This window comes from Chionomys nivalis, chromosome 5 (assembly GCF_950005125.1).
Source record: "Chionomys nivalis chromosome 5, mChiNiv1.1, whole genome shotgun sequence".
Lineage (NCBI taxonomy): Eukaryota > Metazoa > Chordata > Mammalia > Rodentia > Cricetidae > Chionomys > Chionomys nivalis.
Window position 1 is genome coordinate 106,273,561 of NC_080090.1, and position 72,089 is coordinate 106,345,649.

The 72,089-nt window shown below is 39.6% G+C and overlaps 1 pseudogene; it reads left to right on the forward strand.

The window, feature by feature from the left end:
* Positions 1–38,356: 38,356 nt before the first annotated feature.
* LOC130874191 (cytochrome c-like) lies at positions 38,357–38,667 on the forward strand (annotated as a pseudogene).
* Positions 38,668–72,089: the final 33,422 nt, after the last annotated feature.

Below are 72,089 nucleotides of genomic sequence, written 5' to 3' on the forward strand. Positions count from 1 at the left end.
ATATTAAGAAATGCAAGGCCTGCAGAGACTCTACTCCCTGCAGACTGCCTCTCTGTTCCTATCCCACCCAGCTTGCATCCAGAACCCTTCTTCCTTCTGCCCCCATCCTTCTTTGGGCACATAACACCACCTAGCTCAGCCTGTCTGGGCATTGGGGGCGAATCCTCAGGGCAAACAGGCGGGCATGAGTTCCTTTGTTTCACTGGCCTGACTGCACCAAGCAAGGTAGGCGCTTTGTTTAGAACTACCCAACAAGCACGGAGATCTGAGCTCGGTACCAGGAGAGCCATCATTGGGGTGAGTTTGTGACGCGCTGCAGCAGCCCTGGACAGGGAACTCAGAAGTTCCTCACATACCCCCTATCCCTCCTGGGCTCCCTGCAGAGACTCTACTCCCTGCAGACTGCCTCTCTGTTCCTATCCCACCCAGCTTGCATCAGAACCATTCTTCCTACTGCCCCCTTCTTTCTTTGGGCACATAACACCACCTAGCTCAGCCTGTCTGGGCACTGGGGGCGAATCCTCAGGGCAAACAGGCGGGCGGGAGTTCCTTTGTTTCACTGGCCTGTCTGGGCGCTGGTGGCCAATCCTCAGGGCAAACAGGCAGGCGGGAGTTCCTTTGTTTCACTGGCCTGCCTGCACCAAGCAAGGTAGGCGCTTTGTTTACGAACTACCCAACCAGCACGGAGAGCTGATCTCTGCACCAGGAGAGCCATCATTGGGCACGGAGAACTGATATTGGCACCAGGAAAGACATCACTGGAGCACCAGGAGAACCATCACTGGGGAGTGCCATCACTGGGAAGGTACAACAGTAGGCAAGGAGACCTGACCCTGTAAAAGAAGATCCATAGGAGTGCATTCAAAGGAAGAGATGGGCAGGCGCCAATGCAAGAATTCACCCAACAATCTGAAAAATAATATGAAACCACCAGAACCCAGCGACCTCACAACAGGAGGACATGAACACCTTAATCATGAAGAAGTAGAAAAAATTGACTTTATGAAAGTGATTGACGCCCTTAAACAGCATGTAAAAAATGCCCTTATAGAAATGGATGAGAAGTATAACAGAAAGTTTGAAGAATTGATTAAATCAGTGAATGATACCCTAGGAAACCAAGGAAAAACAATCAAACAGATAATGGAAACAATTCAAGTCTTGAAAACTGAAATGGAGGCAAAGAAGAAAACACAAACAGAAGGCTGCCTGGACATGGAAAATGTAGGTAAACGAATAGAGTCTACAGAAACAAGCATAACCAACAGAATACAAGAGATAGAAGAAAGAATCTCAGATTCTGAAGATACCATAGAGAAAATAAACACGCTGATCAAAGAAAACAGCAAGGCCAACAAACTCTCATCACAAAACATTCAGGAAATATGGGACACAATAAAAAGACCAAACCTAAGAATAATAGGAGTAGAAGAAGGGGAAGAAGCGCAGCTCAACAGTCTAGAAAATATATTTAATAAAATTATAGAAGAAAACTTTCCCAACCTAAAGAAAGATATACCTACGAAGGTTCAAGAAGCATACAGAACACCGAATAGGCTGGATCAAAAAAAAACATCATCTCGCCATATAATAATCAAAACACAAAGCATACAGAACAAAGAAAGAATATTAAGAGCTGCAAAGGAAAAAGGTCAAGTTATTTATAAAGGTGAACCTATCAGACTTACACCTGACTTCTCTATGGAAACCATGAAAGCCAGAAGGTCCTGGATAGATGTACTTGAAACTAAGAGACTGTGGATGCAATCCCAGACTACTATACCCAGCCAAACTTTCGTTCACTATAAATGGAGAAAACAAAATTTTCCAGGATAAAAACAAATTTAAACAATACGTAGCCACAAATCCAGCCTTACAGAAAGTAATAGAAGGAAAATCACTAACCAAGGAGTCCAACAATGACCACAATATCTCAGACAACTAGAGACCTTTCACCAGCACAACTCAAAGAAGGGGAACACACAAAATTTACAACTTAAAAAATGACCGGAGTTAACAACCACTGGTCATTAATATCACTTAATGTCAATGGACTCAACTCTCCTATAAAAAGGCACAGACTAAGAGATTGGATACGAAAACAGGATCCAACATTCTGCTGTTTACAAGAAACACACCTCAACCACAAAGATAGACACCTACTCAGAGTAAAGGGTTGGGATAAGGCTTATCAAGTAAATGGACCTAAGAAACAAGCAGGTGTGGCCATACTAATTTCTAACAAAGTTGACTTCAAACTTAAATCAATCAGAAGAGATGGAGAGGGACATTTTCTACTCATAACAGGAACAATTCATCAGGATGAAGTCTCAATCCTGAATATCTATGCCCCTAATATAAAAGCACCCACTTACGTAAAAGAAACATTGATAAAACTCAAGGCAGCAATCAAACCGCACACATTAATAGTAGGAGACTTTAATACTCCTCTCTCACCAATGGACAGGTCAATTAGACAGAAACCTAACAGAGAAATAAGAGAATTAATGGAAGTAATGAATCAAATGGACTTAACAGACATCTATAGAATATTCCACCCAAATAGGAAAGAATATACCTTCTTCTCTGCAGCTCATGGAACCTTCTCGAAAATTGACCACCTACTCGGTAACAAAGTAAACATCCACAGTTACAAAAAAATATTGTAACCACCTGTATCTTATCAGATCACCATGGATTAAAGCTAGAATTCAACAACAATGCTACTCCCAGAAAGCCTACAAACTCATGGAAACAGAACAGTCAACTACTGAATCATACCTGGATTAGGGAAGAAATAAAGAAAGAAATTAAAGTCTTCCTTGAATTCAATGAAAATAAAGAAACAGCATACTCAAACCTATGGGACACTATGAAAGCAGTCTTGAGAGGAAAGTTCATAGCACTAAGTGCCCACTTAAAGAAAACAGAGAAAGCACACATTGGAGACTTAGCAGCCCACCTGAAAGCTCTAGAAAAAAAAGAAGCAGACTCACCTAGAAGGAGTAGAAGACTGGAAATAATCAAACTAAGGGCTGAAATTAACAAAATAGAAACACAGAAAACAATTGAAAAAATCAATGAAAGACAAAGCTGGTTCCTGGAGAAAATCAACAAGATTGATAGATCCCTATCCAAACTAATAAGACAGCAGAGAGAGAATTTGCAAATTAATAAAATCAGAAATGAAAAGGGGGACATAACCACAGACACAGAGGAAATTCAGAGAATATTAGATCTTACTACAAAAGCATATATGCCACAAAACTGGAAAATATTAAAGAAATGGACACTTTTTTAGATAAATACCATATACCAAAGTTAAACCAGGACCAGGTAAACAACCTAAATAGACCTGTGAGTCGTGAAGAATTAGAAGCTGTTATCAAAAACCTCACTTCCAAAAAAAGTCCTGGACCAGATGGTTTCAATGCGGAATTCTACCAGAACTTCCAAGAAGACCTAATACCTATACTCCTAAATGTATTTCACAATATAGAAACAGAAGAGTCATTGCCAAATTCCTTTTATGAAGCTACAGTAACTCTGATACCAAAACCACACAAAGACTAAACCAAGAAAGAGAATTACAGGCCAATCTCACTCATGAACATCGACGCAAAAATCCTCAACAAAATTCTGGCAAATCGATTCCAAGAACATATTAGAAAAATTATCCATTATGATCAAGTAGGCTTCATCCCAGAGATGCAGGGCTGGTTTAACATACGCAAATCTATCAATGTAATCAATCATATAAATAAACTGAAAGAAAAAAAACATATGATTGTTTCATTAGATGCGGAAAAAGCATTTGACAAAATTCAACATCCCTTTATGATAAAAGTCTTGGAGAGATTAGGGATACAAGGGTCATACCTAAATGTAATTAAAGCTATTTACAGCAAGCTGACAGCTAACATCAAATTAAATGGAGAGAAACTTAAAGCCATCCCACTAAAATCAGGAACACGCCAAGGCTATCCACTCTCCCCATACCTCTTCAATATAGTTCTTGAAATCTTAGCAATAGCAATAAGAAAACATAAGGGGATCAAAGGGATTCGAATTGGAAAGGAAGAAGTTAAACTTGCGTTCTTTGCAGATGATATGATAGTGTACTTAAGCTACCACAAAAACTCCACCAAAGAACTTCTACAGCTGATGAATACCTTTAGTAATGTGGCAGGATACAAGATCAACTCCAAAAAATCAATCGCCACTTATACACAAAGTATATGGAAGCAGAGAGGGAAATAAGAGAATCATCACCTTTCACGATAGCCACAAACAGCATAAAATATCTTGGGGTAACTCTAACCAAGGAAGTGAAAGATCTATTTGACAAGAACTTTAAGTCTTTGAAGAAAGAAATTGAAGAGGATACCAGAAAATGGAAGGATCTCCCTTGCTCTTGGATTGGGAGGATCAACATAGTAAAAATGGCAATTCTACCAAAGGCAATCTATAGATCAATGCAATCCCCATCAAGGTCCCATCAAAATTCTTCAAAGACCTTGAGAGGACATTAATCAACTTTATATGGAAAAACAAAAAACCCAGGATAGCCAAAACAATCTTATACAATAAAGGAACTTCTGGAGGCATTACCATCCCTGACTTCAAACTCTATTACAGAGCTACAGTAATGAAAACAGCGTGGTACTGGCATTAAAACAGAGAAGTCAACCAATGGAATCATATAGAAGACCCGGATTTTAACCCACAAACCTATGAACACCTCGTTTTCGATAAAGGAGCTAAAAGTGTACAATGGAAGAAAGAAAGCATCTTCAACAAATGGTGCTGGCACAACTGGATGTCAATCTGTAGAAGAATGAAAATAGACCCATATCTATCACCATGCACAAAACTCAAGTCCAAATGGATCAAAGACCTCAATATCAATCTGAACACACTCAACCTGATAGAAGAGAAAATGGGAAGTACCCTACAACATATGGGCACAGGAGATCGCTTCCTATGTATAACCCCAGCAGCACAGACATTAAGGGCAACATTGAATAAATGGGACCTCCTGAAACTGAGAAGCTTCTGTAAAGCAAAGGACACTGTCACTAAGACAAAAATGCACCCTACTGACTGGGAAAAGATCTTCACCAACCCCATAACAGACAAAGGTCTGATCTCCAAAATATATAAAGAACTCAAGAAACTAGACGTTAAAATGATAATTAACCCAATTAAAAAATGGGGCACTGAACTGAACAGAGAATTCTCAACAGAAGAAGTTCAAATGGCCAAAAGATACTTAAGGTCATGCTCAACCTCCTTAGCGATCAGAGAAATGCAAATCAAAACAACTTTGAGATATCATCTTACATCTGTCAGAATGGCTAAAATCAAAAACACCAAGGATAGCCTTTGCTGGAGAGGTTGTGAAGAACGGGGTACCCTCATCCATTGCTGGTGGGACTGCAAACTTGTGCAACCACTTTGGGAATCAGTGTGGCGGTTTCTCAGAAAAATTGGGATCAACCTACCCCTGGACCCAGCAATACCACTCTTGGGAATATACCCAAGAGATTCTTTATCATATGACAAAAGCATTTGTTCAACTATGTTCATAGCAGCATTATTTGTAATAGCCAGAACCTGGAAGCATCGTAGGTGTCCTTCATTGGAAGAATGGATGTAGAAAGTGTGGAATATATTCACATTAGAGTACTACTCTGCAGTAAAAAACAATGACTTCTCGAATTTTGCATGCAAATGGATGGAAATAGAAAATACTATCCTGAGTGAGGTAACCCAGACCCAAAAAGAAGATCATGGGATGTACTCACTCATAATTGGTTTCTAGCCATGGATAGGGGGCCACTGAGTCTGTAATTTGTGGTCCTAAAGAAGCTAAACAAGAGGGCAAACCCAAGGAAAAACATATAGTTATCCTCATGTCTATGGGAAATAGACAAGATTGCAGGGCAAAAAAATGGAATCTTGGGGGTAGGATGGGATGGGGGTAAGGGGATATGGAGAGAGAAAAGTGTGAAGGAGAGGATGAGGGGAACTTGGGGAAACGGGATGATTGGGGATATAGGAAGGTTGGATAGGGGAGCAGGGAAACTCATATCTTAGTTAAGGGAACCACCTAAGGGTTGGCAAGATTCTTGAACTTGGGGTGGCTACCAGATGCCCAGGGCAATGTCCCCAGTTAGTTCCTTGGGCACCTAAGGATAGGGAACCTGAAATGAACCTATCCTATAGCCATCCTGATGAATATCTTGCATATCACCATAGAACCTTCATCTAGCGATGGATGGAGATAGAGACAGAGACCCACACTGGAGCACCGGACTGAGCTCCCAAGGTCCTAATGAGGAGCAGAAGGAGGGAGAACATGTACAACGAAGTCAGGACCACGAGGGGTGCACCCACCCACTGAGACAGTGGGGCCGATCTATTGAGAGTTCACCAAGGCTAGCTGGACTGTGACTGAAAAAGCATGGGATAAAACCGGAGTCTTTGAACATGGCGGACAATGAGAGCTGATGAGAGGCCAAGGACAATGGCACAGGGTTTTGATCCTACTTCATGTTCTGGCTTTTTGGAGCCTAGACAGTTTGGATGTTCACCTTCCGAGACCTGGATAGAGAGGGGAGGACCTTGGACTTTTCACAGGGCAGGGAACCCTGACTGCTCCTGTGACTGGAGAGGGAGGAGAAGAGGAGTGGGGGGAGGGGGATAGGGGCAGGAGGAGGGGGAGGGAAATGGGAGGTGAGGAGGAGGTGGAAAAATTTTTTTTTCAATAAAAATAAATAAATAAATAAATAAATAAATAATAAAGTTCAAAAAAAAAGAAATGTAAGTTACTAGATAGGCATCTATAATAGTCAAGCTTGTAGTTATGTTAGTTAGGTTTTCTAGATGTAAAGAGATATTTTTCAGATGGATAGGCATTCTTCAAACCTTCAAAGTCTAACAGAATATACCATTTAGAATGTTTAAAAACTTAGGACTTTTCATAACAATAATACATTTGCTCTTGCCTGAACTGCTTGACATGCAAGACCCACAGAAAAATGACTGCTGAACTTGCCTAAAGTTGAGAATATCCTTTGGGGTTCCTGATTCATGAATGAGTTTGCCAGACATTCTACAAAACACAGAAGGAAGCAGCTGATGAACTTTGCCAATACAAGGCATAAGAGGTCTTCAAACTTCCTGCTTCAAGGAAATGTCTGCTGGATACTATGGACCTATAGGGTGAATATGGGTGCCCCAATACTACAAAAGAAGTTTGCATGACTGTGCAGGCAGTGAGATGTCTCTGTCATTTCTAGAGTTTGGGAAGTTGTTAATAATGCACTTCATGTTAACTTAGGTAATATTATATCTTTCTGGGAGTTCTTTGATAGAATTGAAGAATAGATAGTCATAATTATAGTTTTTTAGTTATGATAAAAGACAAAATAGATATAAATATTGCAACTGGAATTACTGTTTGATACCTGCTTTGTTATATGTAATTTTACTATGCTAAAGTTAAAACTTTTTTTTATTTGAACAAAAAAGGGGAAATAGTGTGGGAGATCATTCTGTATAAGTGTTGCTTTTATTGGTTAATGAATACAGAAGCTGTGTTGACCTGTAATAGGACAGAATAGAGGTAAGCAGAAAATTTGAACTGAATGCTGGGAGAAAGTAGGCAAGTCAGTGAAATGCTATGTAGCTGCCAGAAGAGAATGATGTGAGCTAGAAACTTGCCAGTAGGTCACAACCCTCGTGGTAAAATATAAAATAATAGAAATGTGTTAATTTAAGATATAAGAGCTAGCTAGCAATACACTTAAGTGATCATCTAAGCAGTATTTTAATTAATACAGTTTTGTGTAATTATTTCAGGTTGGAGCAGCCAGGAATAAATGAGCAGCCTCCATCTACATGTCCTATTATGAATGATGACAGTAATCTTAATTCTAGGTTCTTATTGTTGGAAATATTAGCAACATATGATTATATATGATATTATAACCTTATACATATTTTCAGTTCCCTGTTCTCAAGGTATCTGTGCTTTCTGAATATATGCTTTGAACTTATTATTCCTTCATGTTCAATAAGAACCAATAAATCTGACATGGATTCAGCTCTTCATTGTTTTGTATTATTTTCTTATCAATAACACTTTGAAATCCATATGTATTGATTTAGCTTGCAAATTCTTATACTTAAACTCTCATTGAAATTAAATTTTACATGAAATTGTGTCTAAAGTAGATGAATATTGTGCTTTGCCTCATGCAATGTTTGATAGCCGGTAATATTTGAGACATCTGATCCTCTGTCTTTGGGGCCTCCAGCAAAGGAAAATGTATTTTCTACTTGTGGTCTTTAGCATAATATTCTCCAGAAGGAAGATTTGTTTTGGTTGTCTCTGATATCAAGTAAGTCAAGGCACTGTCACATCATGCAGGGTAGTAAGAGAAACAAAAATAACCTTCCTCAAAGACTTAATTAATGCTTTATTACCAACATGTCAGGCAAAAGGGGCCCCTGATGCACTAGTACCATGACCGTTTTAGGGGTAAACAACCATTTTGCTAATTGTCTTGGAGGTTGCCTGCTTCACAGAAAAGAATTCACATCTGATAAGTAAGCCTGGTCAAAGGACTATGTGTACAATGGGGAAGGATAGTTAATCACTACAAAACAGAAAATGATATTGTGAATTAGACTTCTCCACAGAAAGCCAGAAGAAATCACATATCTGCCTGAATTCCCAGGGTAATCTTTAATGGTATTACAAATTTACCTTCCATGATATCTAAACACAGTCAGTTAACAATCTTTTCCTGGTACCATTAACACTGTAGCGATTTCTTGTTAGGAAGTTGAAGAGGGCAGAATATATAGCACATTCTCCACCTACACTGTTAGCAAATAGGTGGTCAAATGTCAGGCACAAACTGGACAGTTAATGATTTTCTTTGTGCTGAAACAGAATCGGATCCTTGGAAAATAGAAACAATGTTCTTTTTTCTATTCCCTGTCTGAGAAAGAGTACAGGGTTGACTGAGGACACTGTTTAAAATTCATCAACACAATTATCACAAATGCTGGGCAAAGCAAATCTTCAAAACCAGAAAATGAGAAATCCAGAGAGTAATGGCTAAATCAATAGTACCTATAACCTGGGATGGGGAAATGCCTTACCCATAGTGTTGATAGCTCATTGTGACACACAGAGTCTTACTCAATGCTTAGGCACAGACACACACACACACACACACACACACACACACACACACATGTTACCCAGCTAAATTGGTTTATAAATACAAAGTAATAGAAGAGAAAGCATGCTTAATACAGTACTTGGGTGAAGACAGCTAATAAGCGCTTTGGTTGTAGGCATTTTTTATTTGACTAGCCTGTACAGACAAGAGTAGTATAGTCATAGCTGACTTTCATTGAGAACACTGGACTGATGCTGGCAAGAACACATTCCTCTTCATTACTTGTTAGCGCAGGGGCCAGGTAGGCAGAGTGATGCTGCAGATGGAATTTTGCATGGCTGTAAGTGTGACGGGAAGATTAGAACTGAATGGTAGCTGAAAAATACACTTTAGGTAGTAGTTCAATCAGTAATTAAAGTATTTGATGCAAGTATGAGGACCTGAGTTTGATTCTGACAGCCAATGTGAAGTTTCAGAGTGACTAGTGCTAAATAATCCCAGTGCTGGAGAGTTCTAGGCCGGTGAGATAGAGTATTCACAAACAAAGTAAACAACACCCTGAGAGAAGAAACATCAAATTATCATCTGGCCTCTACACATATGCACGTGCCATGTGACCTGCATACATAGGAAGATACACACACAATAGTGTGTGCTGAATACAGGTATGGCAACTTAAAAGCTCCCTACATTGTAACAAGGCCAAAAAATGGGACCCTTTGCCAAACTGCTGAAACATAATTTTGTTTGATTAACATGGATTAAATTGTGGTATGATGTCTTATTACAAAGAATTTTTAAGACTTGCTTTTATTAATTTGTGGGTGGAGGAGAGGGTTATGAAAGTGTGCATGTGGGGATGTATATAGAGACCAGAAACGGTCCAGGTTCTTATGTAGGAGTTCTACATAGTATGGACTGAACTTCTATCTTATGCAATAGCAGCGAATGATTTTAACTGCTGAGACATCTCTCCAGTCATCTTCCTAATATTTTGTAAAAAAAAAAAAAAAAAAAGAAGAAGAAGAAGAAGAAGAAGAAGAAGAAGAAGAAGAAGAAGAAGAAGAAAAACAATCACATTGTATAAATAAATAACAAACTATGTTTTATTACTAAAATGTGAAAGTCATCTGTGTCAAACTTGATGAACATAGACAGGTATAGAGTTTTTGATCCTGCCCACTTGGCCTGGCATTTTAGCTTACTGAGGCAGAGGGCTACCAACATAGCACCTGGGTGAAGGAAACAGGAAGGGATAAAATGTTTCTTTGTTAGCACATCCACTGTCTCAGCTCCAGGCTCTACTGCAAGGTGTTCTGACATGTTCTCAGAACTATGTGACATCTTTCTAGGAAACATGTTGTCCCTCTGGTTGGCTCCAAGCTATCAGCTTTTTCAGTGTTTCTGCACAAGACTCCTAGGACAATTTCATTTCTTGAGCTCCAGTCTGCAACAGATTTTGTAAATCTACTTACTTCTCTGAATCATTGAGAAGATTTTGATTCCCCTTTTCTTCTACCCTTCCTAAACATGCTTTCTTTAAAATTGTATTGTCCTGACATTTCAAACTTCCTTACCTTACTCTTTCTCTAAGGCCTCCCTTTCCAGCATATGGCTACTTGTCCAACACATGTCTGACCTACATGGCAGCTTAAATGACATGTATATTTTCCCTTCTCTTCCCTACTCCGTTCCATCTTTTCAACAGTTCATGAAATTTATGGCTTTTCTTTACCTGGATTGTTTTCTTCTCTAAACTCTAATAGAATCATCCTTGAAATTTGGCTTATATTCATTCTTAATTTATTACAGTGACTAAGAAACCCAAGAGGGGACCCTAGTTAATCCTGTATCATGATTACCAAAAGGCGAACACAAATAGCTTTTTAAAATATCCCTATTTCTTTCAAGATTGTCATAAAATTGATTGCAGAGGATTACAGTGAACTGGGGGTGAGTAGCTCATCTATGGGTTATGTTCATGGCTCAAATAAATGTCTTTTATTCCATCATGTATCTGTTTTGCAATAGTAGGCTCTGTCTAGGACACTTGTGTGCCTGGATAGGCAGGTATATTTTCTTAAACAAAACTCTTAGTACCAAAAGGAGCTGTTTCTCGGGTTTAGAGAGAGGGTATGCCTGGTAACAAATCCATCTGCAAAGCTGTAGGTTCTGCCTGCAAAGCATGCTAGGAGTTGACACACCCCTCAATTTTATCTCTTATCACAAAAAAGGGATGGTTTAGCTGTGTCTGAAACATTAACAGGCATATCTGCATCTTCCACAATGTCAAGATTTATTGAATATCAATACATTCATAAGCTAAGTTAATATTTTTACTTCAATGCACCAATACCTCCTGATTACAGATTCTTAGTCAATGGAAGGCACATGTTATTCTATTTCAATCTTAATCACTAATATGGATTCTCAGAAGTCTCCGATACAGGGTGGAAACAGGACACTGAAATGAACTGTTGGGGATAAGAAGCTAATTTAGAAGAGTGGTTAACGTGGTGTGCATGCAGATAGACAGCATGGTAAGCACTTGGAGAAGAATCACCCCGGGAGGCTCTGAAAAGGAACACAGCAGAGTCAGGATCCCTCCTTATAGTTTTCTAAAGAAGGGGTAACATTTCAACAGAAGCCTGAAGCCACGCTGTCAGATTCCTGAACAGTCAGCAGGAATGCGAATTGATGGCCACCAGTAGTCAAGGGTGACCCTATGATCCATCTGGGTTGCTAACTCACTTCCCCAAGTGAGAAATTGAGGTACCTGAAAGTTTGTTAGCTAGATATTCTCTGACAGCGCTCTTCATAGGTTACTAATCAGATTATTGCATGGCGTATAACTGCTGTCAGCTCAGTTATTGAGCTTTATGCACTGGGGTAGGTAAGCTATAAATAGTTAGCAAAGTGTTCAAGGTGCCAAAACGAGGGCCAGAGCAGAGAGATAATAGAGCTGCAAGAGAGTCACTGCAGATGGCTAGGTAATGTGTTTGCATGAGGAACCATTCATAGCACTGACAGGAAATTTGAAAATATCATTTATTTCATGGTTGCTAAATAATAGAGGTTAAACTGGTTCCCCTTTTGGCATTCTTAGACTCATGATAAAAGAGTTTCAGAATGGATTCAAACAGCAGTTCAAGGACATTATTACTAGTTTAAAAGAAATTCCCCAGGCAGGCAAACTGTAAATTTTAGCAACTTCATGAAGGATATTGGAGTAGTGAAGGGGGAAAAAAGTCATATCATTTAATGTAAGAAGGCATGGGGTTCAGCAACTTGTTGCTACATTGCCACATGGTGGGTTGGAGACCTTTAACACAGGATAAGGTATTAGGAAAGGGAAAGAAGAAAAGGAAAAGATATGCTTAATAATTCACATGAAGAAGATGTACAGAGCTGCATTATTATATCCCTGTAACCCATTCTAGGTAGCAGGAACTATGGGAAGGAAATTACATTATTTTTCTTTAAAGGGATAATTAGTCTATTCACCTGTTTAGCATATCTTAAGATGAGCCCACCATTGTAAGAGTGGCCCTTGTCTAAATGATTAATTAGACAGCTAGCATGTTAAGTTTCTAACTAGTCCAGAGAAAACATCCCATTGACTAGAAGAGAATCAGGGAATCATTTACACTAATAGTCTTTAACGTTGCTGATGATCAGAGCTCTCTAGGTTCATGGATGCCAATACAGTGGGCTACGGAAGATGCAGAGTTGGTTTAGGCTAACTGTGCCAACTCAAACAAGAATGGTATTTAGATAAATCCTGGGGATACAGGAATGTGTCGTTTTTCTCCTGTTTGACTTGCTAGAATTTTTTGTTAACTTGGCAGAACGAGTCATTTGGGAAGAGGAAACCTTAATTGAGAAGATTCTTCTTCCATCAAAGTGACCTGTAGTCAATTCCATAGGGCATTTTCTTGATTAATGATTGGCTTGGATGAGTCCAACTCTCTATTGGCACCACTAGAAAAGAGGTCCTGAGTTTTATAAAAAGTAAGTACAGTGGGCATTATTCCTCTCAGGTCTCTGTTTCAGTTCCTGCCTCCAGGTTTTTATTCTGACATACCTCAGTGATAGACTGTGATTAGGATGTATATGCCAAATAAACTTTTTCATACATTTCTTCCAGGTGTTTATCACAGCAACGGAAATAAAACTAGGACACTTATTAATGCCATGACACATGAATAAGGTAATGATTGTCTTGGCATCACAAGGACCTGGGTCTCCAGAACTCATATGAAAACAAGCAGGTCTTGTAGTATGTACTGGCAAGCTTAGGACTGAGTGGGTAGAGGTAGGTGCAGCACTTATGTCCCTTCCCAGCCAGTCTGACATACATGGTGAGTTCCAGGTCTATAGGCCCTTGCAAATAGCACCTGAGTAAGGGCAATGGATACTTCTAGGCTTGACCTGAACATGCATACAAATGTAAGAACATGTACACACAAATATGTATGCACAAGTATACATGTACATTAATTTATAGATGTGCTACTCAAACCTTCACATGAGTGAAGTGCAGTATCAGTAACTTCATGACCATAGTCATAAATGGAGCCATCACTGGAAATCAGGAAAGATGGACACCTTGCTAAAGAAGACCTCATCACTATCTTGATTGAGTCACCTGCATTAACATCTCAATATGGTGCAGGAGAATTGTCTGTATTCTGTCAATCATGTTTTAAATAAACGCTGATTGGCCAGGCAGGAAGTATAGGTAAGAAAACCAGACAGGAAGTAGAGGTGGCACAATAAGAACAGGAGAATTTTGGGAAGAAGGAAGCCCATTCCTTGAGTCCTGTTCAGATCACCAAAGAAGCAGAATGTGACCTGCCCCTCTGAAAAAAGTACTGAGCCATGTGGCTAACATAGATAAGGATAATGGGTTAATATAAGCTATAAGAGTTAACAAGAAGCCTGAGATAATAAGCCAATCAGTTTTATAACTTATGGAGTCCTCTGTGTGATTTTCTTTAGGACCTAATGACTGTGGAACAGGGCAGGACATAAACCCCAAACAAGCTGGCCATCATACTACATCAATGCAATTCAGATCCTTCAAGTCTCTGCAAATCCTCTTCCTACTGTTCACTTAAAGCCCTACACAAACTGCCATCTGCCTTCAGGGCCCATTCCAGCCCACTCTGCACAGATGACAAGACAATATTCACATTCATGTTTGAGCATGACAAATATCCTCTAAGAAGCCTTATCTGGACCTGGCTCAGTTGTCAAAAAAGTTTACTCACATGAAATGACTCAGTTGGTAAAGTATTGTCATGCAAGCAGGTCGGCACCCACAGATGTGGATTCATTCCATGTTGACCAAAGGGCAGAGAGTTTAGGGCTATTCTTGCTCCTTCAAAGTTATTGACAGGATGCTTGACTGAAGGTGTGGCTACTAACAGCATGTTTTGGCCTACGGTATTTGAGAAGATGAGCACTTAGTATCTTCCTTGCATTTTGGTAAAAGGGTCTTTTGTCTTTCCTCTCTCTTTGGATTGGGTATATGAATCCTATGAAAATAGGCATGAGTAGATTCAGTATACACTGGGTTGCCCTCCTGATTCTATCCCATGTCTCTGTCTATTTCTTTTGTACCTCTGTCTTTTTCTGTCTAGCATTTCTAATCCATATACCCTTACCCTGGAACATTTGAACCAATTGAGGCTGGACCCTGACACAAGCATGAATACCTGGGTTTAATCCCCTAGGGCCTACATTCAAAACAAAACCAAGGTTCAGTGACATATATTTAAAATATCAACCCTGGAGACACAGGAAGGCAGATTTCTGGGACTCATTAGGCAGCAAGTTCAGCCTACAGAGTGAGTTACAAGCTGATGAAAGAACTTGTCCCATAAAGCAAGATAGACAGCACCCAAAGGACAGCTAAAGTTGTCTTCTGACTTTCTTATGAATCTGCACAGATGTGCATGTGCATACACATACATTCACATACTTACATACACATGAACATGCAAATCTTGCTCTTATGTAACATCATGTTACTCTAGTACCAAGTCAACCTGTATTCCTAACTATTCCTTCCATTGTTGCCTCTTCTCTTGTCTACAAAATAAACCCTAAGGAGCTTTCTTTTATCCTCAGAACTTGTGTTAATACTGGCATAGACATTGTGTTTTACCCAAGATTGAAAAAAGAATAATTTAAACCATGAGCAATGACACAATTTGTATAATGAACAATTATAAAAAAAAGTTCTAACCCTCCTACAGAAACAATTTCTCTCTATTCATGTAGATTGATGGATGGATAGATGGATGGATGGATGGATGAATGGATGTGAATGGCTGGATAGGTAGATGTAGAGAAATTAATAGATGATAGAAAGATAGACAGAAAGATAGATGATAGATATATTGGAGAGAGATAAAATCTTTTAAAAGGAGACCTACATTTAATATCAGCATGTTACTCTTTAATAGTGATTATCCAATTAACAAAGCATAGAAGTAAAGAAATTGAATCTTCTGAGTTCATTAGAAAATTAGAAAGTGGCTGGGGAGACAGTTTAGATAGCAAAGTACTAGTTTCACCACCATGAGGACCTGAGATCAATCGTTCAGAATCCACATAAACATCTGGTTACTGTTGCACATTCTTATAATTTCTGCCTGTTGCAGCCAAAGACAGTGGGATCCCTGAGGCATGCTGGCCAGCCTAGTCTAATCAGTGAGCTCCAGGACAGTGAGAAGCTTGTGTCAATAAAGCAGATGGCATCTCAATAATAATCGCTGAGATTGGCCTATGACCTCTGTTTGTACTTGTACATTTTTGCATGTACACCAATATGTGCACACCATATATGTACACTACCACTAGAACACACAGACATGCATGCAAAACAATAGGCACACTAGCACACACACATGAAACACCCACAAGAAGACTCAGGCATGGATATACATCTATATTCACAGCAACATACACACACACACGCCCACAAGAAAAGACACAAAAGCTAGAAAGTAACAGTACTGTTTATAAAATCAGTCACCTGATCTCTGGAACGACAGCCTGTGGGTCCTCTAAAATGAGTGACAAGATACATAGAACTATATACTTCATGACACTACACCTAGAGTCAGCCTCGTTTTCTTTCCAAAACTCATAGGCTGCATAGCCCAAAGACATTGAGTAAGGCTGAGTGGGAAAAGCAGAAGTGAATTACACAAGTTTGACATTGCAGTTCTGCGGTGACCACCAGACCAAAATATAGTCTTCAGGCCTCTTTTTCATTAGAGTTGAACTGCCTGGTTTTAAAATAGTTTATCCATTGAATTAATCTCCTGCCTGTCTCTCACACAGGGCAGACACGGCTCTCTGCATCCAGCTTCTCATTCTGAAACACTCTGATTTTTATTTGTATGCATTCTGGGTAATGAATAATGATCTTCTTTGCTTCCAGCATGCCATTCTCCCAAGCAGCTCCTAGCATTTTGTAAATGTTAACTCATTAGACCGTATAGCATCCAGGGTCATCTATCACCCTGAGTTAGGTCAAAAGCATCATATTTCACATTTCACACATGGAGAAATTTTAGGGACTTCAACCCAAGGTCACTCACAGTCAGCAGCCAAACAAGAGAAGACAAGGAGTAGAAATATTAGCCCAGAGGCAGGCAACCCTGACTCTGCCCTCTGGTTGCACTCGCTGGGCCTGGGGAAAAGCAAAGACAGTGATGCCTGAGAAAGGCTCTCCATTAAGATCCAACTGGAGCTGGAGGATTCGAGGGTAGTCAATTGTTTTCTCCCAGAAAATGTGATTAAAATGAATAAAGCAGAACTTAGTTCAATGCATTTATCAAAAGCAGCTCAATTCGGCTCCATTTAACCTGAAGCTCCAGGGGCATTGTGAGGCTCCTGCTGGCCAGGACATCCAATTTTCTCATGTTTTCCACACCTGGGCATGCCTCAGATGCAGGTGACCTGATCTATCCACCCAGAAGAGTGGACTGCTCAGTGTGAACCCTAATCCCTTTTTGACTTTCTAATGACATCAGGGGAGCATGATGCATTTGTTATCTCTCCAGTTTTCCTGTCCCCATAACCATTCTTAATATACTGTTCAGGTTGGAATATTAAATTTCCCCATAGGCTCATGTGCCTGAACATGTGGTCCCTAGGTGATGGTAATCTAAAAAAAGGTATGGAACTTTTAGGAGGAAGTATCTTAGTGGAGGAGTTACTTCACTGGGGACTGGTTTCTGTTTTTATGACCTGTTCCATTCACTCTCAGCCTCCAAACTGCAGATGCAATGGAATAAGCTGCATCATGATTCTGCTGCCCTGCCCTTCCCACCATAATAGAGAGTATCCCTCTTGAGCCATGAACCAAACATATTCCTTGCCCCTTAAGTTCCTTTGCTAAAGATGTCATTTCCCAGCAAAAGTTCCACAATCCCAGTAGTGTACCTTGCAAAGTCCAGACATTAACCTCTCCTTTCAGAGGACCCAAATTAACTGATGGAAATGTCTAAGATCTAGGAAAGGTGTCTTGTGTGTCCAGCTGTATGCTACAGGACTTAGAATTCAAATATAATGATGTGCATGTTCCATAATGTCATAGTATTTGCATATAACCAGGAACTTCCCCCTGTATACTTTAAGTCATTAAACTGATTAAAATACTAATTTTAATGTGGGATTCCCCTCTGTATGCTGTGAATATCATTGGTTAATAAAGGAACTGCTTTGGGCCTATAGCAAAGCTATAGAAGAACAGAGTTAGTTGGGGAAAACTAAATGGAATGCTGAAAGAAATGAGACAGAATCAGAGAGAAGCCATGTAGCCCCGCCATATGGAACTTTAGCCGGTAAGCCACAGCCATGTGGCAATACACAGATTAATAGAAATGGGTTAAATTAAGATGTAAGAGTTAGCCAATAAGAAACTAGAGCTAATGGGGCAAGCAGTGATTTAAATAATACAGTTTCTGTGTGATTATTTCTGGTGTCTGGGCAGCCGGGAAACAAGCAAGTGGCCTCTTCTCCAACAACTAATACATGTAAATACTAAGCAAACAGCTGCTATATTCTAGTGTGTAGGGTATGATGGCAAGAAAATGTGTGTATCTGTTCAGCATAGACTTTTTGAAATATTTTCCTTTAATGGTTGAATACATAGATAAGGATTCTGTGAATACGGGGAGCTGAGTGTTTTCTGCATTTGGAGTCTCAGTGTTCTTTCAGTATCTTAGCTTTTATGCCAAGAAGATGCAGATTTGCTTATATTTCCCAACGAATTGAGACAAGGAGGCAAAGGATGTGCCAAGGATAGTATACATCTCCCGGTGTCTAGGAATATGTATCAACATCAAATGAAACATGACAGAAGTCACATTAGTCATGCCACATGTGAAATACTTCCCAATTAGATTAATTTTGAGACAAGATCATATTCAAAATATTTCACTAATGTGTAAACTACACTGGGTATCAATTTTCCATGGCAGTGTACACTGTCACATCTATGTAAGAAGAATTTATAACAGCAGATTTAGACTTGGAGAATATTGAGGAAAAGAAACTCTTTGTTATCCTAAACTCTAAGTCCATCTTTGTCTACTTTACTGGTTAATCTTGACTATCATGTGGATTGAATTTGTAACTCAGAGATAGACCTATGGACTCACCTGCGTGGGCATTTCCATAAAGGTTTCCCTTGGAGAAGAAGACTACACCCAAAGCAGGCAGTATCTTCTGTTGTAGTGGAGATAAAGAGGTGGAAGAGAAAGCAGTGGTGGTTGCTCATCTTTGCTTCCTGCAAGTAAGTGAATTTATTGGTGTTGCCACTTCTCCATCTTTTACTGCCATCAAAACACAACTTCTTCAGGCTTCCAACATGATTGAAAACCAGCATCTGCCTATAAATCTTTGAGGCTGTCAGCACCAGACTAGGACTTCTTTATGAACTGAGATGACAACTGGTTCATAGCCTCTTCACAGCACAGACAGCCCTTGTTGGATTGCCTGTCTTAGGCAGTGATAGCCTAACTAGGGAAAGCTTCCACCTGGTAGATCTGGGATTGACTCTAACTGAGACCAACCTTGGACCCAGGCCTTTTCTTGAACAAACCTCTATCACAAATGTCCTTCCACTTTGATGGCTATTGCCATAAGAAGAAGACAAAGAAGGAGTGGGAAATAATGGGAAGAAGAGTAGGGTAGCTAGTGCCGAGTAAGACATCTGAGATTTCCCTATGGCTTACACACACACACACACACACACACACACACACACACACACAAAGACCCACTATAAGTACAACAAAAGTAATCTTTCTAAAGGCAATCTGCCAGATGAGTTTGAAGAGTACATTATGAAGAGTGTTAGTTGACACCCAATGTACAAAACTTTGTGGTAGTGGCTAAGGAGCAAAGTGATTAATGTGAGCTGTTAATTATACTGTGCCCTTACTCCATGCCCCTACATTTACATGTATTTGTTTCTCATTCAACATTAATTTGATTACTCATATTTAAAAATAAAAGTTATGATTAGGCTGAAATTCAGTGATGCACAAAAAATTATAAAAGTGAATGCCTGGAATTCATACTCTCTTGTTGCAGGCACTAAGTGAATGATGGCCTTCTCCTTTTCCATGTTGTCTTTCACGGAGCCTTTGGATTGAAGGGATTTACATTTGTGTAAGGCTTACAGACAAAAAAAAACCAGTGCCTAATAAAATAAGAAAACCAACCACTTTAAACAATAAGTACCATCTATTTTATGGTCTTCACGGTATGTGGAGGTGGCTGATCTGAAATGGGAAGTCCAGTGGGAAGGTATGCCTTTGGTTACAGATTCCAGCGCTCCTTGTGCAACGTCAACATTCGCTCTTCCATGTCTTTGGAGGAGGAAGTCATTAACCAGTTATTAAGACTCCGCACATTTACAAAAACTAGAATCTACCAAACACTGTATCTAAAAAGAGTCATTTTCCTTACCTCTGGAAGAAGGTATATGGGGATACCTGTGACACCTATGAGCATGTCAAAGGTCATACTGATCTTCTGGATTCCTCAGTATCACAAGTACCTGTTTTACCTTTTAAAGTTTATGCTCCCCTAGCCTTTCTTAAGCCCTCCCCTCTACTCTAAAGTTCAGAGGCTTTCTTCCTCCAATGTCTTTGTTAGAATTTCATATTGCTGTGAATAGACACCATGACCACAGCAACTCTTATAAAGGAAAGCATTTAATTGGGGCTTACTTACAGCTCAGAGGTTTAATCTATTATCAGCATGGTAGGAAGCAAGTCAGCACACAGAGAGAAGCTGAGAGTTCTACTCCGGATCTGTAGGCAGCAGGAAGAGAGAGGGGGCCACCAGGCCTACTTTGAGCACTCATCCCTGTGACACACTTTCTTTAACAAGGACACACTTCCAACAATGCCAATTCCAATGAGTCTATGGGAGCACTATTTCCATTCAAACCATCACAGCTAAATACTTATTTTTCTTATAATCCTGATATTTTCAAAATTCTCTCTCTCTCTCTCTCTCTCTCTCTCTCTCTCTCTCTCTCTTTTTCTCTCTCTCTCTCCTATGTTGTGCAAACTTTGCTTTTAAGTGGTTGTTGTGTCTTTCATCTATCACTCTCCACCATATTTTTATTTATTTATTTATTTATTTATTTATTTTCTTTTTTGTTTTGGTTTTTCAAGATGAGGTTTTTCTGTGTAACATTTCTAGCTGTCCTGGAGCTAACTCTTGTAAACCAGGCTGGCCTCGAACTCACAGAGATTCACCTGCCTCTGCCTCCCTCCCACATGCTGGGATAAAAGTCCTGCACCACGAAGGTCTGGCTATAATTTCATTTTTTTTTTAAGACAGCATGTCACTAAAGTTATCTTTCAGTGATTGGCCATCCTGGCTTCTCAACAAATCCTAGAAACCCTACTGAACCTGCCTCCATGGCACTGGGATCATGAGTACCTCCTCAGCTTTTTCCTGGGCTAGGCATCCAAACTTGAGTTGTTAAGCTTTTGTGCCAAACACTTTACCTGTAGAGTCATGTATCCATCCTCCTTTCATCATTATATGTCCTGAATTATCAAATGTATATTGATCAGAGGGAATGAGCTAGAGCTGTATGTCTCCTGAGCACATAGATAAGAAGGAAGAATGGACTCATTCAATAAGCGCTCAGTGTTTTGGGAAAGTTCTGACTAGAACCATGAATGACAGCAATGTTTAGATTGGACAGTAATAGAAATCAAGTCATTAAGATGGAAAACTGATTCATTCACATCCTCAAATTAAGGACCCAGGCACAATCGAACTTTATGCCTCTGTCCCCCAGAAAACAGTCTGCAAATATGTTCTGTTCAGAGTTTGGAACATAATCTAAATTAAACAATAAACAACCCTAGCAGCAGAGGGAAAATATCAGGTGCTGATTCAAGCACCCTTGTGGATGAACTTTCAAATAAATCTGTTTTCTTAAATGTTCAATACAAGTGTATTTTTAAATAAATCACTGTACAGATTCAAACTGGTTATTTAGCTATCAAGGTTTTGTTCTTTAAGCAGCAAAGTATCTCTCTAATGTATCCAAGCAAGAAATGGGGAAAGCTTTTGTTTTTTCTATTCTTGTGGCACTGAACATTTCAGAGGCTGTAAATGCAGGATAATGGATTCCTGGACCCATCATCTGGTCACTATAGAAATGACCACTCCCCTGTTTGTTTCTGGCTTGTCTCCTTCCTGATACTTAGAGTGCCTGTTGTGCCCAACTTATTTTCATATCCTTTCCACTTGGACCCGAGAGAATGAACAGGCAATCAACCAACACCTTGCTTACAGCAGAGCAGATGGTATCATTATGTGCTCTTTTGTGAACCTCAAAGAGACAGCCCCAATCTACTAACTCCAAATAACATCTTCCAAGAAAGATGAGCAGACGAAAGTGATAAGTTCAAACTTATTTATGTTCACAAATCTATTGATCCAAATGTCCACATCTGCAAATTCTCAACTTTTAAAATAGAGAAGCACAAATTTCCTCATTTTTGAAAAGCTCTATCTCTGTTAGAATAGATTTAGATGTTTGCGAAAGATTACTCACTATTAACAGCCCGCCCTTTTTTTTTTCAAGGAAAGAATGGAAATCTAAGATGCCATTGCATTAGAAAGTAGTTGATTGATTCAATACCCACTATTTTCATGAAGATGGGTTTGTTTTATTCATAATGCTCACCTTGAAGCTTTGTTGAGGAAAAAAAGTAGTTTTGCCTTTTGCAGGGGTCTCCCACATGGAAAACATAAAGATTTAACAACACACACACACACAAAAATAATTGACAAGTTCAGTGGGTAATGTATTTGTCATACAAGTATGAGGACCTGGACTTGGTGCCCAACAACCTGGAAGGAAACCAGCTGGTTGGAGTTTCAGCCATACTTACTTGTGGCTCCCAGGCTGAGGTGCTCACTTAGCAGCAAATAATTGATCACAGCATTTGGGAGGCAGAGGAAGGCAAATGTCTATGAATTTGAGTTCAACCATGATTTACACAGCATGGTTCAGGACAACCAGGGATTGAGATTCTATCTAAAAAGAAAGAAGAAAAAAAAAGGAAGGAAGGAAGGAAGGAAGGAAGGAAGAAAGAAAGAAAGAAAGAAAGAAAGAAAGAAAGAAAGAAAGAAAGAAAGGGAAAGAAAAGAAAAAGAGGAGAGAGAAGAAAGAAGGAAGGGAAGGGAGAAAAGAAAAGGAAAGAAAATAGAAAGGAAGAGAAAAAAAATAAATCGTATAACTCCCTTAAGACTCCCACCAAGAAAGAACCAGGACATTTTCAACTCTTAACTAAGGACAGGACGCTGCTCAAATGCTCAGGCCCTCCTTTTGGATTCCTGATGCAATTCATCCAGGGAACAGTCAAGAGCTTCTACACATGTTTAGTGTGGCCACGCCTCTTTCAGACTGTACCCTCTGTGAAAAGGAGCTCTGGTTTCTTGAAAAGTCACATTTGAGTCTTCAAGCACAAAATTAACGCTTTACTTCCCTTTTTGTCTTTATTGTATCAGTATGTAGTTCTGTCCAGGGAATGACAGCCACTCCTTAGGAAATCTTGCATTGACAGCTGCTTTACCCACACCATGTACCTGTATGATCAGTGTTTCCTTTGTTCGAAGTAGTACAATGGTGGCATTTAAAATCAACACTAAAAGCACGTTATAGGTATATAATAAGTTGTCCTTGTCTGTTGCTTTGTGGCTTTAATGATGCCCTAAGATATTAATTGGTAACCCAAGGAAGCTTAATGAACCAAAAATATATCTAATTCAAGCGGAATCTGCAGAGTGTATCCAGTTGGCCAAAGGGAATAAGGCTTAGCCAAAGACAGCGTGCTGTATTTATTGAGTTATTCAGCAGTGGTGAAATTCATTATGTGGACTGCCATTTGTCATCCCTAGCACCCATGGCAGGCATCACAAATCGATCAGGAAACTCTCGGTACTGATCAAACACAGGCTCCTGTGCATAGCACTGAGGCACTGACCACCCCTTTATTATGTTATGCAGAGGGAAATTTATCTGACGTACCTGTCTCATTCTGAGGTTTTAAAGGTAAAGACTGTAGAGCACTTAGCAAGGTCGTTTGGAAAGAGGATTGTCATAGAGATTGGTGGCATGGGGTCCCCCATCTGGCCACACTATAAATGATCTGTTCTTTCAACTAGTATAACAACAGCCCTGGTTTTGATTACCACACCAATGTAAGGAAAGGTGGGAATTTGTCATGACATTTCCCCAGGACTCTTGGTCTATGGTGCACTGCCTTTTAGGTGCTTCATCCTCTTATGGGTTTAAAAAATGTCTCTGCTTGGGCTCCGCCCAGACTCCTCAGTTTTTTCAGTTTAACAGAAATCCCAAAGGAATTGGATTATTTTCCTTCTTGCCAATGTTTTCAGGTTACTTGCAGGGCAGTGAGGGACTAAGAGAGCATCAGTGTATTGTGTTGCTCATAAATCTCATTGCTGAAGAACAGCCCCTTCCAAGTTAACTTCTTCAAGAGCTTTTATATGAATGATATGGACATACATGAACCCTTAAGAAGCTTTCTCAAAGACAGATCAAACTAAAATGAAAGATGGATAGAAGATAGATAGACAGACAGTCAGGCTGGCATGCAGGAAGACAAGCAGGCAGATAGATAATATTGCGGGTTGGTATTACCATGTCCCATACTCCTCTCTGGACTGCCTTGTGGTATCACCTGTCCATGCTTATCACACTTGCAAACTTGTGCTTTGGGCTCTATCACGTATGCTTGGTGGATCTTTTGTTGATGTAGCTGTCTTTGAGTCATTTCAGCTTCTGTAAGCAACTTCCCACCACAAACCTAATATAACACATTGATTGATCATGCTGTGGTATCTGTATTTTGCTTTGTTGTTGGTCAACTATATTAAGCAAGTAGAATTTTTTTTAAATGTCTCCCCAATAATAGGGTCTTACAATGGCTATCCTGGAAGCCTCAGAGCTATATGCATCCTCAACCACCTATGAATGATTGTTTATGGGTTCTGTTTTTGGCAGGTTCTTTTCCTGCTTACTTTTTTTCATGATACCTTCAAGGAAGCTGGGTATGAATGAAGCCATCTCAGAAGACCAGGAACATTTGTATCTACCAGCTGTGTCACTTCTAAGTTACTTTCCCTGGCTGAAAAGCTCAGGGTCTGTGAGAGAATTTAGATGTGCAAACCAACATGCACATATTCTGAATAGGCAGGGAGGAAAAGGCCAGGTCATGCAGATCCACGGGAGGAACACAGCTTACACTGAGGAGTGAGAATGGCCTTTAGAGAGTGAGAATATTTATACATGTACAGGAGCAAGAGATTGGGCAGTGTGTTTTTGAGAAACTCATAGGTCTAACACAGAGGTCCAAAGAGCTGCATTTCTGGAATAATAAACAGGTTTGCTTCGGGCTAAGAGATGGATGCCAGGAGAGAGTTGCTAAACTAGACTATCAACAGGATGATAAAGTTCTTCATCTAAACATGTGAAAATATGAACTGAACTAGGAGCTAGCCTAACAGCCAGAACGCCATACCCATCCTCTGTTTTCACATGGGTGCTATTTTCACATGGGTGCTGGACACTCAAACTGGATCTTGCTGGCAGCACAAGTGCTTTTACTCACTGAACCATCTTCATAGACTTCATTAAGTCAATGCTTGTTAATCTTTCAGAGTTGTGTATCTAATAAGGCTTACTATGTGAAAGATGGCATTAAAATGGTACATTTTACAGAATTCCTAGCATTTCTAATGCCCTGGGCTACCCTAGACTGATCTAATCTAAAATAGGAATAGAGCCAGGAAGTGGTGGCTCACACCTTTAATCCCAGTACTTGGGAGTCACGTGCCATTAATCCCAACACTAGGAAGATGGAGACAGGAAAGGATATGGCTGGACAGATTGAGGAATATAAGGCATGAGGAGGCAGGATCTCAAGGTGTTCAGTCTGAGAATTCCCACAAACAGAATCTTGCTGACTTTGGTTTGAGGATTCAGTAGAGGTAAAAGGTCTCTCTAGTGACTGGCTCCTTTACTTCTTCAATCTTTGAGCATGTATACCAATAACTCTGGATTTTTATTATTAAGACCTATTAGAATTCACACTACAAGTTTTCACTTGGGAAATAAGCCCTATCTTGGGGGGACATTGTGGAAGCTGGGGTATGGGGTTAGGATAGATTTTAGATTATATTAATATGTAAAATGAAACAATGTGAATGCAATCCCTAGGGTAAGGGTGTGTAGGAAGAAGTTGCTCCCGACAAAGGTAGCAGTAGAAAAATGTAGGAGCACATGGTGCTTAGATGTGGAGAGTAAAGCAGGCATCACTCTGAGGGTTGCACTTGGGAACCAGAGGCCCAAAAAGCTGGTGCAGAATTTTCTCTTGCAGGGTTAGAGGATGTGGGTCTTCCATGGAGGTCAACTTAACATTCCTTTTCTTTCTTTCTTTTTTTTTTTTTTTTTTTTTGGTTTTTCGAGACAGGGTTTCTTTGTGGCTTTGGAGCCTGTCCTGGAACTAGCTCTTGTAGACCAGGCTGGTCTCGAACTCACAGAGATTCGCCTGCCTCTGCCTCCCAAGTGCGGGGATTAAAGGTGTGTACCACCACCGCCCAGCTAAATTTAGCATTCTTTTGCAGAGCTATTGGTCCAAAATGCTAAAAAATGCTCTTGAGAGTTTGGAATAGTGAATTCGGTAGAACATTTTTATCAATATCATCCATCCCTAATCTATCCCCCATCATTTGGAAACACAACACAACTATCATATTACAGCTTCCCTTGAGGTTCAGTTTGCACCTGAAGCCACATTCTTCAAAGAGCATGGGGCTAGAATAGTAGTTCAATTGTTAAAGTGATTACCTAATATAGAAAAAGCGTTCAGTCTCCAGCAACATATGAACTAGGTAGTGTGGTACTGGGTGGATGCAGAAGAATCAGAAGTTGTACAGCAAGGTCAAGACTAACTTGGGATGCATGAGAACCAGTTCCCATAAAGGAAGGTGGAAGAGAAGGGAAACTTATGAGAGAGTGAGAGAGAGCTTTCATTACACTTCCTAGTTTCAGATCTTTGAAGAACTGTTTTCATGTTCTTCCTTTTGATGATGGGACACCATGATGGTCACATCCCAGAATAAAATGCAGTCATAAGCTAGAAAGTCCTAAGTTTCTAGGTCACTGAGTGGAGGAGATACACCAGCCAAACATGAAAATGCACTTAGAACAACTTTTCCAGTTTCTATTATGTTCAGGCATTCATGCATGAGGTTAATTCCTTCCCCCAGGGAGCCTATTGAGCCATGACATTTTGGGGAACCCTCACATGTACATTTGTGCTTTCTCTGCTCTGTCTTGTGCCCCGAGAGATTGGCTATGCAGTTCTTCTCCTGGGAGATTAACAGGATTGATAGGAGAGGGAAAATGTAGGTTACCAAATACTGCTCTTTGGTTTTGTTCATCCCGGATACCCTAACACGGGTTCTGTCACCAGCATCACATTTCTCATTCACTTTTGGACATGAATGATAACAGCTTTCCTCTTAGTACAGTGTGACCTACTTTAAGTTTCATTGTTTCCTTTTCACTTCCCACACTTTGATAAACATGCTTTCATTAAAATTCTTTCTTGTTAAAAGCCATGTTGGTCATATCTTCTATTCATTAGTGTAACCTAACAAATCAATTAAGTGTGTGTGTGTGTGTGTTTGTGTGTGTGTGTCTGTGTGTGTGTAGATCAGAGAACAATTTGAAGAAGACATTTCTCTCCTTCTACCATGTAGGATTCTGGTATGAAACTTGAGTCTTCAGACTTGGCAGTAAGAACATTTGTAACTGAAACAACTTATCTGTCCATCATCTATTATTTCTGAGACTTCCCAGGAAACAAATAGTATAACTAAATTCCCAGACAACTCCTTCAGTTTTCAAACTCTTCTGCCAACTTCCAAGAAACAGAATTAAAACATTTTTCAAGCTGTTCCCATTTTCATTACAGACAATAAGAAGTAAGGGTCCTTGGAAGGGAATGTGTTTCCCAAAGACTCAGCAGGTCCATAGCACAAGGACTCTGAGTAAGGATGAGTGGTTTCAACAGGTCAGGTGGAAGGAAGAATAGTAAGATTGGGAACTGGGGAGATGGCTCAGTCAGCAAAGTACTCAGAGCGTAGGGGTTTGAGTGTGATCTCCAGGATCCATTTTTAAGCTGGGTATGGAGAACACACTTATAAACCATCATCAAGGAGGTGCGGTTGAGTAGAGCTAGAACCACAGGGGTCATTGGTCACACAGCCCTGCTGAATTGGAAAGACTCAGTTTTTCAAAAAGAAATGAGCACTATTTGAGGAACACCACCTGGTGTTGTTATCTAGCTTCCGCACATGCGTGTACACACCCATAAAATAGTGTGGGAATCAGAAATCTCACAAATCTTTTCCCACTGACCAGGAGAATCATCCATGCAAATCCTTGAGCTTTGTCCTTAGGCAGTGAGGAACTGGGGAGAGGTGTTGTCTTCTGACTCAAGACACCAGAATCTGAGCACTCTATTCTAGACCCTGTGCATTTAGGGGAGTAGACACATGTGTATTATGATAGCAAATATCACAGGTTATATTCAGCTTGCTTTTGGGAAACTTTTTGATCTCCAGAAGAGTTTTTAATTATCATGTAAAGAGGGGAATGGAGATTCCGAATCCTAGCCCATAGTTCTAATCAGAAGTGAAAAGGTCATTCTGTAGTTCCCATAATATCTGGGTTGTTTTCTCCTCTGTCCCTCATAAGCCTGGATGTCAGCATCAGAGCCTGATCACTGTAAGCCCTAACAAGCCAGACTTTTTCACCTGCTCTTAGAACAAGTGAAATACATTGTATACTGGAAAGCAGAGAAAGGCAACTTACTCAATGTGACCAGACTGAGAATAGGTTGAGTGCCACCAAATCCTATTTTCTTAGGAGACATTAAATCCTACAAAGTAGCATTTAACTAAGGAAGCAATGCTTCCAAATACCCCAAACATAACCAGTCTGCTAACCTGGCCTCTTAGAGACAAGTATGACTTAGGAGTCTAGGATGTCATTGTTTGTTAACCAAGGTTTCCAGCTATTAGGTCCCATTCCCATTGCAGAGAAGACAACATTGGCTTGCAATCAGTCATTAGGCCCATCACTATATCAAAGAACATCTTTCTAACAGTCAGCAGTAGGGAAATATGGTGTCACAATCACTAAGACATCCTGCCCAGCCAAAAAGTCCCTGGTTCTTTTTTTGAGAAAAGCAAAATTTTGCCAGGAAGACAAGAAAATCCTGGCTAACAACTATAGGGAAACAATAACCCCAAACAATACTGGTGTACTTGAAATAATTTTGACAATATCTGTACTGTGTACCTAAGTGGCCAGACCTGCACTCTCATGACTCTGTTTAACTTTACAAAGTGTGACCTGGGGCTGGTGTCTGAATGAGATTTAAGTATGACGGCATATCTAGAATGCTTAAGCTTAGCATGTAAATAAGCTAGCACAATCCTCTGCTCAAGATTGGCTCCTCTTTAGGCATTAGACAGAGCTGGAGATAATTAAACTGCTGTTATGAAGGAGCTTTATCTTTACCCATCTCCAAGTGTGCTGAGTGATTTCTCACTGTGAAGATATTATTATGTCTTTAACATTTCCAATCCCTGGACACTGGTATCTTCTAATAACACCAGGCTGACTTGGAGAAGACTTGGCAGCCTGTGTGATTGCATTCACATCTGAAAGGGGAACTTCAACAGCTGCTCAGGACTGCATAGGCTACTGGTGCTCTCAAACACACATTCTGCTGACACAGCCTTAGGAAGCAGGTGCTCTGCTGTCACTAACTGGATTCTAGCATCCTAAGTTTGAATTTTGAAGATTTGGACCTAGAGTGACACATCAGAGCTTAAGATTACTTGGTGTTCTTGCAGACTGAATTCAGCGTTCAGTTCCCAGTACCCACTTCAGGTAGTTCACAACGGTACTTTACATCAGTGCTCTATTTTCTCCTGTTCTCTTGCTTAGATGCTCTGTAGCACCCTGATTCTATCACTAGTTTACTCTGGTGCAGCACTCCAGGTAGTGGGACTAACCACTCCATCCTGAATGACTAGACTTGCAAGTCAAAATTTCTCTTGGCCTTCTTCTATCTTGTTTGTACTATACTCCTTGGCTTCATATAGTGCCACTCTCTGATATGGGATCTCCTTCTGTATATGTGTTAGTTTTATTGGTTAGTGAACAAACCTGCTTTGGCCGATGGCAGGGGAGAATATAGCCAGGCTGGAAGAAATATATAAAGAGGGTAGGCAGAGTCAAGGAGATACCATGTAGCTGCAGAAGGAGAAAGACGCTGGAACACAGGAACCCTACTGGTAAACCACAGCCTCATGGATACACAGATTGATACAAATGGGCTAAATTACGATATAATAGTTAGCCAGGAATATGCATAAGCTATTGGACAGTGTTGTAATTAATGTATTTTCTGTGTGATTATTTGGGTCTCGGTAGCTGGGAGACAAGCCCACAGCCTCTGTATACAACTCTCTTTTTCACCCTTGCTAGGGTCCCCTTCTGATGTGGATTACCCTCTGTATGCTGTGTATACCATTGGTTAATAAAGAAGCTGTTTTGAATCTGTGATAGGGCAGAATAGAACTAGGTAGGGAAATATTAACTGAATGCTTGGAGAGGGAAGGTGGAGTCAGGAGATACCTTGTAGCCACCAGAGGGGAAAGACGCGAGCTGTAAGCTAGAACCTTGCCGGTAGTCCATGAGCCTCAAAGTAAAATATAAAATAATGGGAATGGGTTGATTCTAGATGTAAGAACCAGTTAGTAATATGCATAAGATATTGGCCAAACAGTACTGCAAATAATACAGCTTCTGTGTTATTTTTGGGGGGAGTCTGGGAGGCCTAAAAAACAAACAAGTGGCCTCTGTCAGCAGATTGGTGCTCAACATACAATTTATGGCATTTAAATGTTTTAAGAATTTACTACTTTTCATGACAAAGAGACACATCTGCTCCTGGCAGCACCTATCTACTTCAAGAGGATGAGACATTGAAGAGACTCCTTGTCAAGTTTGATGGCCATTTGAGCAGGAGACTGCTCTTGCTTGGACTGTTTGATGTTATGCTGTATTAACTGGACATGCAGGACCCACAGAGAAATGACTGCTGAAGTTTCCTAAAGAAGGTGAGACAGTCTTTTTGGGTTCCTGCTTCATGAAAGAGTCTGTCAAATATTTTGCAGAGTACATAAAAAAATGATTGACAAATTGTCAATATAGGTGGAATTGTCTTTGAAATTTCCTGCTTCATGAAAAAAGTCTTCCAGACACTATGGATCTGTAGGCTAAAGATGAATGCCCCAATAGTACAGAAGAACTTTGGGTGACTGTCCAGACAGCGAGATGTCTCTGTCAATTCTAAAGTTTTGGAAGTTGCCTACAATTCACTTACTTTTTACTTAGGTAATACTACATCCTTCTGAAGTCTTTGGTGGAGTTAAAGAATAGATAATTATAATTATAGTTTTTCTAGCTATGATAAAAGATAAAGTAGATATAAATATTGTAACTATAATTCTTGTTTGATACCTGTTTTGTTATATGTAATTTTACTACGTTAAAGTTAAAATCTTCCTTTTTATTTAGACAGGAAATGAGGGATCATGTGTTATGCCCCTCTGTATGCTGTGAATATCATTGGTTAATAAAAAAAGATGTTTTGGGCCTGTGATAGGGCAGAATAGAACTAGGCAGAGGGTGAACTAAATTGAATGCTGGGAGAAAGAAGGTAGAGTCAGGAGATATCATATAGCTACCGGAGGGAAAATAAGCAAGCTGTCAGCTGGAACCTTGACGGTAGGCCACGAGTCTCATGGTAAAATGTAAAATACTGGAAATAGGTTAATTCTCGATTTAAGAGCTAGCTAGTAATACACTTAAGTTATTGACCAGATGGTATTGCAAATAATATTGCTTCTATGTGATTATTTTGAGAGTCTGGGCGGCCAGAAATATGAACAAGTGGTCTCTGAATACACTCTTCTATCCCTAACAATTCAAAGTGAACCTTCTATGGACGCTACTCCCACCTCTCCTATTAAACTATGCTCAAGGGAGTTGGATGCCTTGCCTAAAGAGAACTTACCAGCTCTTAAGATAGCTGGATCCACTCACTCAACTATTGTGTCTATCAGTCTACTACGGTTCAGGGTTTCTGGGCTGCCCCTGCCCTCCTCATCACTATGGATACACACCTGTCTCAAAGTATGTTTTTACATAGTGAAGGACCCCTTGCCACATCTCATGCACATAATAGACCTCCTATGATGACTCTGCTTTTCCCAGCCTCTTCTAAACCCCTATTCTTTGTAAATCCCAAATGGTGAGCTATTGTTCTCCTCTAAGTTCTCATTATTGTCATCCTTCCCATTGTGACTCAAATCACCCTTGCCACCTACTGTCAGTTATTCAAGACAGTACTGAACACTTCCCCCTACCCCCCATACCAGAACTCCTGTCTATAGAATCTCATTTTCTCTCACAGTCTTCTTTTTCTGTCTCCGACTTTTATTTCTATCACTTTGTACTGCCACACTACAGGATAATCACCTTTAAACCTGTAACAAAATCATCCATTTTCACAGCCCCTAAAATTTTTTTTCCAGAAAATTCTCTGGGAGCACATGATACCAATACCACTATCCACCACAGCTCATCAAGTTAATGTTTTCCTTCTGCTGTATGAAGTCAATACAACTCATGCCCCCTATATCCGGAGGACAAATCATAACCCTTCATCCTTCAGCACTTCTGTGGGAAGTAACCAATAAGAGAAGACAGCTGCCCCATTCTTTCTAGGTGTCTTCAGCATCTGGAATGAAGAGCTAATTACCTAAAAGTCACACGTGGACTGAGAAGCCCTGGGCAGGGAATTTGACTCGACCACACTTGTGGAATTTTCTGCTAGGGAGATTCACATATGAGACCTGCTGTTTTCTGCTACCTCCAGTGGTAGAAAATGGGAAAATGGGTCTGAAGATGGAATATTCTACCTCTAAAATTTTTCCTTTTTCATCCTAAAAAAACCACAAACCCCAACACCACACACACAGCTTTGAGTCCATGGAGAGACTGCAGCCTTTCAACTGTTTTGATTAAAGAACAATTCTGCTCCTGTAGATGTCTGTCTTGTTCCCTTCATTTCCACATTGCCTCCATCAATCTCCATCTAACATGTCACATTGATCACCCACAAAACAACAGTAAGTGCTGCGATGAGTTGTCAAAAATGTCATACATATGCCAATTAGTTCACCATCAGCCATCAGACTTGTCTCCATTCTTATTTTACATCTTTGATATCTCCCCAAACATATACATCCTCACAACCTTATCAAGAGTGAGATAATTATGTAGGAATTTCTCTACATAACCAACATGCCTGGAAAGAATGAGTTCTCATTCACTCTAGGTATCTGGACTGCCAACACAAGTATTCTGCATTGTCCACACTCTATAGACTCTAGAGTCTCCTGGAGGATGAGCCTCTGGTTATGATTATGAGGATTATCTTGACAGCATTAATTGATGTGTGAAGACCCATCTTAACTTTGTGTGTGACCATTCTCTGGGCAGGGGAATCCTGGACCCTTTAAAATGGAGAATGTGCAGTTAGTCAAAGCATAAAAAATGTATTACAGCAGTGAGAAAAGAAATTGCAATACACAGTTCCCTGGAGAAGTGAAATTTTCTCAGAATTCTCATTCTGGGAGAAGGCAAGGTGTCTGCTGTTGTGATTTTAAAAAGGTATCATGAAAGAAAAAAATATCATGTGACAGAACTCACATGGAGGGAATTTTCATTAGGTGAAGGAGAATCTAAAAGGGGGCAAAGGAAGAAGGAGACCTGTCTCTGGGGACAGGAGCAGCAGAAGGGAAGAGAGAGAGGCAGAGAAAGAGGGAGAGAATAGGGAGAGACAGCAAGACAAGCAGACAAGCAGAGAGAGAAAGGAACAGACAGACAGATAGACAGAGAAGGAGATAGAGAGATGGGATGTGGGCAGGGCCCTTTTAATAGGGAACTAAGTGAATGTGCGTAGGCGATGTTCTTAGTGCCTACTGCTGAGTTTGTGTCCTATCAGAATCCCTAGGGCAGGCCAGTACAGATGCCTGAATGCTAACATCTGGTGACAGCAGAGGGGTTCATAGGGTAAGGGTTGTTCAAAAAAGGGAAATAGATTTTACAGCTGTGGAAATTATGTCAGACTAGCTTCCTGCAGGTAGGCTCCAGTTTTTGATGGGTCAAGGATGGGCAGGACCACACCTTGACAAAGTGCTTAGTTATTCACACCCCCCCCCCTGAATTTAAACATAAACCTCATGTCAGTTCCCCTATTATAGCCCGGGAATCTCATTGTTCCTCTTCCTATTGTGACAACTCTGAATTAACATCTTTTTCTGTCTTTCACTATTAATGTGAGTTGTTGGGAACAACACTTGAGGCAGATTTGTTAGGGCTGTTGGCTGCAGCAACAATACCTGTATACTTCATCAGTCAGCACCCTGCTCATTTCTAAATCAACACAAGAATTGCAAGCCATATAAGATTCAGTCAAACCCCAGAAGCCTAAAAATAAATTTACATCTCATCTTCCCTGACCCCTTAGCTTATTCCCAAACTTCAATCTAAACACAAATCAGACAACTGTCCCTCTCTATTAGCTTCATCTTCTGCTGTCATTCACCTGTTTACCTTCCCGTCCCTACGGAATAGTCAAAGAAGTATTCCAATTCAGTCTCATCAGAAAGTTCAAATAATGTGATGTGGTTTTTTTTCTACTGAATTTATAAGAGGTGTCTCACTTTTCTAACCACAAACTTAGAGAAGGACAAAACAGTAAAAGATATTTTATTAAAGAAAACATGTTTTAGGATATAATTTTAGAACTGAAATAAAGATATAAGACCATACAATTCAAATTCTTGCTAAATAAATGATTTGGCATTCAGAGAGGTTAAGTGATTTCCCTGAGCTCAAAAAGCAAAACATTTCAAATTTGATATTATATTAGGGCACTAAAATTTCCAGTCAAGTTTCCATTATCTCTTACCAAAATCCATTTTTTAACAATTCCTCAATAAGTACACAGATTAAATAATAACCTATAACCGGGGACAGAGCCTGCATTTAAAAATCTATGTACTTCCTCATGAGTAATTAAGAAAAAATATGCACTTGTTTTATTTATCAATACTAATATCAAAATTAAAATCTTTCATCAAGTTTGTGCTTTTCAAATTTTATAGAAATGCTTCAGTTGAAGTCAGTGGATTCTTTGTGTGTGAGTGTATATATGTGTACATATGTATATGAATACATGTTTACATGTTCTCATGTGGAAGCCAGAGGTTAACAGTAGATGTCATCCTCCATCACTCCCACCTTATATTTGAGATGTAAAGTGTTAGTTACTATTTTATTGCTGTTGAGAAACACCATGTCAAAAGAAATTTATAAAACAAATCATTCAATTGTGAGCATGATTATGGTAAAGAGGGTTAGTCCATGATTATCATGATAGGACACATGCTTGCAGGGAGATAGGCATGATACTTGACTAGTAGTTGAGAACAACAATTTGATCCATAGGCATATATGGAGAGAGAATAAGAGTGAGCCTTTTGAAATTTAAAAGCCTATTTCCAAGTGACATGCCTCCTTCAAAAATGTCATACCCACTCCCACAAAGCAATACTTATGAATCCTTCCTAAAAAGTACACAAACTGGGAACCAGGAATTCACATGTATGAGTCTATGGAAGACATTACCTTTTAGAACAACCACACAGGGTCTACCACCAAATCTGGAGCCCACCCATTTGGGTAGAATAACTATAGAATAATTATTTCAGAGCCAGGGCACTGGAATTATAAAGACATGTCCCTGTATGCAGCTTTTCCTCACAGGTTCTGGGAGATCAAACCCAGGTCCTCATTATTGCATGTCAAGCATTTTATTAGCTAAGCCTTCTCTTCAATTAAGCTTGGATGGTTTCTTGTGACCTTGTGGGGAAAGTCTTTCTTATTTCCCTCCTCTCTGGGGGAAATCATCTGTTCTCATCTACATCTTACATTAGTGATACTACAGATGTCTGACAAGAGTTTTGCTACTTTGAAGTCACTATGCCATTTACTCACCAATGGGTTAACCTATATTCTTATTTTGAATCTTTCATATCTCTCCCAGACCCATAAATTCCATACCACTTTATAGATGATGTGAGATTACCCTCTGTGTGCTGTGATTACCACTGGAAAATAAAGGAGCTGCATTGGGCCTATAGCAGAGCTATAGGGGAACAGAGTTAGGTGGGGAAAACTAAACTGAATTCTGGTAGAAAAGAGGGCAGAGTCAGAGAGAATTCATGTAGCCCCACCGGAACCAGATGGAACTTTAGCTAGTAAGCCACAGCCACATGGCAATACACAGATTAATAAAAATGTGTTAAATTAATACATAAGAGTTAGCCGATAAGAAGGTAGAGCTAATGGGCCAAGCGGTGATTTAATTAATGTAGTTTCTGTGTGATTATTTTGGTTCTGGGCAACTGGCACAAACAAGTGGCCTCCCTACTACAAATTGGTGGGCTAAAACCATATAAAACCTGAGAGGGCTTGAAAAGAAACTATAGACACTAAAAGGCAAAGTTTAATAACATTTATCTTTCCAAATAGGCTTTGCTTGCTGGTGGCATGCTGCAGCTCTTTTAAGAAATCAGTGGTAGCACAAACACGCACACACACACACAAAAACACAATTTTCAAATGATGGCTTTCTGGGTTGTGCTGCTGGTGTGAACTCTGACTCTTTCTGGAGGTCTAGCTACAGAGCATTTGATTACAGTCTGTGAGCAGACTGATACAACTTGCTTAATGTCAACATAGACTGACTGTATACCAAAAATGGGGCTATGAGCATGGCTCTCAGAGGCAGAGAACAGCTTCACAATGCTGGACTGGGCAGGGCAAGTAGACAGTGTCATATTTACCCTAGTAATGCAGCCGCTTAAGTTCATAAGAAGGCCTTAGCATTTTAAGAAGTGCTCCTGGACAGTAAAAATTTACAGATACACTATAGGACAGATTCAGATATAAAAGACATTTAAATGGGTCATAGGCTTGGGAGAGAGAAGAAAAAGAGTACAGTACAGAGAGTTATATAAAGAAGTAAATGGGTTTACCTTCTTATTTAGCTTCTCTAGAATCATGAATTATAGGCTCAATGTCCTTTATTTATGGTTAGAAACCAAATATGAGTGAGTACATCCCATGTTCCTCTTTTTGGGTCTGGCTTACCTCACTCAGGATAGTGTTTTCTATTTCCATCCATTTGCATGCAAAATTCAAGAAGTCATTGTTTTTTACTGCTGAGTAGTACTCTAATATGTATATATTCCATACTTTCTTAATTTATTCTTCCATTGAAGGGCATCTAGGTTGTTTCCAGGTTCTGGCTATTACAAACAATGCTGCTATGAACATAGTTGAGCATATACTTAGGCATCCTCCTGAATATTAACCTTCATCAGGCGAAGAAAGGAGACAGAGACAGAGACCCACATTGGATCACCGGACTGAAATCTCAAGGTCCAAATCATGAGCAGAAGGAGAGAGAGCATGAGCAAAGAACTCAGGACCGTGAGGGGTGCACCCACACACTGAGACAATGGGGATGTTCTATCAGGAACTCACCAAGGCCAGCTGGCCTGGGTCAGAAAAAGCATGGGATAAAAATGGGCTCACTGAACATAGTGGACAATGAGGACTACTGAGAACTCAAGAACAATGGCAATGGGTTTTTGATCCTACTGCACGTACTGGCTTTGTGGGAGCCTAGGCAGTTTGGATGCTCACCTTACTAGACCAGGATGGAGGTGGGTGGTCCTTGGACTTCCAACAGGGCAGGGAACCCTGATTGCTCTTAGGGCTGATGAGGGAGGGGGACTTGATTGGGGAAAGGGGCGGGAAATGGGAGGCGGTGGCAGGGAGGAGGCAGAAATCTTTAATAAAGAAATAAATAAAAAAGAAGTAAATGGCTTTTTAAAAATAAAACAAAGTCTTTAAAGAGATTACAGACAGTCATAGATTAAAAGGAGTAAAGAAAAATAAACCAAGAAAAGATGGAACATGCAAAGAGAGTCTGGATTATGTATACTATTTTGTTTTCTTTGAAATTTTTGGCTGCAGAGAGACATTTGATTCTGGGAATTGCTAAACTAAACTAGCATGTATATTATAAAGATATCTTGACTTTAGAATTTTGGTCTAAGGATATGTTGCTTTGGAAAAGAGGTTCTTTTTTGTTGTTTCCACAGAGATTGAGAACCTGTGGATTTCATCCAGATTAATATGATTTGATGGACCAAGATCCCCTGAGACGTTGCCTTGAACATTCCACACATACACACAAAAAAAATATTTCACGAGAGAGTTGGACGTCTGTCTTTGGGTTGCAGCATTTTGATGTTGATCACCCAGGAGTGAATTAAAAATGAGTAATGTTGAGAAAGGTAAGAATATTTTTTTCAGAAGTGTGTCCAGTGCTACACTGTGGAAAAGGGAGGCAAACCTAAGACTGGACAAAATCTCCACAGTCTGTTTGGGAGGAAGAGAGGTCAGGCATCTACATACTCAGATAGCAACAAGAACACAGGCATCAACTGCGTAGAGGATGTCCTGATGGAATATTTGGAGAATCCCAAAAAGTACATTCCTGGAACAAAAATGATCTTCGCTGGAATTAAGAAGAAGGGAGAGAGGGCAGAACTAATAGCTTATCTTAAAATGGCTACTAATGTATAATTATACTGCCTTATTTATTACAAAACAAGTGTCTCATAACTTTTAATGTGTATTGCAATTTAATTCATACACCAAAATTCAGATCATGTACGGCTAACATTTTGTTGGACAGTTCTGATTAAAGAAAACTGACTTGTAGAAAAGTGGATATGATCATCTTTAAAAGTAACGATTCCTGTTGCATAAACACCGTCACTGCTCTCCCTTTCTCAAGATAAGATTGGACTTAATTATTAAAGTTCTACTTTCCACAAAGTTTAGGGTGTCACATCAAACTTATTGAAAGATTTTATAATTAAATTTATATAATTTGACATATGACTATGTTTAAACACTGGGGAAATTCTGTCACCATCTCAGAAACAAGAAGACTCTCCTTTGTTAAAGTTTGTATTCCCTGCTGTCACAGGAAATGGCTAAATGTCAGAAGGCAGCTGTCTATTTTTGACTCAATGGTGTTATTTTATTTAGAATTTCCTAAGTCAAAAGATGCTTTTATGATTGAAAGGCACTTACTGTGGTCTATGTATAATATATGAATTAAAAAGTATTTAGCACATGTTATAGTTGATCTATTAAATTAAAATGCTTTTAGAAACCATCAACTTAGAACTTACATTTTAATTCTTTATTATCTAAGAATAAACTCAGAATTGTCCTTAAACACCCTTTCAGAAACAAAACAAAACTGGAACTTCTATATATGTGTGACTGCTGGTGGCATTTTTTGCCATCTTTTTATCAAAGGATTAAAATAAGGGAGATGTTTGCAGTGGTAAGAAGGTAATTAATCACAAAAAATTACTTTGCCCAATAAGCAACAGGAAGCAGTTTAGAGAATAACTATGCCCATATTCCCAAATATTGTTTATAATCGTTCTTTTACATTTAAAGGGAGATCTGTTATAGAGATTTGCATTGATATGGATCTTGGTTTATTGATACAAATTCAAGGTCAATTTTGTTACATGTATATTTCTGCTCTTGATTAAGGTATTATGTTTGGCAGCTTATTTAAAAATATAATGTATAATTTAGAAATACAGATTAATAGATAATAATCTATAGCAGTCGATCTTGTAGTCATGTTAGTTAGATTTTTCTAGATATTCATAGATGTATTTCAGATTGATAGACATTATTCAAACCTTTTAAAGACTACGGGATATGGCATTTAAAATGCTTTAAGAACTTAGGACATGTCATGATAACAAGACACAACTGTTCCTGGCAGCACCAATCTACATCAAGAGGATGACAGGCATTGAAGAGGCTCCTTCTGGAGTTTGTTAGTCATTTGGGCAAGAAATTGTTCTTGCCTGGACTGCTTGATAAACTAGACATGCAGGACCTGCAGAGAAATGACTGCCGAACTTAGCTAAAGGTGAGCCGATCCTTTGGGGTTCCTGCTTCATGAAAGAGTCTGCTAGACATTCTGCAGGGCACAGAAAAAAGTGACTAACAAACTGCCAATATAGGTGGAACTGTCTTTGAAATTTCCTGCTTCATGGAAAAGTCTGCTGGATACGATGGGCCTGTAGGCTGAAGATGGCTGCCCCAAAAGTGTGGAAGAACTTTGGGTAATTGTCCAGGCAGTTAGAAGTCTCTGCCAATTCTAGAGTTTTAGAAGTTCTTTACAATGTACTTCCTGTTTACTTAGGTAATATTATATCCTTCTGGAGTCCTTGATGGAATTGAAGAATAGATAGTAATAATATAGTTTTCCTTAGTTATGGTAAAAGATAAAATAAATAGAACTGTAGTTCTTGTTTGATAAGTGTTTTATGTATTTTTACTATGCTAAAGTTAAAACCTCCTTTTTTATTTAAACAGAAAATGGGAGGTGATGTGGGATTTCCCTCTGTATGCTGTGATTACCATTGATAAATATTGGAACAGTTCTGAGCCTATAGCCGAGTTATAGGGGAACAGAACCAGGAGGGGAAAACTAAACTGAATGCTGGGAGTAGAGGGTGGAGTCAGAAAGAAGCCATGTAGCCCTGCCAGAGCCAGACAGAACGTTACCTGATAAGCCACAGCCACGTGACAATACACAGATTAATAGGAATGGGTTAAATTAATATATAAGAATTAGTCAATAAGAAGCTAGATCTAATGGGCCAAGCAGTGATTAATTAATATGGTTTTTATGTAATTATTTTGGTTCTGGGCAACCAGAACAAACAAACGGCCTCTCTAATACAGATAGACAATAGCTCTCACCCTCATCATCACCTAAGAAGTGCTCAATTATTTGTGGAGTTGAACAGATAATCATGATAGCAAGACTTCTCTTGAGGACCGAAAGGATACCATGTCCACTCAATCCTTATGCATCCATTCTTATTTTCAATCCAGAGCAAAATTCCTCCACACCCAGGGTATATCTCAACACTGGGCCCCTCACCTCAGAGAACTCAAGAGTCATAGGTTTATTGGGCCTGACAACGATTGTGTATAACTGTACCTGATGAGGCTAATACTGCTTTGGGGCCTGGCTCTCAGCAAAATAGAGAAGGTGTCTTTTTCCTGACCCTGCTTCAGACTCGGTTGTTACTCATTCATTCCTATGCCTGACCTTTGACATCTTGGTGTCAACACCACTTCTCCAGGAAGTGTTGTGTGGAAGCCTCTTGACCTTCACCATGATCACCACAGGGTATCTCTAGGTCTTGAATGCAATTCTCAGGCCTGTGTGCTAGGGTCAGCTGTAAGTGGGAAGACAATAGAGGCAGGTCTGGCTGCCCTGCGCTAACCCTCCCATAGTCAGCATAGCTATTTCCAGAAAACAAATATTATTTGTGTAGAGTACTCCTTTCTCTCTCTCTCTCTCTCTCTCTCTCTCTCTCTCTCTCTCTCTCTGTGTGTGTGTGTGTGTGTGTGTGCATGTGTATGTACATGTTGTAGAGCACATTTGTGTAGATGTCAGAAAACAATTTCCAGTGTTATTTCTCATAACTTCTCATATGCTTTCAACCGTTAGATTGAGACTGGGTCTTCCCTTGGCATAGAATGTCATCAAGTAGGCTAGGTTGTCTGGCAAAATTCCTGGGACCTGTTTCTACCTCCTCTGTTATCATAGTTTGGTTTACTAGTGTGCACCACCCCACCAAGAATTCTATGTAGGTTTTATTGATCTGAAATCATGTTTTCATGTTTTAAAAAAAGCTCTTTATTTGCTGAGTTTATCCCTGCAGTCTCCCTATCAAGAATTGTGATTACATACGACTCACATGTCCCAGAATTCACAGGATAAATTTAAGAGTCCTTGATGTAGTTTGTTGAGATACATAGTTGCCAAAGATGGCCTTCATAGATTCTTTTTCTGTAGCTACCTGTTCACTCTGTCTTTAATGAGACATTTATTGTCATGTCCACTAAATTTGATCAACCTTATGAATTTACGTGATGATGTACTTGATAGGAAGTGCAGTGGACCAGTTTTGAAAATGACCTTCTAGAAACTCAGAGTTTCTTTTTGTTTGGGAAGAGGAGGAAATATAGGGGTTTTCTTCTATTTTGTACTATAAGGACATATTTGTATTCCATATTGTTTAAAGGAATCTATATGTACTTGTTGCCAACTTAGAACATTCACACTGTTAACAATTGGCTTATTCTGAGTTACCTCTTCCAGGACAGATCTCCTGGAAGAAAGACTTGATACCAAGGGAAACTAAGTTTACTCAGTAGTTCAAAGCATGACTGAGGCCAAACATCAAGAGCATGAGGAGTGAAAGGGAACACAACAAAAGAACCAGAGATGTCCCCAGTCTCAAAGACTAAAAGCCAAGCTGAGCTCCAGAGTGATTGACTTTGTGTCTCCCCATTATCCCTGTATAATCTCCTGACTGACAATGAAATTGAAAACAGATATTAATCCACTACTTTTCAGAGTGCTTTTTCCTTTGATAAAGCATAATTTTATGATTCAATTCCCATCTCTGTGCACTGGTTTCTCTAAGTGATGGGTAACACCAAACAAATTCTAGTTTTACGTTCACACTATGAAATCAGATACTATTTAAGAATTATAGTTGCACAGAATCTGACATGTATAAGGAAGCCCAAGATACATACAATGAGGTCATGGGGCAGAGCAACAAAACTCTCACATGGGCAAGACCATATTGATGTTTTAGACTGATGAGCTATTATTAACTTTATATGTCCAGATTAGTAAGTATTTTCTAAGATAATCTGCCACAAGCAACCAATTGCTAAAAAATATACAATATTTGAAATTTGGGGTTAATTCTCAATAAACTGTATAAATACACATATATGCGTGTATGTACATGTACAACAATATATATATATATATTAGTATTATGTGTATAATACTAATGCCATATATACAATATACAATTAATATAATAGATTATATACAATCAATATTATTCTCAAAAGACTAACTTTATATTATGAAACATAATTAATATTTATGGATTTGTGTTGAAGGCAGTAATCCAAAAGATAACTTTCTCTACTATAATCTGAAAAAAATTCATAGATGTTCCTTATACAGTGAGAGACAAGGAGTGCAATATACAGTAGTTCAAAGTGATGAGCACCAGTTATTGCACCCATGTAGTGATGAGGCGAACAGGCCTGCTTTTCATCCCGCCCGGCTCCCACATGGCTAGCTTAACACCTGAAATAACAACACACAAATTGTATTCATTTAAACACTGCCTGGCCCATTATCTCCAGTCCCTTATTGGCTAACTATCACATATTGATCTAACCCATTTCTAATATCTGTATTGCCTCTTGACCATGGCTTACTGGCATGAGTCTAACCAGCGTCCATCTTGGAGAGGAGAGTCATGGTGTCTGCCTGTCTCTGCTTTCATCCTCTCAGAATTCTATTCTGTCTACTCCACCCACCTAAGGGCTGTCCTATCAAAAGATCACGGCAGTTTCTTTATTTGACCAATGAAAGTAACATATAGACAGAAGACCCGCCTATATCATACCCATGATATGCATTAAGTATAAATCAACAACTTTCTTCATAAAATGTCATTGCATAAGGATTAGTATTCCTTGACTGGAGAGATGGTACTAAGATTAAGAGCTCTCAGTCTCCAATTCCCATGACCCATGTCAGGTGCCTCATAAATGGCTGTAATTCCTGCTCCAAGAAATCTGATGTCTTATTCTAGCCTCAATGGTAATTGTATTCACACAGAGAGAGAGAGAGAGAGAGAGAGAGAGAGAGAGAGAGAGACATAGGAGAGAGAGACAGAGATAGAGAAAGAAACAGAGACAGACAGACTCCAGGACCTCAGCATCTCAGATCATGGAATGATGCTGCCCATATTCAGAGTGGCTCTTTACAAATCCATAAATCTAATCCAAAGACTCTAATGAGTCCAGAGATTTGTTTCCCCAATGATCCTTTAACTTATCAAGTTGCCAACCAGGAGAGCCATCATTGGGTTGAGTTTCTAACCCGCGGCAGCAACCCGGGACAGGGAACTCAGAAGTTCCTCACCCCTCCCCATCCTTCCTGGGCTCCCTGCAGGGACTCTACTCCCCGCATACTGCCTCTCTCTTCCTATCCCACCCAGCTTGCATCCAGAACCCTTCTTCCTTCTGCCCCCTTCCCTCTTTGGGCACAGAACACCACCCAGCTCAGCCTGTCTGGGTGCTGGGGCAAATCCTCAGGGCAAATAGGCAGGCAGCAGTTCCTTTGTTCCACTGGCCTGCGTGCACCAAGCAAGGTAGGTGCTTTGTTTACGAACTACACAACCAGCATGGAGATCTGATCTCGGCACCAGGAGAGCCATCATTGTGGTGAGTTTGTAACCAGAGGCAGCAGCCAGGGACAGGGAACTCAGAAGTTCCTCACCCCCCCATCCTTTCTGGGCTCCCTGCAGGGACTCTACTCCCCGCATACTGCCTCTCTCTTCCTATCCCACCCAGCTTGCATCCAGAACCCTTCTTCCTTCTGCCGCCTTCCCTCTTTGGGCACATAACACCACCCAGCTCAGCCTGTCTGGGCGCTGGGGGTGAATCCTCAGGGCAAGCAGGTGGGCAGGAGTTCCTTTGTTACTCTGGCCTGCCTGCACCAAGCAAGGTAGGTGCTTTGTTTATGAACTACCCAACCAGCACGGAGAGCTAATCTCGGCACCAGGAGAGCCATCATTGGGCACGGAGATCTGATATTGGCACCAAGAGAGACTACACTAGAGCACCAGGAGAATCATCACTGGGGAGTACCATCACTGGGAAGGTACATCAGTAGGCAAGACATGATCCTGTAAAAGAAGATCCATAGGAGAGCATTCAGAGGAAGAGATGGGCAGGCGCCAATGTAAGAATTCACCCAACAATCTGAAAAATAATATGAAACCACCAGAACCCAGCAACCTTACCACAGGAGGACATGAAAACCTTAATCATGAAGAAGTAGAAAAAAATTGACTTTATGAAAGTGATTGACGCCCTTAAACAGCATGTAAAAAATGCCCTTATAGAAATGGATGAGAAGTATAACAGAAAGTTTGAAGAATTGAGTAAATCAGTGAATGATACCCTAGGAAACCAAGGAAAAACAATCAAACAGATAATGGAAACAGTTCAAGACTTGAAAACTGAAATAGAGGCAAAGAAGAAAACACAAACAGAAGGCCGGCTGGACATGGAAAATCTAGGTAAACGAATAGAGACTACAGAAACAAGCATAACCAACAGAATACAAGAGATTGAAGAAAGAATCTCAGATTCTGAAGATAACATGGAGAAAATAAACATGCCGATCAAGGAAAACAGCAAAGCCAACAAATTCTCATCACAAAACATTCAGGAAATATGGGACAAAATAAAAAGACCAAACCTAAGAATAATAGGAGTAGAAGAAGGAGAAGCGCAGCTCAACGGTCCAGAAAATATATTTAATAAAATTATAGAAGAAAACTTTCTCAACCTAAATAAAGATTCTCAACCTAAATAAAGATATACCTATGAAGGTTCAAGAAGCATACAAAACACCCAATAGGCTGGATCAAAAAAAAAATCCCCTTGCCACATAATAATCAAAACACAAAGCATACAGAACAAAGAAAGAATATTAAGAGCTGCAAAGGAAAAGGGCCAAGTTACTTATAAAGGTAAACCTATCAGACTTACACCTGACTTTTCTATGGAAACCATGAAAGCCAGAAGGTCCTGGATAGATGTACTGCAGAAACTAAGAGACCGTGGATACAAGCCCAGACTACTATACCCAGCCAAGCTTTTGTTCACTATAAATGGAGAAAACAAAATTTTCCAGTATAAAAACAAATTTAAACAATACGTAGCCACAAATCCAGCCTTACAGAAAGTAATAGAAGGAAAATCACTAACCAAGGAATCCAACAATGACCACAATAACTCAGACATCTAGAGACCCTTCACCAGCGCAACTCAAAGAAGGGAAACACACAAAATCTACTACTAAAAAAAGTGACCGGAGTTAACCACTGGTCATTAATATCACTTAATGTCAATGGACTCAACTCACCTATAAAAAGGCAGAGACTAAGAGATTGGATACGAAAACAGGATCCAACATTCTGCTGTTTACAAGAAACACACCTCAACCACAAAGACAGGCACCTACTCAGAGTAAAGGGTTGGGATAAGGCTTATCAAGCAAATGGACCTAAGAAACAAGCAGGTGTGGCCATACTAATTTCTAACAAAGTTGACTTCAAACTTAAAACAATCAGAAGAGATGGAGAGGGACATTTTCTACTCATAACAGGAACAATTCATCAGGATGAAGTCTCAATCCTGAATATCTATGCTCCTAATATAAAAGCACCCACGTATGTAAAAGAAACATTGCTAAAACTCAAGGCAGCCATCAAACCGCACACATTAATAGTAGGAGACTTTAACACTCTTCTCTCACCAATGGACAGGTCAATTAGACAGAAACCTAAGAGAGAAATAAGAGAATTAATGGAGGTAATGAATCAAATGGACTTAACAGACATCTATAGAATATTGAACCCAAATAGGAAAGAAAATACCTTCTTCTCTGCAGCTCATGGAACCTTCTCGAAAATTGACCACATACTCAGTAACAAAGCAAACATCCACAGTTACAAAAAAATATTAGTAACCACCTGTATCTTATCAGATCACCATGGATTTAAGCTAGAATTCAACAACAATGCTACCCCCAGAAAGCCTACAAACTCATGGAAACTGAACAGTCAAATACTGAACCATACCTGGATTAAGGAAGAAATACAGAAAGAAATTAAAGTCTTCCTTGAATTCAATGAAAATAAAGAAACAACATACTCAAACCTATGGGACACTATGAAAGCAGTCCTGAGAGGAAAGTTAATAGCACTAAGTGCCCACTTAAAGAAAACAGAGAAAGCACACATTGGAGACTTAACAGCCCACCTGAAAGCTCTAGAAAAAAAAGAAACAGACTCACCTAGAAGGAGTAGAAGACTGGAAATAATCAAACTGAGGGCTGAAATCAACAAAGTAGAAACACAGAAAACATTTGAAAGAATCAATGAAACACAAAGCTGGTTCCTGGAGAAAATCAACAAGATTGATAAACCTCTATCCAAACTAATAAGATGGCCGAGAGAGAATTTGTAAATTAATAAAATCAGAAATGAAAAGGGGGACATAACCACAGACACAGAGGAAATTCAGAGAATCATTAGAACTTACTACAAAAGCCTGTATGCCAAAAAACTGGTAAATGTAAAAGAAATGGACACTTTTTTAGATAAGTACCATATACCAAAGTTAAACCAGGACCAGGTAAACAACCTAAATAGACCTGTTAGTTGCGAAGAATTAGAAGCTGTTATCAAAAACCTCACTTCCAAAAAAAGTCCATGACCAGATGGTTTCAATGCAGAATTCTACCAGAACTTCCAAAAAGACCTAATACCTGTACTCCTTAATGTATTTCACAATATAGAAACAGAAGAGTCATTGCCAAATTCCTTTTATGAAGGTACAGTAACTCTGATAACAAAACCACACAAAGACTCAACCAAGAGAGAGTTACAGACCAATCTCACTCATTAACATCGACGCAAAAATCCTCAACAAAATACTGGCAAACTGAATCCAAGAACACATTAGAAAAATTATCCATTATGATCAAGTAGGCTTCATCCCAGAGATGCAGGGCTGGTTTAACATACGCAAATCTATCATTGTAATCCATGATATAAATAAACTGAAAGAAAAAAAACCATATGATCATTTCATTAGATGCTGAAAAAGCATTTGACAAAATTCAACATCCCTTTATGATAAAAGTCTTGGAGAGATTAGGGATACAAGGGTCATACCTAAATATAATTAAAGCTATTTACATCAAGCTGACAGCGAACATCAAATTAAACGAAGAGAAACTTAAAGCCATCCCACTAAAATTAGGAACACGCCAAGGCTATCCACTCTCTTCATACCTCTTCAATATAGTTCTTGAAGTTTTAGCAATAGCAATAAGACAACATAAGGGGATCAAGGGTATTCGAATTGGAAAGGAAGAAGTTAAACTTGCGTTCTTTGCAGATGATATGATAGTGTACATAACAAACCCCAAAAACTCCAGCAAAGAATTGCTACAAGTGATAAACACCATTAGTAATGTGGCAGGATAGAAGATCAACTCCAAAAAATCAGTCGCCCTCTTATACACAAAGGATATGGAAGCAGAGAGGGAAATAAGAGAATCATCACCTTTCACGATAGCCACAAATAGCGTAAAATATCTTGGGGTAACTCTAACCAAGGAAATGAAAGATCTATTTGACAAGAACTTTAAGGCATTGAAGAAAGAAATTGAAGAGGATACCAGAAAATGGAAGGATCTCCCTTGCTCTTGGATTGGGAGGATCAACATAGTAAAAATGGCAATTCTGCCAAAGGCAATCTATAGATTCAATGCAATCCCAATCAAGGTTCCATCAAAATTCTTCACAGATCTTGAGAGGACAATAATCAACTTTATATGGAAAAACAAAAAACCCAGGATATCCAAAACAATCTTATACAATAAAGGAACGTCTGGAGGCATTACCATCCCTGACTTCAAACTCTATTGCAGAGCTACAGTAATGAAAACAGCGTGGTACTGGCATAAAAACAGAGAAGTCGACCAATGGAATCGTATAGAAGACCCGGATTTTAACCCACAAACCTATGAACACCTCATTTTCGATAAAGGAGCTAATAGTATACAATGGAAGAAAGAAAGTATCTTCAACAAATGGTGCTGGCACAACTGGATATCAACCTGTAGAAGAATGAAAATAGACTCATATCTATCACCATGCACAAAACTCAAGTCCAAATGGATTGAAGACCTCAATATCAATCTGAACACATTGAACCTGATAGAAGAGAAAATGGGAAGTACCCTACAACATATGGGCACAGGAGATCGCTTCCTATGTATAACCCCAGCAGCACAGATAATAAGGGCAACATTGAATAAATGGGACCTCCTGAAACTGAGACGCTTCTGTAAAGCAAAGGACACTGTCACTAAGACAAAAAGGCAGCCTACTGACTGGGAGAAGATCTTCACCAACCCCGCAACAGACAAAGGTCTGATCTCCAAAATATATAAAGAACTCAAGAAACTAGACTTTAAAAGGATAATTAACCCAATTAAAAAATGGGGCACTGAACTGAACAGAGAATTCTCAACAAAAGAAGTTCATATGGCCAAAAGATACTTAAGGTCATGCTCAACCTCCTTAGTGATCAGAGAAATGCAAATCAAAACAACTTTGAGATATCACTTTACACCTGTCAGAATGGCTAAAATCAAAAACACCAAGGATAGCCTTTGCTGGAGAGGTTGTGGAGAATGGGGTACACTCATCCATTGCTGGGGGGAATGCAAACTTGTGCAACCACTTTGGAAAGCAGTGTGGTGGTTTCTCAAAAAAATTGGGATCAACCTACTCCTGGACCCAGCAATAGCACTCTTGGGAATATACCCAAGAGATGCCCTATCATATGACAAAAGCATTTGTTCAACTATGTTCATAGCAGCATTATTTGTAATAGCCAGAACCTGGAAGCATCCTAGGTGTCCTTCAATGGAAGAATGGATGAAGAAAATGTGGAATATATACACATTAGAGTACTACTCTGTGGCAAAAAACAATGACTTCTCGAATTTTGCATGCAAATGGATGGAAATAAAAAATACTATCCTGAGTGAAGTAACCCAGACCCAAAAAGAAGATCATGGGATGTACTCAGTCATAATTGGTTTCTAGCCATGGATAGGGGGCCACTGAGTCTGTAATTTGGGGTCCTAAAGAAGCTAAACACGAGGGTAAACCCAAGGAAAAACATATAGTTATCCTCCTGACTATGTGAAATAGACAAGATTGCCGGGCAAAAAATTGGAATCTTGGGGGTGGGGTGGGATGGGGGTAAGGGGAGATGGAGAGAGAAAAGTGTGAAGGAGAGGATGAGGGGAACTTGGGGAAACGGGATGATTGGGGATATAGGAAGGCTGGATAGGGGAGCAGGGAAACTCATATCTTAGTTAAGGGAGCCACCTAAGAGTTGGCAATAGACTTGAACTTGGAGTGGCTACCAGATGCCCAGGGCAATGTCCCCAGTTAGTTCCTTGGGCACCTGAGGATAGGGAACCTGAAATGAACCTATCCTATAGCCATACTGATGAATATCTTGCATATCACCATAGAACCTTCATCTAGTGATGGATGGAGATAGAGACAGAGACCCACACTGGAGCACTGGACTGAGCTCCCAAGTTCCTAATGAGGAGCAGAAGGAGGGCAAACATGAACAAGGAAGTCAGGACCACGAGGGGTGCACCCACCCACTGAGACAGTGGGGCCGATCTATTGGGAGCTCACCAAAGCCAGCTGGACTGTGACTGAAAAAGCATGGGATAAAACCAGACTCTCTGAACATGGCAGACAATGAGAGCTGACAAGAGGCCAAGGACAATGGCACGGGGTTTTGATCCTACTTCATATTCTGGCTTTGTGGGAGCCTAAACAGTTTGGATGTTCACCTTCCTAGACCTGGATGGAGGGGGGAGGACCTTGGACTTTCCACAGGGCAGGGAACTCTGACTGCTCCTGGGACTGGAAAGGGAGGAGAAGAGGGGTGGGGGGAGGGGGAGAGGGTCGGGAGGAGGGGGAGGGAAATGGGAGGCGGGGAGGTGGCGGAAATTTTTTTTTTCAATAAAAAAAAGAACTTTAAAAAAATACTTATCAAGTTGCCAATCAATACATAACAAACATGCAGCATTGAAAGTGTGGAATTTGATACAGCCTGCTAGCAGAACTGAAATGCTGGCTTTCAAATCAAATAATGATTTTATCACCCATGAATCTTCTATTACTGTAGCCAGATATCTTGTCCATGTCACCAAGCCCACAGTGGCACCTTCTCTTTCATTCTCTGTCTTAGGGGATTTTATAGCAGCTTTGTCCCTGTTTAGAGCACACATAGGCAATAGGAATGGAACTTATTTCTATCTGAATGAAAGACAGCTGATTTAGAGACCTTTAAACAGATGTCTTTCTCTGAGAAACCTGGAGGCCTTTATGTCCTGCTGAGTTCCACCTTCTCCAAGGCCAAAAAATTGTTGACACTGAAGTCCTCTCAAACCACCAATTACACAGAGACACTAGCACATCACAAAACACAATTTGAAAGAAATGTTGCTGTAGATGAACTTTCTAGCAGATCAACTGTTTTATTTTTTTACCAAAGCAATTGTCTTAGAAAGAAAATGAGGCAGTGCACAGCTGCTGTCCTACTTATTACTATTTCATTCTGTAGTATACTTAATATTATCACAGACCATTTTAAAACATAAAGTCCTATGCAGCTCCAAAAAGATAATGTAAAACATATTTCTGGTGTGGATTTTGTGTAGGAAAGAGGCCACATACCAAACAAGAGAGAACTCACAGTCAAATTGTGATTGTTTTACCTACTGTGGTCTGGGCTCACAGTCATCTTTTATGTGAGGCTAGTGGTAGAAAAGACACCACACACAAAACTTTTGTTTCTCGTGTCCCATTTCAAAAGAAAAAATAAATTCCTTCCACTCAAAGAGTAGGTATAAAGAGGGCATCATTGGCAGCCATCCCCCATTGCATCTCTGACCACCAGAACCTTGGCCCTGGCTGTTCCTAGAGAGGTGAGTTTCTGGGTTTTAGGCTGGAGGGCCTAGAGCTCTGGACTCTAGCCCTTAGAGGCACATCTTGTGCCTCACCCGCACTCAACAAAGTTCCAGAGACCTGGGACCAGTTTCCCTACAACTTCAGCCATTCCTCACCACATCTCTGACCACTGGAGCCTTGGCCCTGACTGTTCCTGGAGAGGTGACTGTCTGGGTTCCCAACTGGACAGCTCTGTTCTCCAGGTCCCAACCCAAGGAAGAGCACCCCATGCCCCACCCCTATCACCAAACAATTAAAACCTGTCAGAATGGCTAAGATCAAAAATACCAATGATACCTTATGTTGAAGAGGATACAGAGTAAGGGGAACACTCCTCTATTTCTGGTGGGAATTCAAACTGGTACAGTCATTTTGGAAATAAGTATCACAGTTTCTCACAAAATTAGGAATCAACCTACCTCAGGACCCAGCAATACCATCCTTGGACATATACCCCCCAAAGGATGCTCACTCATACTATAAGGAAGTTTGCTCAACTATTTTCACAGCAGCATTATTCATAATTTCCAGAACCTGGAAGCAACATAGATGCCCCTCAATGGAAGAGTGGATTGAGAAAATTTGGTACATGTACACAAAGGAGTACTACTTAGTGTTAAAAAAGCTATGACATCAGGAAATTTGAATGAAAATTGATCGAACTAGAAAGGAAACTTCCTGAGTGAGGTAACCCAGACCCAGAAAGACAAGTGTGGTATGTACTCAATCACAAATGGATATGAGACACAAAGCAAAGGATAACAAGCTTAGAGTCCATGACCCCAGAGAAGCTAGGTAACAAGAGGAACCCTAAGAGAAACATATATAGATTTTCCCTGGGAAGGGGAAATGGAAAAAATCCCCTAAGAAAATTGGAGGGTGGAGAGGACAAGGAGAGAGAGGAAAGAGAAGGAGAACTTGAGGAAACGGGATGTTCAAGATAGGGGAAGGACAAAGAGGAAGAGCAAGGAGAGAGATGCTTTGATTGAGGGAGCATTATGGAGCTAGCAAGAAACTTGGCACTAGAGAAATTCCCAGGAACCCACAAGCATGACCCCAGCTAAGACCCTAAACAATTTTGGATAGAGTACTCAAACTAGCCTTACCCTGTAGCCAGATTGATGACTACTTAAATGTCATCATAGAACCTTCATCCATCAACTGATGGAAGCAGATCCACAGTGGAGCACTGGGCTGAGCTCCAAAAGTCCAGTGGAAGAGGGAGGAATGAGAATATGAGCAAAGGAGTTGAGACCATGTTGGGGATATCGGTTGAAACAGCTGACCTGAGCTAATGGGAGCTCACCTACAGTAGCCTGACAGTGGAGCAAACAGCACAGGACCAAACTTGGCCCTCTGAATGTGGTGACAGTTGTATGACTGGGGCAGACTGTGGGGCCACTGGTAGTGAGAGCAGGATTTATCCCTACTGCTTGTGCTGGCTATTTGGAACCTATTCTCTTTGAAGGGATACCTTGCTCAGCCTAGATATAGTGGGGAGGGCCTTGGACCCGCCACCAAGCAGTGTGCTAGACTTTGTTGACTCCCCATGGAAAGTCTTACCCTCTAGGAGGAGTGGATGGGGTGGTAGGGTGGGGAAAGGTGGAGGGAGCAGGAATACAGAAGGGAGTGTGAACTTAGATTGGTATGTAAAATGAGGAAAGATAATTTTTTTTATAAAAAATTATTAAAAAATTAAAAAAATGGCAGCATTGTGTGTGTATGCATGTACATATGTTGGTGTATGTACATCCAAGTGTGCACATGTGTTTATGTTAAGCATAACTTCCAGAGGAATTGGGTAGATGTGGTTCCTCTGGATTTCCCAGGTAGTTTTTTGTTTTGCTTTTTGACAGAATTTCTCAGCCTAGAACTCACCAAGTAGGTTGGGATGGACAGTTAGTAAGAGCCAGGAACCTTCCTGTCTGTACCTCTGATCAGGTGTTATAGGAACACATCACCTCACATGGCACTTTACTTCAGTTTTGTGAAGTTGGCTAGGCTATTCATGCCTGCACTGTAGGAACATTACCTACTGAGCCATCTCCAATCCTAGAGCATTCTCACTGTAACAAAAATCACTGATTTGCGAAGCACTGGGAAAGGCTCCTCCTGGTTCAGGAGCAAACACAAAGGAGCTGTCCCTGAACTGAATTTAAGTACTTGTTTGAGGGATAGCAGAGGTCAACCTCAGTTGTCATGATGAAATTCTAAAGTACAATAAGTGTGACATCTCAGCATAAGAATCGGAGGCAGGAGAGTATCTGTATATGGAGACATGTTTGGATTGCAGGTGATCATTCACAGGATAAAGAAATGGATCACTTGTTTGAACTTCATACATATGACAGGTTGAGAAATCATATAATATCTTGATTCCTTCTCAACTAATCTTTGTAATGGCCTCATAGATTATTTAATTGCACTCTATGCAATTCTTTATAGCCAATGAACAATATTTATGAAAATTTTGCTTAAGTTTCTGGCTCTTGGATTACCCTGCTTTCTTTTGTTCTTTAAGATAATTAATTTTGCCAGAGTGTACTTGATATTACAGTGTTTCATTTTGGTCAATTGTGTTAATGGGAAATTTTAAATGTTCTACTTATAAAAATATTAAAACTAACAGCTAAAGAGTCTGGAGAGATGGCTCAGTTCATAAGGGCCTTGCCATGCAAGCATATTTACCTAAGCTATGGCCCAGAACTGATGTAATCCCAACACTGGAGAAATGGAGACTAGAAGGATCCTGGAGCTCACTGGGAAGCCAACCCAGTCAAATCAGTGAGAGACAAAGCCTCAAACACTAAGATGGATAGCAATTGTTGTCAACCTCCCAGCCTTCTGCAGTTATGCACATATATATGTAAGCTCATACTCACACATATGTATTTGCACATAAAACACATACACACAACAATGAGTAAAAGTATATCTGAGAAGTACAGTGAGTAAGAATATGAAATCAGTCAGAACTTCTGAGTTGTAGATAATAGCTAATCTTCCAAACACTATTTCCTATGTACATGCATGTGTACCACCTATGATCATGTTTACTTTACATATGCACAACTGAAAATGCATAATTAATTAAAATACCTTTATTCATGGCATTTTTGTTACCTAAGATGAATTATCATTTCCTTATTTCACAATGCTCTCATAGAATCTTTGTCAAAGACAAAGATGCAGGAAAACTGTAATTGTTCACAGTATGGAATTTATGAAGTGTCCTTGTGTCTTTGACCTAGTTATTGCATTTTGCATAGGAAACATGAAATTTGGTACCAAGCCAATTACCCTCTATCTGCACATAGCACCATTCAAGTGCATCTTGATCTAGCTTTTGCTAGCTACAGGGATCAGAACACAGTAAGCCAATTATTACAAACAACTGTTTATAAGATGCTTTAGGGTGCAAAATTTTATGAAGCATACCTAAGAAATACCTTCAATGGCAACAGAAGACATTGATTTGCATTTTTGTATCGTTTGCATTCTGTGATTAAAGTTCTCTAACAGTAACAAAATAAGGAGTTGTGGGGAAAGTGATGTATACCTACATATGAATAAACATTGGGGTCCTAGAATGGGGATGTTGTTCAGTTAGTAGAGGACTTTTATAATGTACATACAGCACTTGGACCAACACTTAGCACTGCCTAAAACAGATGTAATGGCACATACTCATAATTATATTACTCAGGAAGTAGAGAAAGGAAGATCAAAAGTTCAAAATCATCTTCTATTAATTTCTCATGACAGCTGATGTCATTTGTGCCAACGTCCCTAATGCAAATATTGCAGTTGACCAATTATGAGGAATAAAATAAGATCTAACTGCATTAATGGATGGAGAGAATGCACAGGACAACTCATAGTTAAAAGATACATGGATAATATATAAACAGCTCAGTATATAAGTAGATTATAGACAGATAATTGATAAATAAATAGATGATAGGTAAATAGACAGGTATTTTATAGATGTCAAATAGATACTAAGATATAGAAAAACAGAAAGTTAGATGGCAAGTGATTCATTGGTATTAAGTACAAATTAAATAAATAAAAGATGAAGGATAATAGATGATAAATAATAGAGATTGCAGTGAAAGAAAAATAAGCATATTGATAACAGAGAGGTGGGTGGATGAATAGATGGATGGATGTATAGATAAGATGGCTGGCTAGATGATAGATAAGTAGGTCAATGAAATACACAAAATTATCAAAACTTCCAAACTGAATATACAAGTACAGTGAAGTGTCCATTTTGAACCTTCTACAATCCATAATTAATTCCATAAAAGCACTTGAAAAGCTACATTTTAAGATCAGTGAGGACATGCTAAAATCACTTTTAAGTTTGAGTCACTAGAGTTCTACAGAGCAAGTAGAACCATTGTATTCTATCTAGGGCTAATAACATAGAGTTATATCAGTGAAACAAAAGAGTGAGCAGAATAATAGACACCTGTTGCAAAAGCATGGGTATGTAGAAACCATGACATTAATTCAAAGGGAAATGATGGATAGTCTAATAAATGGTGCATGCCCTACTGACCAGCCATCTAGAAGAAAATATAATGGAAACCCTTTATTAGACAAGTTCCAGGTTGATTAGAGATATTAAAGAAAAAAAGAAAGGAAGGAAAGAAAGAAAGAGGAAGGAGGAATGAAAACAGAAAGGAAGGAAGGAGGGAGGGAGGGAAGGAAGAAGGGAGAGAAGGAAGAAAGGAAAAAATCTGGGAAACTCCATGGACACCTTCAAGGAAAATTAGTTAAGAACATATTTAATTTCTTTAAAAAGTATTGAAATCACCTATAATGAAAAATCTATAAGTCAACCAAAAACACACCCATAACTATGATGTAAAGCAAATAGAAATATTTCAAATAAAGAAATAATTTAGTAACACAGAGGAAGTTTTACTCTCTGTGAACAAAACAGTAAATGATACTGTGTCCAGTAGAACTGCCTGTGATAAACCAACCTACTTTCATATTAGGCTTTAAACCATCTTATAGTAAAGGAAAACTAGGTTTATTCTTATTTGTGATTAAATCTCTTTTTCTACGATTATACTCTGTCCCACCTGCAACCTTAATTAAAAATTCAATACTGCCTGTTACAGGTCTTTCTCCTTGCATCTTCGGGATTAACAATGAGTCATGAGTAATGAGTGAGCCTGGTGGCCAGCACATACTTTAGTATGCTATTAGGCACCTCAAGCCATTTGTCCAAGGTTTCTTCAGAACCTGACACATATTAAGTCCAGATTGTACATATGAAAAAAATGTTACTTTTATTATATTTCTGTCCTGTTTATTTCACATTACAATACCAGTCCCTCAAGTTCCATTCATTTTATTCTACAAACAATAAAATTTAATTCTTCTTTGTTGCTTCAGTATATGTGTGTATGTATTATTGTGTGTATGTTGTGTGCCATGTTTTCTTTAACCACTGCTTTGTGTATGGGTATCGAGGCTGGTTACATACCTTAAATATTGTTGTAGATACAGACAGCATGGCCACTGGTAGGTAGGCATGAAGGTGGAGCAGTAGCTAGCAGCTCATACCCTGACCCACAAACAGATAACAGGCAGCAAACTGAAATTTCAGATCCCACCCATAGGGAAATAGCTCCTCCAAAAACGATGTACCCCCTTATCCTTCCCAAACAGTTCCACTAACTGGAGATCAAGCTTTCAAGTATATGAGCCTATGGGAAGATCTTCTCACATAAACTTCCACAGATATTGTAAACAATGCAGCAGTGAACACAGAAGTATAGACATCTTTATGGTGTACTGAGTTAGATTCCTTCAGACATATACCTAGGTATTAATGGATTTGAAAAGAGATCCTCGATAGTGTTGTTTTTAATTTACTTTGGTAGAAGAAATAGATACTGAACAAGAAAATTTTCACATATATGCTCCTCTACAAAAGATGACACAGATACTTAGAAACATGGAAGAATACATAATTATATATTGATCTATAAATTTGGTTACTAACAAAAGAGAAATACTATCACACATATATTGATGTGTGCTTTATATATGTTCACATGTATGTATGCCTGTGTATTTATATGTTTGTACCTCAGAAACATATGTAATTATATACTTACTTATATTTAATTCATAAAATTTATCATACATATGCTGATACCTATATATTCAGATATACACTCTCAAACCACATAAAGCTGAGGGCCTTATGTGGAATTAGAAGATTTGCAAATCCATTGTCTTATGGCTAATGTCATATCAATTTTGAGTATTCATGAGGTAAAAATCTAAACAGGTCCATGTGCCTCTTTCTAAACCAAATATGGGGTTAATTGGAATGCACCACCCTGTTTGTCTTTATCATCTGCTTTAGCTTGTGGTTTTCCTAAGAGATTATTAGAGTCTGCATCTCTCTAGGGCCTTCGCTGGAAGGGTTCAGCTGCCTCACTTTCAAAAGCATCATGAAAGTGAATGTGCAGATCACTTTTTCTGCTTTTCTGAGCATCCATATTTTTTTCTCTGAGATGATGAAGATAATATATATATATATATTTTTTTGGATTTCTGAGACAGGGTTTCTCCATAGCTTTTGGTTCCTGTCCTGGAACTAGCTCTTCTAGACCAGTCTGGCCTCAAACTCACAGAGATCCGCCTGCCTTTGCCTCCCGAGTGCTGGGATTAAAGGCATGCGCCACCACCGCCTGGTGAAGATGATATTTTCTTTGACCCTATTTCAAAGGGATAACATGACAATTGATAAGAAAAATAATTAGATGGGAGCGTCTACTAAAGGCACATTCTGGAAATACACTTTAAAACTCCTTGAAAGATTTCAGCTCTCTGATTTCTTATCACTGTGAGAGTGTGTGTGAGTGTGTGTGTGTGTTTCATGTGTGAACATATATGTAAAAGCCAGAAGTAGACATTGGGTATTTTCTTTGGTGACTTTACACCTTCATTATTTAGATGGGTTCCCTTACTGAGTCTCAGATTCATAGATTCAACTATACTGGCTGAACACTGGGCCCTGAAGATCTGATCATCTCTTTCTTGCCAGTTCTGAAAGTATAAGGACACACTATCATATTTCACTATTTTCATTAAAACCTAGTTTCAAGGATCAAGCATGGACACATAAATTTTAATTATTTTTGAGATCATAATATAATTAAATCATTTCTCTTTCCATTTTACCCCTCCAAATTTTTCCATTTATGACCCTACCATCCTCCCCCTGAGCACTCTTTCAAATTCACAGCCTTCTTCATTGTTAGTGTGTATGTGTGTGTGTGTATGATGTGGAAAGTTCTTTTGTATATGTGTTGCTTTTATTGGTTAATGAATAAAAAACAGTTTTGGCCTGTAATAGGGTAGAAGAGAGCTATTCAGGGAAAACAAAACTGAATTCTGCTAGAAAGAAGACAGAGTCAAGAAATGCCACCTAGTTTCCACCGGGGACAGACAAGCCCGAACCTTACCAGTAAGCCACAGATACGTGGCATATGCAGATTAATAGAAATTGGTTAAATTAAGATATAAGAGCTAGCCAATAAGAAGCTAGGCCAAACAGTGATTTAAATAATATAGTTTCTGTGTGGTTGGTTATTTTAAGTATGGGCAGCTTGGAATAAACAAGTAGCCTTCTACAACAAATTGGCACTCCAATGTGTGCTTGTTGTATCCACATAAAATTTGAGAGGTTTTGAAAAGGAATTCTAGACAGTGAAAAGCAAAGTTTAAATGTATTTATTTATTTATTTATTTATTTATTTATTTATTTTGGATGGGATCTGTTTGCTGACAGTGTGCTGCAGCTCTTTTAAGAGAGCAGCTTCCTACAACATGTGTATATGTGGGGGGGGGAGTGTGGGAGGTTGTATATTCTGAACACTGAAATTGTTCCTTATCTAACCAAAACTTTTATGAGTAGTCCATTTTCACATTAGCCTAGAATTAGTCTATATTTTTGTCCCATTTCAGAGAAGGAGAGGGATTATTTTTGTCAGTATGAAAATTAATCCAAGTATCCCTAATTACACAAGGATCCTGGGCTCAAACCTCGGATTAAAGGTTTTTACATCTTAAGTCTAAAGCTGGTCCAGATGAGAAAGGTTGGGGGAACCATGAATACTGCCTTTTATGTACAAAGCATATTTTAGCTAAGATGCTGACAGTGCAGTAGGGATGCTCTTCAAAGATGCGAAACATTTCCTGACTCCCTCACAGGAATCTACTTCCATCTATCTCAGATTCTCTATCTGTTATGTTTCTAGAGAGATTGAAGTGCATCAATTGAGGAAGAGAATTCTCTAGAGGTTTAGTTCACCTGCTTCCATGGTCAGTTTGTTCTCCCTGTTCATGCATTACCTCTTCAACCATTTGGCTTCATTAGTCTTTGTCTTGCTCTTCCCAGGACCATCATAGTTTACCTCTTATAAAATTGCTTGTGCTTTTATCCAGTTATTAATTTTCTGCTTCGCACAAAAAAAGCCCAGCATCCCAAGTCATTGAATTATACCTAAGAACTTCAGCAGGTGTCATTCAGTTATTTTTCTGCATGGTTCTCTGTACCAAGGAGAACTTTTTGCTGTAATTTCCAAGTCTCTGAGGTAGAAGAGTGCTTCAGTTCCCCCATCTTGAGTATGATGATGGGGGACAACAGAATTCACCCAGTGCTGAAACAAGGTCATATTGGAGTAGTTTTCCAATAATTTCACTCTAGACTGTGACATGGAAGAAAATATTTTCCACTTTGTACCTTGTGTATTTCTACAACAACAGAAAATAACAGGACTTTTACACTGAACTGGCATTCAAAAGGAACTCAAGGGCTAGAGTTTTTTTATTATTATTATTAGGTTCTATTGCATTCCAATCTGAGTTCTTATGATTGCACTTTACCAACTGAGCAACATCCTCAGTCCTCAGCTCTATGAGTTCAAATGTGAAACTTTCGGTTGCTTAGATAAATAGGATGTACTTCTGTTACAATAAAGTACTAAATAAGTTTTTGGAAATCACAAGAAACCAAGGTAAACCTGTTGACAGATTGTTTATATCTTGCAACAACATAGCAAGTGCAGTTAAGTAGCAGTGTGATTTTGGTAGATCTGCCAAAGGGATATATACATATACATACACAATGCAACCAAACTTCAGGATATTCTCATCTGCTCCTCTACAGGGACCAACATGAAGTTCCAGACATTCTTTGTCCATTTCTTAGGTTGATGTCATCACTGTTAAGCTTCTAAGGCTTCCAGATGAGTCTTCTGCGCTGTCAACAATGCTATCCTTATGAATTAGGGACCAGCCCCTCAATGCTGAAGAGTTTCTATTGATTCCTCCTTGCTTCTGAATGAAATCCCCACTTTTCCATAGCAGATCAAAAATCCAGGATTTATCCCTAGTGCATATACTGACATTTTGGAACCTATTCTCTTTGGAGGGATACCTTGCTCAGCTTAGAAACAGTAGGTAGGGAGGGCCTTGGTCCTTCATAATAGCAATGTGTTAGATATTGTTGACTCCCCATGTGAAGTCTTGCTCTCTCTGAGGAGTGGATGGATTTCGGTAGGAGGGAAGGTGAAGGGTATGGGAGGGGCGGAGAGAGTGTAAACTTAGATCGGTATGTAAAATGAGAAAAAAATGTTTTTAAAAAAATACAATAAATAAAAAAATTTCAAAAAAGAGCTCTGTTTATAGGCTGTCCTTACAGTTAAATATAATCTATGCAAATCCTCACCGAGCCTCTTTCTGAGGTGATGCCTACACTGTGGCAAATCAACCATGATAAATAATCATCCTGACCCATTCAGGTAGCAATTGCTGCTTCTTTGGACAGCTGGAGTATCTACCATTTAAGTCCCTTCTGAAAACAGGTTATTGTTCTCTCTCGCTTCATCTTCTCCAAAATCCAAAGGTACACAATCCCATTATTGCTATATAAATGAAAATGAAGACACTCAGAATTTTTCATTACCTAACGTGTAAAAATTATTAGAGACAGATGGCCCTCAACACTCAAGCCTGCCCCAAACCCACCTCTGCAGTCTTTCCTTTCACCAAGCGTCCACAACCCTTCTTCCCTTCCCAAACCCACGCTGTTTGATCTCCAGTTTAGCTGTGTGCAAAGGTGGTTGGACCATTCAGAAGCAATCAGCTCATAGGCTCTCTGCCTTTAAGAATGTATTAACGCTTTCTCCTGAATGTAGGTCAAGATATACTACAGGGAACTGGCAGAAACTGACATCCTGTCTATCTTGGTAGGACCTCTCGCTCATCTGAACACAGTCCCACTTCTCCTCTGTAAGTCACAGCAGTGCCAAGCCTTCATCAGATGCCACAGCCCTAGTTTGGGCTTCCTAGGCTCCCACATCACGAGCAAAATTAAGCCTTTTCTCCTTCATAAATTACCAACTTTCCAGTATTCAATAATAGCAACAGAAAGTGGGAAACGACACTGCTGGGTGATAACAATGTCTTCTTCTTTCCTTATCCTCTCTCACCTTACTCTCAACGTCCCCACACCCCTCATATCTCAACTGGAAGGAAACACATATGCAGTTGTCAGAATTTTGAAAAAAGTAATTTCTTACATGCACTTGGCAGCTTTTCACTTTGATCAAAAGTCCAAGCATGTACCACTTGGCACAGAAATCACCTCTGACAATTGGAGTCCAAGGGTAAAGTAAACGCTGATTAGAAAGTTCAGGGATTTATGACAAGCTGTGACCCATGGGACCCCATGGAGCAACCATCTTCATAATTAGAGCTTGTCTAGAAATCCCTCCCTTCCTTTGTACTAACAGATAGGATTTTAATCACAAATTTGCAGTTCCATCTCATTATGAAGGAAAAAAAATCCCTCACAATGTTGTTAATTGACCTTAATCTAATGTGATGTGTTATACACTCAGCTGGAGCCTCAGGCACTCTCAAAATAGAATAGTAAAACACCTCTTAAACCTAAATTATATTTGAAATAGCAGATTAGATTATTCACAGCATCCTCAAACAAATCACAACTTGTTGAAATTTATCTTGTGCTTTCCAAACAAGCCAGAGATCCAGGCTAACATCCATTATGCGTTCTTCTCTCTTGAAAGTCACGTGAACAAGTCTTCCCAGATGGCTTATGTCTAGTCTGAGGCTCAAATTCTATATCTGTGCCGGCCCTGAGGTCAGGCTGTCTGGACAATGACCAACTGGTGTATTTCAGGATCTCACACCCTGGATTCATGGTCAGTTCAGCACTTGGCAGTTCTATGACCTTGGACATCAACTTGGAATCATGAAGGCCTTGGTTCTCCCTTATAAAGTAAGTCTGGAGACCTAATTGTCCAGGATCATTGCTGAGACTATCCAGCAGCATATTTTGCATTTGTTTTTTTATCATCCCCAACCCTCCTAGGAATGTGCAATGGTAATGTATAGAAGTGGCATTTTTCATCCGTATAGAAATTAATCAATTACAGAGACAAATGGGGGAGGGCTGATCATTTTAGAAAATCTGAAGGGATTGATTTGTAGAAAGTGAATGAGAAATAATGATACAAGCAAATGAAATCAGCTTTCCTTTCTTTTCTGTGCTTATAGACTCTGTGTGGCAGCTTGGTATTTGAGTATAAATATACTGTGTATCTTTATAAACTCTAGATCTCCAGGTTGTCCTTCATTCCAAACATATATCATTTTCTTAAGAGAACAGTCAAAATCTCTTCTATTTTGAACTACACAAATCACCCTTCTGTCTAACAGTACTATAACATTGCAGGGGCATTATCTCTGTTGGCAGAGTGAGTTCCATCCCATCCACTACATAAACCAAGCATTGTGTTTTATGCCTAATTCAAAAACTGGTATTGGGGCACATTCTTACCAAGGCACACATGCAGAAGTCAGAGGACAGTTTGTGAGACCTGCATCTGTCCTTCACAGGTTCTGAGGATCCAAAGTATCAGGTTAATATACTTGTTGGCAATGGCTTTCATCTGCGGAGCCATCTCACCTGTCCAAGTTGATTCACTAGATTGTTGACTTGATCATACATGTGGAATCACCTTAGAGCCATGCCTCTGCTCAGTCGGATCTGTAAAGGCATATCACAGGAGAGTTGATTAAAGGGAGAAGATTTTCCCCAGCAGCAGATAGCATCTTTCAGCATCATCTCAGAAGTAATGCAGCCCAACCCAACAGTAAAACAGTGTCACTGGCTTACAGTTGTTGCTGCTGTCTGGTGAGTGTGTCTGTCCCATGACTGTCAGTGCTCCTTCCGCTGCCATCCTTCACTGACCTCAGAACCCAGTTTTTCAGTCTGCTAACCAGCAGCTCTCTGGGAATCTTCCAAGCCTTCAGCACCAGACTAACCCTGCTTAGACATCCGGACTTATGAATGGAATAGCTACTGCGCCCTTGGGACTGAAATGAGTTCTCAGGCTCTCCAGTGTGCTGCCATCCATTGTTGGACTACCTAGACCCTGTTGTATAAGTCAATCTAATAAATCCCCCTTTATCTATCTATCTATCTATCTATCTATCTATCTATCTATCTATCTATCTAGTTAGTTGTACTCTTTCTGCTCTTCTGCCTCCACACCAGAAGAAGGCATCAGATCCCATATTAGATGGTTCTGAGACATCATGTGGTTTTGGGTAATTGGACTAAGGACTTCTGGAAGAGTAGTCAGTGCTCTTAACTTCTAAGGCATCACTCTAGTCCCATCAGCCCCCTTTTATAATGTATTAAGTTATCTTCCTTAGAGTCCCAACCAATAGATTGCTCAGTTCTGTTCCTTTAGTGGTGGCATAGAAAGATTTGACAGGACCTTTTGCTGAGTGCACTGATTAGGTTTTTGCTAAACCTGCGTGTTCTGAAGAGGTGTACTGATGAACTTTGAAGAGGGTTCTGAAAGACAATTGTCTTAGTTTGCTTTCTGTTCATATAAAAAATGCCACGACCAAAAACTGCTTGAGAAGGAAGGATTTATTTCTCTTGAAAGGAAGTCAGAGGCAGGAACTTAAGAAGAGCCCTGGGGTCAGGACCAATGCAGAGGCTATGGAGCAATATATCTTTCTGACAATTCTACATCGTTTGTTCAGCCTGATTTTTAAATTTAATCCATGACCAGGACCCAGGTATGGAAATGCCCATAGTGAGCTTGGCCCTCTCCTTTCAAGCATTAAGCAAAAAATTGCCTCCCAGATGATTTCACAGGCCAATTGGAGGCAATTTCTCAGTTGACATTTCCTCTTTCCAGATTATTCAGCCATGTGCTCTGTTGACAAAACAAACACACAAGAAATTAACCAAGGACTCTCGTGGTAAAGGGATAAAGTTTAGACATGTGACAACCTGTGTGTGAGAAGAGAATTCCGAGATTTTTCACATGGTCTCAAACCGTTTTCTACCATCCTATAAAATTTTGATGACCAAGTCTCTCATGGGTGTAAGCATTTCTAAGAAGGCAAGGCTCTTCGCACTCATATGGGCAGACCTTCCTCTGTTAAACTGCTTCAAAATTGGAACTACAAAATGAAGAGTTCAAGAGCTGATTCTCTGAAGAAAATGATTTTCTGAGCAAATATTCTCAATGGCAAATCAGAAACAATGTATCAAGCTCAGAAAGAAAAGAACTTAAGAAGGAAAAGGTAGGGACTAGATTTTATTATTTCATCCACAAATACCACAAATATCTCATTTCATTTCTATAAACAATGTTTCTTTTTCTATGTTAAAAAAAAGATACTACAGGCAGGAGATTAGGGAATCTATATTACATCCAAACAGTGCCAAAGAAAGTAGCAAATGCTAGGCAGTCCATCCTGTTCCCTTGAAACTAAATTGATTTTTCAAGCTTTCCTAGAAATTGCAGCTACGTTGAAGATAAAAATCATTTTTCCTCTTTCTGATGCCAGCACATTATAAATGTATGGTTCCTCATCTAACCACTCTTTTAGTGATTTTCTCCCACTATTGGACATATCTAATTATTCAAATTGCTATTTAAAGAGTTCATTGTCAGTATTGTCTATATAGAAAAGCTGCCAGGATTACAAGTGTCTGTACCCTTAAACCACAGCTTCTTGTTGTCAGTTCAAATGAAAACTGGACAGCAGAGCTCTCTGGTTCAAACACTTGAATTACTGAGATTTATGTGGCTGAGGTGTTTCCAGATATCTTTTACTGTGACTGGGGAAATAGCCTAGTTCTTAAAGCACTTGTCATGTAAGTGTGAGGGTGAATGTTCGAGTTCCCAAAGACCCAAGGAATGATGAAAGGACCTGGCTAGCCATCTCAAAATTTAGCCCCAAATATGGTGAGAGGGGATCCCCAGAACAAGTTGACTAGACAGCCCACACATATAGATGAGGTGTGGTTTTGACTGAGATTCTGCCTCAACGAATAAGGTGATGAGTCATCCCCTAAAGTTCCCTCTGGTGTGCCACCAAATATGTGCAAATTCATGTATGTACACACTCACATAAACATGCACCCACATACTTGTATACACACACAAGCACACTACACACATACATGAAAATGAAACCAAGAAATACATCTTTCTTCCTTCCTTCCTCCCTCCCTCTTTCCCTCCCTCCCTCCCTCCCTCCCCCCCCCCTCTTTCTTTCTTTCATTTGATTGTGTGTGTTCCTTCATGAAAAGGGACTCTTATTCCTGGGGGCTGGAATTACAGGCATTTTGGGATGTACAGCTTCCTACCTGGGTGCTGAGATATGAACTCTAGTTTTCATAACTGTGCACCAAGTATTTCTAAACACTGAGCAACCTCTCCACATCCTTAATTTTTAATTGCAAAATACAGTAACTTCTGGCTATAACAAGTGCTTAAAAATGTTTGTGCAGGGTGTGAATAATAATATAGCAGGATATGAACCCAAGTAAGCAATGAAGCTTATTTTCTCCTGATATTTTTATTAACACACAGAGAGTTTGGAAGACTCTGATGTGCTATGCCATTGTGTTCAGACTTGCCTGGCAGCTGGTACTGAACACCATCTTCCTTGAAAAGCATCTGACAGAGAGTGGTAAATTTTTCAAAATAATGGTGTATGACTTTGTGTGAAGAATTGAATTAGTTTCTGGTTTAGTTAGGGTCACTATTGCTGTGATGAAACACCATGACCAAAATGCAAGCTGGAAAATAAAAGGTTTATCTGGCTTACATAGTACTGTTCATTGCTGAAAGAAGGCAGGACAAGAACACAAACAGGGCTGGAACCTGGAAGCAGCATTCATGAGGGGTGATTACTAACTTTCTCAGCCTTTTTTGGGGGGGGACCTTGGACCACCGGCACAGGGTAGGCACCACTCACAACAGACTGGGAACTCCTCCATCAATCACTAATCAAGAAAATGCCCTACAGGCTTGCCTGAAACCCGATCTTATGGAGGCATTTACTTAATTGAGGTTCCTTCCTCTCAGATGATTTTAGCTTGAATTAAGTTGACATAAAATTATTCAGAATGGATGACTAAGATATATGATAGTCATTAAGTAGATTTGTTTATGAATATAAATCTGCCAAATCTAGTATTTTGACACACATTTACACTATGACCAGTATTCTCTTTCCTCGTGTATAATTAATGTATCTGTGTCCTTACAGACACTGATATTTATCACTAAATAGAATACATTAGTCACAGGCATGTATCTCCAAAGGGTAAGTTACCAAAATTGGCAGAGCAAAGCATTTTTAAGAAAGGTTACAGATCAAGCAGTACCTCAGAGAAAAGAGGTCCATTAAGTAAAGATGCAGCACAGTCACCAGACCAGGGCTGCATTGCCGCGGGCAGGGAGGTGGCTCAAGTAATGGCATGTTTTCATTGAGAGCATTACGTTAGGAGCTTGATTCCTAGAACACACATAAAAGTGACAGTTGTGGTAGTGCCTGCTAGTAATTTCAGGACTGGGAACATGGAGACAGGCAAGTCAGCCTAGCCTCCTTGGAGAACACCAGGCCAGTAAGAAAACCCTGTCTCAGACAATAATGTGGACCACACCTGATCAACAGCACACAGGGTCATCCTTTGGTCTTCACACTCACATGTGCAGTCACCATCAGCCCACATATACCACATATACGCGTGCATAAACTTTTTTTTTTTTTTTATTTTCGAGACAGGGTTTCTCCGTAGCTTTTTGGTTCCTGTCCTGGAACTAGCTCTTGTAGACCAGGCTGGTCTCGAACTCACAGAGATCCGCCTGCCTCTGCCTCCCGAGTGCTGGGATTAAAGGCGTGTGCCACCAAACTTTTTTTTTAAAGAGATCAGAGAGAGGAAGCAATGATTAAGAGCACTGGTCGCTCTTGCCGAGGACCAAGGTTCAGTTCTCGGCAACTATATCAGACAACTCACAGCCTGCAACTCCAGTTAGTGAGGACCTGAAACCGTCTTCTGGTTTTCAGGGGCAGCTGTAAGCACATGGCGCTCATGCTTACATTCAGGAGCACCAGGGGTGCTCTCTGGTTAGAGCTAGAGTTTACCATCACTGTAGGCAGTGCCTTCTGTACCATCCTAGATCCAGATACTTCTGAGTTATACAACATTTCCTGTTCAGATAAACGTTAAGAAATGTGTATTTATCCCTATTGCTTTATCTAGCTTTTTGGAGCCTACTCTCTTTGGAGGGATATCTTGTTCAGCCTAGATATAGTAGGGAGGGCCTTGGTACTGCCTAAAATAATGTGCTAGACTTTGTTGACTCCCCATGAAACTTAGCCTTTCTAAGGAGTAAAAGAGGGCGTGGAGAACAGGAGGAAGGGAGGACATGGGGACAGGGATTGGTATGTAAAATAAGAAAAGATATGTTTTTTTTAAATAAATAAGTTCAAGAGCAGAAAAGTGGAAAAACAGAAGGGTGTTCGTTGGTGTATGCATGAGTGTCCATGTTTTTGATACTGCACATGTGTATGCAGGTGCCTATGGAGGCAATAAGTTAACCTTAGGTGTTGCTCTTCTGACACAATTCATCTTGTTTTCTGAGACAGGGTCTCTCAGTGGCCTAGAATTTGAGTAGACTTCACTGGCTGGATAGGGAACACCAGGACATACTTTTTTCAGTCTCCCTGGAGTTAGGATTACAAGATTGCACTACCATGGCCAGCTTTATTTACACAGCTTTGGGAAAGAGAATCAGGTTCACATGCTAGCCAGGCCGTTACATTACCAACCAAGTAATTTCTCCAGCTTTAATCTTGTCACAGGTCTCAGTTAGCTTCTTGCCTATTCCCCAACACCCAAAACATAGCAGGGTGAAATGGGAACATGTTAGGATCAGAGCATTCTTTGGGAACCTTGGCCGGTTTATTTAGCACAGGATTTATTATGGTACTTATTAAGTTAAAAGAAACTTTGAAGAATAAAGCATCTTCCTCTTCCCATTTAGTTGTTTTTCTCTTCAGATTTATTTATTTTTATGTGTGTGTGTGTGCGTGTGTGTGTTTTTACCAGTGTACTATGTGTCTGCCTGATGCCACCAGAAACCTGATCTTTTAGAACTTGATGTATTGGTGGTCTTGAGTCTGTGAGCCTCTATGTGGGTTCTTGGAACTGAATACTCATCTTCTGAAAGAACAGCAAGTGCTCTTAACAACTGAACTATGTCCTGCCCAACTCCAGACTTTTTTTTTTAAATTTTGTTTCAAACTATAAGAAGTTTTCCTATCAAATATGCCTAAATTCTAATAATTGTAAAACATTGCCAGTTTAATAAATCAAATCATGGTAAAACTCACTCTCAAGCTGCAGAATATTTTACTTAATAATTGACAGTACTCAAAAATGTTAAGTCAAGAGAGTAAAAAATGTAATGAAATGTCTTCTCACAGAAAATAGAAATCTTTCTAACATTTACCTATCATGGATCTAATTATAAGTGTGCTATATATTACTTCTAACTATTTTAATCTACTAAATATATTATTACATTTTTATTTAAATATCTATATGCATTCCAAAGAAATTTAAAGCAAGTAAGTACAGCAAATATTATCCTTAAAATATTAAAGCAAGAAATAGAGACAGATTGTGGGGCTGACCCAGATAGCGAGCAGACAAGAAGAGACTGACGAGCACAGACAGTCTGTGCTGTCTTTGATGTAGAGCACTGAGTTAACATGGGAAATTTCAAGGACTTGTAGAGTAAACTGTAACAGTAAATCCGTGCTAATTCTTTTTTCTAAACTTTTATAAAATGATTAGTTTTATTATTATGAATATGGTGTTCTGCCTGCAAGTATGCCCGTGGGCCAGAAAAGGGCACTATATCTCATTATAGATGGTTGTGAGCCACCATGTGGGTGCTAGGAACTGAATCTAGGAACTTTGAAAGAGTAGCCTGTCCTCCTAACCTATGAGCCACCTCTCCAGCCCCAGTAAATTTCTAAATGATGTTAATGTAATGCCTTTATGCAAAAATGCTTCATTTTAAAGAAAACAATGAAGTTTTAAGCACACAAATTTTCTTCTCTCAAACATACTCTACAGATGGATAAAGTCTTAAGTGGAATAAGGGAGCTACTACTTTACTTTTAATTGCATGTATATGTATGTGTTTGTTTATATATATATTTGAACACTTGAGTGCAGCTGCCTGCTGAGGTCACAAGAAGGTGTTGGAGACAATGGAAATGAAATAAGGGTCATTGTAGGTACCTAATTGGGTCCAGGGAACTGAACTCCTGCCCTCTACAAAGGCAGTGATTCCTCTTACCTGATGAACCAATTATTCAGCATCTATATTTTTTTAACGGTAAATTTACAATAATCCATATGTCCCTACCTCTCACTTTTGAACCACTTGTTATTTGGGGGTTTGTGGTGCACATGCGGTAAACTTATTTTTTTATTTTGCCAATTTATAATATTGTACTTTTGTTTATGTCTGTCTAATTATCAAACATTTTTATTAAGCTGGATAATTTTCATAATTTCCTTCTTTTAAACCCAATTATTTTTCAATTAGAAACTCAAATGATTTTCCATGTCGCTATGCTCTGCCTTCAATGGCACAGCACTTTCAGTCCACTATTTCAATTACCACTTATAATAACGTGTAATGAGTGTAATTTAAGTATTACTTACAGGGCTGTGATAAGAAAGCCAAGTTTACTAATGATATGTTATTAAATATGCAATTATTTCATGATGAAAATCTGTAATTCATGCTTTATGATTTTCTGGATATCTTGAGAAATATGATGGAACTTTGTGGCGGAGGAAACCCCTCAGAACAGTAGAAATATCCCTTTGTCATCCCAAACCTGTCAACTCATTCCAATATACTCAATTCCTTATCCGGTAAATTGAGTACTGAAAAAACTGCCAGATTTTAAAGAGATATGTAGGAGGTATGTATGTTTGTCAGGGCATGTGTGTGTGTGTGTGTGTGTGTGTGTGTGTGTGTGTGTGATAATTTGGGTGTTATCCACCCACTTGCTCTGTTATTTTCACCTAAAGCTTTCTAAGCAGGCTAGGCTAGTTGTCCAGTGGGTCCAGGATTTATCTCCCTTCCCCTTCCCAGTGCTGGTTTTACAAGCACACACTCTGATGGTCCTGTGATCACACAGGTCCTCATTCTTACATGGCAATCACTTTGCCTAATGAGCCGTCTCCACAGCTCTCATCTAATCCTGCATTTTAGACCAGAAAAATGTGGCAACTTAGACAGGAGGACATCATGACTCTGTACTGGAGACTCTTCACCCAGCGTGGCCTTATAACCGTAGTACTGAGCCACACATTCCTCCTCATATCCAAAGTTTCAGGAACCTTTCACCTTTACCATGGCCACCTGTCTTAAAGTGACAGCTGTGAAAAAAATACCCAGAGTGAGTGAGGTAGAAAATGACCAAGGAATTAACAGACAGGAGACTGTGGTGATATTTTGCTTGTGCTCTAACAAATAAACCTTGATTAAAGATCTCTAACCACACTAGTAAGCCATTTGTCAAACACACCTTTAATCCCAGCATGCGGGAGACAGAGGCAGAGAGATCTCTGTATCTCTGTGAGTTCAAGGCTGTCCTGGGCAATATGAAATTACTCTATCCTAAAAGAGAAACAGAGTCAGGTGATGGCAGCTCACACCTTTAATCCCAGTACTTGGGAGTCACATATCTTTAATCCTAGCACTCAGAAGATAAAGATAGGAAGGGATATGG